The sequence below is a fragment of the Panthera onca genome, chromosome C2, assembly GCF_046562875.1.
Source record: "Panthera onca isolate mPanOnc1 chromosome C2, mPanOnc1 haplotype 2, whole genome shotgun sequence".
In the NCBI taxonomy this organism is placed as follows: domain Eukaryota; kingdom Metazoa; phylum Chordata; class Mammalia; order Carnivora; family Felidae; genus Panthera; species Panthera onca.
Window position 1 is genome coordinate 102,640,680 of NC_138347.1, and position 72,089 is coordinate 102,712,768.

Genomic DNA, 72,089 nt, shown 5'->3' on the forward strand with positions numbered 1-72,089 from the left:
TATATCTACTTATAAATTTCCACACATTTCTACCTTTACATATAGTTACTATTAAATAAGCTTTTTTTTTAGATTGTAAAGGGGAATACTACCAAACATTTAAGGAAGAGTTAACACTTATTCTCTTGAAGCTGTTCCAAAAAATAGAAATGGAAGGTAAACTTCCAAACTCTTTCTATGAAGCCAGCATTACCTTGAATCCAAAACCAGACAAAGATCCCACTAAAAAGGAGACCTATAAACCAATTTCCCTCATGAACATGGATGCAAAAATCCTCAACAAGGTATTAGCCAAATGGATCCAACAATACATTAAAAAAAATTATTCACCACGACCAAGTGGGATTTAAACCTGGGATGCAGGGCTGGTTCAATATCCACAAAACAATTAACGTGATTCACCACATCAAGAAAAGAAAGGACAAGAACCACATGATCCCCTCAGTAGATGCAGAGAAAGCATTTGACAAAATACAGCATCCTTTCTTGATAAAACCCCTCGAAAAGGTTGGGATAGAAGAAGCATAACTTGAGATCATAAAAGTCCTATCTGAAAGACCCAACGCTAATATCATCCTCAATGGGGAGAATTTGAGAGCTTTCCCCCTAAGGTCAACCAAGACAGGGATGTCCACTCTTGCCACTGTTACTCAACATAGGATTGGAAGTCTTAGCCTCTGCAATCAGACAACACAAAGAAATAAAAGGCATCCAAATTGGCCAAGAGCAGGTCAAATTTTCACTCTTCACAAATGACATGATACTGTATATGGAAAACCCAAAAGATTCCACCAAATAACTGCTAGAACTGATCCATGAATTCAGCAAAGTTGCAGGATATAAAATCAATGCACAGAAATCGTTTGCATTCCTATAGACCAAGAATGAAGCAACAGAAAGAGAAGTCAAGGAATCGATCCCATTTAACATTGCACCAAAAACCATAAAATACCTAGGAATAAATCTAACCAAGAGGTGAAAATTCTATACACTGAAAACTGTAGAAAAGTTATGAAAGAAATTGAAGAAGACACAAAGTAATGGAAAAAGATTCCATGCTCCTTGATAGGAAGAACAAATATTGTTAAAATGTCACTACCCAAAGCAATCTACATATTCAATGCAATCCCTATAAAAATAACACCAGCATTCTTCACAGACCTAGAACAAATAATCCTGAAATTTGTATGGAACCAGAAAAGACCCCGAATAGCCAAAGTGATCTTGAAAAAGAAAACCAAAGCTGGAGGCATCACAATCCCAGAGATCAAGCTATACTACAAGGCTGTAATCATCAAGACATTATGGTACTGGCACAAAAACAGACACTCAGATCAATGGAACAGAATAGAGAACCCAGAAATGGACCCACAAATGTATGGCCAACTAATCTTTGACAAAGAGAAAAGAACATCCAATGGAATAAATACAGTCTCTTCAGCACGTGGTGCTGGAAAATCTGGACAGCGACATGCAGAAGAATGAACCTGGACCCTGTCTTACACCATCCACAAAAATAAACTCAAAGTGGATGAAAGACCTAAATGTAAGACAAGAAGCCATCAAAATCCTTGAGGAGAAAGAAGGCAAAAACCTCTTTGACCTAGGCCGCAGCAACTTCTTACTCAACACGTCTCCAGAGGCAAGGGAAACAGAAGCAAAAATGAACTATTTGGACCTCATCAAAATAAAAACCTTCTGCACAGTGAAGGAAACAATCAGAAAAACTAAAAGGCATCTAATTAAATGGGAGAAGATATTTGTAAATGACATATCAGATAAAGGGTTAGTATCCAAAATCTATTAAGAACTTATCAAACCCAACACCCAAAAAACAATAATCCAGGAAGAAATGGGCAAAGGACATGAATTGACACTTCTCCAAAGAAGACATCCAGGTGGCCAACCGACACATGAAAAAAATTATCAATATCACTCATCATTAAGGAAATACAAAATCAAAACCATAATGAGCTACCACCTCACACCTGTCAGAATGGCTAACATTAACAACTCAGGCAACAACAGATGTTGGAGAAGATGTGGGGAAAGAGGATCTCTTTTGAATTGCTGGTGGGAATGCAAGCTGGTCTAGCCACTCTGGAAAATAGTATGGAGGTTCCTCAAGAAACTAAAAATAGATTGCCTATGACCTAGCAATTGTACTACTAGGTATTTATCCAAGGGATAGAGGTATGCTGTTTCGAAAGGACACAGGCACCTCAATGTTTATAGTGGCACTATCAACAATAGCCAAAGTATGCAAAGAGCCCAAATGTCCATCGATGGCTGAATGGATAAAGAAGAAGTGGTATATATACACAATGGAGTATTACTCGGCAATCGAAAAGAATGAAATCTTGCCATTTGCAACTATGTGAATGGAACTAGAGGTATTATGCTAAGCAAAATTAGAGAAAGACAAATATCCTATGACTTCACTCATATGAGGACTTTAAGACACAGATGAACATAAGGGAAGGGAAGCAAAAATAATATAAAAACAGGGAGGAGGACAAAGCAGAAGAGACTCATATATATGGAGAACAAACAGAGGGTTGCTGGAGGGGTTGTGGGAGGGGGGACGGGCTAAATGAGTAAGGGGCATTAAGGAATCTACTCCTGAAATCATTGTTGCACTATATGCTAACTAATTTGGATGTAAATTAAAAAAACAAAATTAAAATTAAAAAAAATTTTAATTTATTATTGAACCATATGGTCCAGTAATTCCATTGCCAGGTATGTATGCAAAGGAAATGAAAACAAGAGTTCAAAGAGATAACCGCACTTCCATATTTACTGCCACATTATTTACAATAGCCAAGATATGGAAACAACCTAAATGTCTGCCCATGGATGAATGGAAAAAGAAGTTGTGGTAAATATATACAATGGGATATTGTTCATCTATAAGAAAGGAAATCCTGCCATTTGCGACAGTAAGTGAGATAAATCAGACAAAGATAAATATGTACTGTGAGATTTTTTTTAATGAGTGGGTTAATCCATGAAAATACAAACCAATTATTATGCCTATGTTTATACAAGACTTATTATGGCCTATTAGCAGAATAATTATAGATTTTGTAATGCTTTTAATAAATAAAAGCCCTTGATTTTCAAATCCTCCAGATTATAGCAAATTGACAAATATATATTGTAGTTTAACTCAGGTTATCTTGCCCCCTTTTTTTTTTCTTTTAACGCTCATTTATTTTTGAGAGACAGAGAGAGACAGAGGACAAGCAGCAAGGGGCAGAAAGAGAGAGGGAGACACAGAATCCAAAGTAGGCTCCAGGCTCTGAGCTGGCAGCACAGTGCCTCACGCAGGGCTGGAACTCACAAACTGTGAGGTCATAACCTGGGCCGAAGGTGGATGCTTAACTGACTGTGCTGCTCAGGAGCCCCTCTTAGGTGCTTCTAATGATTACTGCTAGGCCCTTCTCCAATGGTTCTTTAATTAAAACTCTTTACTGCTAACATTTTATCCATAGTAATCAGAAAGAAAATAAGGTGATCATGAGAGGATTTTCCTAAATCTGTTTTCTAAAACCCACAATGACTTGTGTTAACTGAACTGTGGCTTTATCTTTACAGATAGTGTATGATGAAATTAGCAATTATCAGATAGACACACAGGGACTGTGTGGAGGTTACCCATACAAATTGTGATTATAAATTTAAGACAAGTACAACCTTTAAAAACAAACAATTCAATAGAAGTAATACATATATTATTTAATTTAAATGATGAGTCCTATTAATGTTACCCTTGAGTGTATATATGTGATAAAATGCTACCTAATGCTAAAGTTACTTATTCTTAAAGAAATTATGGATAATAAAAAATTTGATAGGACTATATTTAATTTTTGAACAGGAAATCAAAGCTACCTAAGATAATTCAAAAATAAAACGTAATACATTGTGTGATGTTTCTCCAATTCATAATTTTTTGTGTGTTTCTCTTTTATTCCTCTAAGAGCATCCTTGAGAGAATGGTTTTATTAATTCCCAAATTAGTGATAAGCCCTCATTTGATCTTCAAATGATCTCCATAGGAAGAGACAAGATAGGTGGGAACTACTAGTACTTGGTATTGATGAATTGCCATTTCCAAAAGAAGGACTTTCTCAATTTTTCTCTCCCAAACCAAAATTAACCAAATTAGGAAACCTTTATTTATGCACCCAAAATGGAATACACTCAATCTGGCCTTTTACAGAAAGAATCACTGATATAGATTCTTTGATTACCTTGGAACATTTCAGAAAAAAAAAAGGAACTACCAAAATAATTTAAACCTCTTTTCTCTCATCAGAATGCAAAATGCAGGTAGGCTAGTAATTATGGTTGCAATGGCAAGTGAAACTGTATCACGCAACCTCCTACTGTTCATGAAAGGATCATCACTCAAAACTCTGTGATGATTTCTCCTGGGTACCTTTAAACTGTATCCTTTCTACCAACCTTTTATTTCTATTTTATTTCTCTCTTCTTGGTAATGCTACTGCTTCTTAGATTTGCAGCCTTCCTAATTTCCATCCTGTGCTTTGTGCCTGATGACAGAGTCTACAGGGACTTTCTCTATCTACTTTTCTTCCCCAACTGAAATAGAACATTCTGAATTACTGACCTCTTCACTCCTAAATGAACTTCATTCATTTGAAATGCTGGCAGTGATAAACTTCAACTTATTATCCCACAAACTGCTAAGCCTAAATAATCACTGAAGTTGTTTTAAGTCTTTTGAAAACATTGTATCAGAATTCACTCCTGTAGGACACCCACCAGCTGGAAACTGAAACAAAGCCCATTTAAATACAACAAAATGAGGTGGAAAAAAAATCACAGAGGAGGAACTGAATGCTTACAGCTTTAGGCAGTCTAAATCTCCAATGTTCTGCAATTTTGTGACTTTGACAAAAGCTCAGTCAATTGAAAAAAAAAATGTTACCGGTGATTGATTTGTTTCCAATTTGTTTGTTCTTTGTCATTTGTTACCAAGCCAGTAAAACCACATCATGTTCCCTGAAGAACAGCAGGTTTCCATTGTGGTTTTATTGTGGTCACCATGATGTATTCAACTCTGTGGCATTGCAATTAAATACCAAAACATATTAACGATCAAATAAAATTTAAAACAAAAAGATTGCTCCTGAAAATGAATGCAAGATTTCCAAGATTAAGGAAGTGCATCTGCTTAACTGTTACTAAATGAATGAAACTGGAGAAAGAAGTAGGGGAAATGAATAAATATTAAATGTTCTTTGGTGTAATCTCTTGTTGCTTTAAGTGCTATCCAGTAAAATGGATCTCATATTATTTACCCGAAATGCTTTCCAGATATTTGTTAAATATCAATTTCTTTGTCAGCCAGACAGAGTAACGTGTTCCATTAGGTGGCACTTATGTATAAATACCTGTGTCATGGTGGATATGCTATATTGTTTATCAAATTGAAGTTACTGAATCCTCCTTTTATAGTCTAGAACACGGGATATTAAGGAGGACTGGAGGGCACAAGACTACATTGGAGAACTGTGATAAATGTTCAATACCTTATTTTTTTAAAACAATCTCAATTTCATGAAATACATTTTCATGTTTTATTGGAATTTTGGAATGTGAAGGCAATTAACTACACCTGTAGATTCATGACAGACAATAGTGCTAAGAGTTCAATACCACTTATTTTAATTTTTCATTGTTTTAATGCTACACCCTTTCCTCTTTTTCCATCTCATACCTCTTTCTACATAGATATTCACTCTGGTTTGTTGTATTTACAATCTACATGCAAAACAGCTACTTTGAATCAGGTGTATAAAATACTTTGTCTTTGTGTTTCAATTCTGGGGTGGTACTGACCTTTATATATTGATCTTTTGATATTTTTTCAAAAAATTTATTTATTCATGTTGCTACTTGAAACATAGATCTATTTTCACACACTTGCAATCCACTAATCTAATGCTGTACATATATCAGGTTATTGTTCTGACATCACCCCACTTTTTTGTATGAATTTCTGCATTTATTAGAATAATCCAAACTGGATTTTATTTAAATTTTGGGTTAACTTCAAACTTACATAAATTGTTCAGGAATACAAGAAATTTCCACAGTCCCTTTTACTCAGATTCACCATTTGATAAGTATGGCACTCTATTTGTTTTAGCAGTTTCTATATTATTACATGAACAATTTGATAACTGCAAACAATATGTTCCTTCACACTAAATAATTCAGTATGTGTTTCTGAATAAGGACCTTAGCCACAGTACAATTGTAAAAATTACAAAATTTAATGCACAACAGTACTATCTAAGATCATACAAGTTTCCTAATAATGTACATTGTATATATGTTTCCCTAGCCAGGACCAAATCCAGAATGATGTATTGCCTTTAGTTGTCATATCACCAGTTTATTAAAATTTGAATCTGTTCCTTTGTCATTCTTGTCTTAATATTTTTTAAGAACGTAAGTTACTTATTTTAGTAAAATGCCCTTTAATTTGTGTACTTCTGATGTTTCTTCATGACATGTGGAGTGGAATTACCACTTAAATAATATAATGTCCTCTTCAGTGCATTATTTCAGAAAGCACATTTCCCCAAACTGGTGATGTTAATATTAATCACCTAAATTTATACCTGTCAGGTTTCTCTATAAAGTTACTTTTTTTCCTAATGAATAATTTTGGGAAAACGTATGAAAATATTTCAATATTCTTTTTATCAACATTTCACTGAATAGTTTAACATCCATTGATGATTTTCTAGTTTCAACAATGCTACTCCATTCATTGGCCTCTATTCTATAAGAAATGGCTTTCCTTTTTTTGTGTGACATATATTTAACATATCAGTAGGATTTTATGAATTCTCGTTGCTTTCAATGGATTATTGTTATTTGATTATGTATTTTGATGACTGACTTGTCCCAAACTTGGCCAGTTGGAAGCCTCTTCAAACTAAATTTGTGTCCTTTTGACATGGTCCTGTAATTATTTTATTACTTCCTCACTTTCCAGTGTAAAAATAAATACCAGGTTCAACTTCTACTTTACCAGCCACACTCTGGAACAGACTATTTCTCTTGGTTTATTTAAGTGGAGAATTTTATTTAGGAACCAAAAACTGGATTCTAGGAATGCTCATTGTCACTGGTGTATCATTGCTTTTAGGTCCTTTGTGTAAACAGATATAGGAGCAGATACATAAATGTATACATACATATAGCATATAGATAGATCTATAAAATGAGTCTAGATATATATCTATATATCTCTCTTTATCTATGTAATGAGTCTATCCTGATATCCCCAATTCTATGCAACAAGTTTCATTCTAGCCTTTTCAAATATCCCCATCTTTAACTCCTTTCACCACATAGAGAAATACAACTTTTATTATCCTCAAAGTATTAACTCATTTGCTTAAGCCTAGTATACCAAAGAGTAGTTTTAGGCTTTTTTACCCATACTGATGTGAAAAACAAACCTAGAAACTAAATACTTGCTCCCATGGTGCCATGTAAAATTTGCATATAGTGACTGAACACATTTTAATAATAAAACTCAATGAATTTTTAATAATGCATATACCTGGATAAACTATATAGTCATCAGTAGAAAAATTCCATTACTAGAAAGTTCTATCACATCTCTTCTCAGTCAATATCCCAACCAGAGAGAATCATTGTTTCGATTTTTTTTTTTTGAAACTATAGACCAGTTTTAGGACATCTTGTAAACAGAATGTACAATATGTACTGTTTCACTTTCATGTTCTCACATTCCGGCAAAATATTTGTTTGAGTCACTGATGGTACCAGCATTATTAGCAATTTCTTCCATTTTAATTCTGTGAAAGTGTTTCTAAGCGATCAGATTCCAGACTTACTCTGAAGTCAGAAAAAAAAAAATATTGTCTATGGATCAGTGGTAGAAGAGAGAATTCAAATTGGCTGCCCAAATATTTGTTATGAGTGACTAGAGTTATGAGGACTAGAGTTCACCTTCATTGAAATGAAGAAGACAAGGTCAACAGGTTAGAGCTCAAGTTTGGGCATGTGAATTTTGAACTGCGTGTTAGAATTACAAGTTGAAAAGTAACTTTACTTTTGTTCTTAGCAGTTGATAGGAAAACAGCATACTAACGGAAATGCTTTACTGTAGAACAGTAAAGTTTTATATTGATCTTTATTTTTTTATTAAAAAAATTAATGTTTATTTATTTTTGAGAGAGAGAGAGAATGAACATGAGTAAGGGAAGGGCAGAGAGAAAGGAAGACACAGAATCTGAAGCAGGCTCCAGGCTCCGAGATGTCAGCACAGAGTCCAATGCAGGGCTTGAACTCACAAACTGTGAGATCATGACCTGAGCCGAAGCCGGATGCTTAACCGACTGAGCCACCCAGGTGCCCCTATATTGATCTTTCTTATTTTGCTGTTTCCTCCTAAGTTGTTACCCTGGGCACTTAGCTCTGTTTTTATAATTTTGTTTTTTCTTATATAAGCATTTAGATGAAGCACAACTGCATTAGCTTCATCTCATGTGCATTTTTGGTTCATTATTATAAGTATTTTTAAATTTTCACTATTATTTATTTAGAACCATGAATTAAAGTATATTATTATTTAATTTGAAAACAAGGTTTTTGTCCGATTATCTCTCCCTCTTTTTTTAAACAGGCTTTAATTAACTTTATTTTTCTTGTATAAAACTATGTGGTAGCCACAGCTGGTGCCTGGGTCTTCTGCAAGGAGATTCTGAGTGTCAGTCTTTACAAGACAGTCTGTGAATGCCTGATAAGGAGACTTGGTGAACACAGTCTTTTTCCAGAGATCAGGAATAAGACAGCTGTAGGTCTTAGAAATGGCATCACAGTGGCCTTGTCAGGAATGCATGGATGGCTCTGTGGGCAACTGGGCCGCTGGTTATGTGGCCAAAATAACTACTTGTTATGTGGGCAACATGGGATGGTTATGTGGCCAAGTCTTGATTTCTGCTCAGGTCATGATCTCATGGTCTGTGAGTTTGAGCCCCAAGTCAGGCTCCAGGCTGACAGCATGGAGCCTGCTTAGAATTCTCTCCCTCTCTCTCTACCTCTCTCTCTCAAAATAAATAAATAAACTTAAAAAAAAAGTGACCTTCTTGAAGTTGCCCAGGGTGACAATGCAGCCCCTGGCCAAGGTATAGCAATTGTCAATACCAGCCATCATCAGTAGCTTCTTGGGCACAGGGGCCTAGACAACGCCAATACTTCTGGGAGCCAGGATGAGGTACACCAGCACAGAGCCACAGGGGCTGGTCACCTTGTATAGGACAGTGTGGGGCTTGCCAATCTTGTTCCTCCAGTAGCCTCACTGCATAAGGCGATGGAAAGCTTATCCAGGATGATGGCCCCAGGGATGGCAGTGGCTACCTCCTTGGAACACTTAACACCCACACCAATATGTCCATTGTTTATAATGTTTTTAAGAAAAATTTTAATGTTCTTTTTATTTATTTTTGAGAGAAAGAGAGTGTGAGCATGAGAGGGGCAGAGAGAGAGGGAGACAGAATCAGAAGCAGGCTCCAGGCTCTGAGCTGAAGTCATATGCTCAACTGACTGAGCCACCCAGGTGCCCCTAAGGTGTTAATTGGAATCTCCAATGGCAACAAATGCCTTGAACCCTGTCCACAGGCCAACATGGGTCTGCTTTTGCAAAGGCATAACCTTCAAAACCTCATTCTTAAGAGATGCCCCCAGGAAAAGTCAATGATTTTGGATTCCATGATGGGCATGGGGAAGAGATAGATATCTTTCAGGGACTTAATCCTCATGTCTTTGGCCAAGTGGCCTCGCTTGTTGACAGGGATTCACTCTTTGTCCTCTGCCTTGTCTCTGTGAGCTGCGGGGCCTCAGCTGCAGCCCCAACCTGGCCCACGGATGCCACTGCTGAAGCCTCCAAGGTCTCCCACTCTGGGGTCCTCTAGGGTCCTGCACCAGCATTATCCACCATTTGGTGTTTTCTCAGAGACAAAGTGTTCAATTATCTCTTGTTAGTGATTTCTAGTATCTCTCATCATGGTTAAGAAAAATTGGTTCTGTAAGTTCAACTCTGATATTTACTGAAATAGGCTTTATGGCACAGACTTATGATGAACTTTTGGAAATTACATCTGTTAAAAAAATCTGTTTTATTAAAAAATCCATCATTAATAATTCCAAATATATTTGTTATCTCAAGTAGGCAGTGATAAGTAGCATTAAGAAAGAAAGTTGTTAATCTATATTAAGTTAAAAATAAAGAAGTAAAATGGGGAGGGAAGGAAGCACTATTAATGCTTTAACAGATACTGCTATTTTTTATTCATTATTCATTTTTGGTTTTAGTATAATTCTTGAAGTTTTAATAGGCATATATATAGGTTCTTAGTTCTGAGATTACATCCTCAACTTCCTGAGCAGTGACATATTGCTGTGATAGTATTTCAGGCCAATGGAATATGAAAATATGTGATTTATAAAACATCCTTAAAGAATCGCTGCTTGCCCTAGATTTCCTCCAAGCTAAGCCTGTTGTCTTGGAATGTTCTTAATTAGAGCAGGTGGCTTTGACGCATAGCTAGAAGTCGTATATTCACAATGGAACAAACCACTTAGTTGATTCAAAGTTCACAATATAGGTCTGTAAATTGGCTCAAGTCTGGAAATTGAGTAAATCATGAAGTTTTCTCACTTGAGTTTAGTGAAACAGTCATCTATCTCAATCCTAGCATCCCTACACTCAGCCCTGATCAAAGATCTGTGTCAAAAGATTCTGATTACTGCAAACTCTGCTGCCCCTTACAATGACCATGTTCACCCAGCTTCTGATGATGAAGCTCCATCTGCAGCCCTGGGATTCTATCATCCCATTTACATCTGAAAACTCCCTGCAGTGACAGTATCTTACAGTATCCCCTGATAAGGGAGGACCACTGCACAAAGAGCTAGGGATCATCAGCAAGACTCAGTGAATATTAGGGAAGTGCTGGGGGCTATAGTTGGGCTCTTCCTGCAGTCACTTTTGTATATCATCCCAGAGCTGCTGCCAGTAGCTCTTCTGAGCCTCTACTGCCTCCAGATTCCAGTTCATGTTCTCAGAGATCATCAGAGGCCAATATCCAGCTGCCTAGCTGCCCAGCTCATTGTCTCTGAGAGAAGCAGCTGGGGTCCCAAGACAGACCACATTGGATGGATGGTTTTTGGAAAAAAAAAAACAAACTGCTCTCTCGCAGATAACAGCCAATTAATACAGAGCTCTTTATTTTTTTTTCTTTAAATTTTTTAAGTCTATTTATTTTAAGAGACAGAGAGCAGAGGAGGGAGAGAGAGAATCCCAGGCAGGCTCCATGCTGTCCCCACAGAGCCTGATGCAGGGCTTAAACTTGCAAACTGTGAGATTATGACCTGAGCTGAAAACAAGAGTCAGGTGCTTAACCAACTGAACCACCCAGTCACCCCAATATAGAGCTTTTTCTGTCCCCACAGAGCCTGATGCAGGGCTTAAACTTGCAAACTGTGAGATTATGACCTGAGCTGAAAACAAGAGTCAGGTGCTTAACCAACTGAACCACCCAGTCACCCCAATATAGAGCTTTTTCAGTGAGGTGGATGCTTTTCAAACATTCAAAGGTGTTATTAGTGGAGGACATGTCCTCTGGACATTCCCAGGTGACAGCTAAGGAATAGCGAGATCAAACATAGTTAAGTTTATATTTACACTCATCTCCTTGAACCTTTAGATTTTCCCTTTAGAGGATAACAAGTATGCTCTGAAATCCCAACTTCATTTAATGTAGGCCACTTTTGAGCCCAGGTTTTCTTCAAACAAATGAGTAAAGTGTTAGAGCTGTCTTCTCATGTTCAAAATAACAGATTCAATATTGTTAATGTCCAGAATTTATTGCTCAGGGTCTTTTTGATCAGTGTACCCACATGAAATCAATTCAGCCAGACCTAAAAATATATATTTTTTAATCCCTCGTATAGGGCTCTTAAACTTATTCTCACCTGAACTTATCAGGTCTGTGTCAATATAGCCTGGTAAAATTCCATAATTCTTTGTTTTGTCTGGTGCATCCTGTCAGGTTAGACTTTATAGTCATCCTTTTATGGTCTGCTGGGATTTTGTAGTCTGCTGCATCTAGTTGGAAGTCTAAGCACAGGGAAAAGTAACGGATGTAGAAACTGAGAACAGGCATCCACCTAAAAAGCCACAGTCAGGTGAGATCTCTATGGAGAGATAAGGCAATACTTAGCTAATCCCTTCATTGGGGAGGATTCTGCTACTTCTACCCACAAGAGAAGCTCATAATGAAGTTTCAAGGTCTTCAATTCATCAGAATCTACCCATAAGTCCACCTAAGTCCACACTGTAATTCAAAACCCCAATCACTCCTGATCATGAGAAGGTGACTATCTGAAAACCAAGAAGATAAGCTTTGCCAGAAATCAGCCCTGTTGGTACCATGATCTTGGAATTCCGGTATCCAGGGCTGTGAGAGGATAGTTATCTGTTGTTCGAGCCACCCAATCTATGGTAGGTATTTTGTTATGGCATCTCAGGCTGACTAAAACACCATTAAAATCAAGCTTTTAAGCAGTATTATTGTGAAGTAAAAAAGAGAGTAAAAACAATGTGTCTAGCACCATACTGAACATAGAAAAGTAAATAGACAAATACTTTATACATTGAGGGCAGACTGGAAAGAACTACCATGAAAACAAAACAAAACAAAACAAAACAAAAAAATAGGTTTAGTAAGAATTCTTGTAAACCACTCTTTATTTGGGGGAGCAAAGCCTTGTTTTCCAAAACAGCTTCACATTGATGAGTCATTAGAATTTAGCTCCATTCTGGCTGGCAACATCTGTTTAGAATGTCCCAGTTAATTTCATGCAATCTGTGGCTGCTGTGTAACCCTGCCTGTATGAAGCTAAGCTGGAGGGTGGAGGGGGGTGGGGTAAGAGAGTAAGAGATGACACTGTAACTGATCATTGGGAAAACAAAAATGATACATGATTCTAAGTTCAGACTCTTTGAAAAGAGATAATAATAGAGTCCTTCATACTTAGAATGCTTCCAGTAGTAAACCTAAAACTTACTACTCAGAACATGTTCTTCTTCTAGCTATTTTAATTGAGAAATAAAGAAAGTTCTGGGGCACACAAACTCAGTTGATTAAGCATCTGACTCCTGGTTTGGGCTCAGGTCATGATCTTACGGTTTCATGGGTCCAAGCCCTGCATCAGGCTCTGTGCTGGCAGTGCAGTCTGCTTGGGATTCTCTGTCTCCTCTCTAACACGGTCTCTGTCTCTCTTAAAATAAATGAACTTTTTTAAAAAAAGAAAAAAGTCCTCAGTCATTGTATCCATGTGTCCAATTTTTACTAATGTTGGTTTAGTGTCCATTTGGTGTTTTACTTTAAAATTCTTTTTTAATCCCATTCTTTTTACTAATTCAGTTTTCAACTTTAAAACATGTGTAACTTGCTTAAAAATGACTTTATGAAGTTAATCAGAAGTACCACAGCCAAAGGGATGCACTTTGAAATAGACCAAATAGCACAAAGATGCTGTGGCAGTGTCAACTAACACCGTACTCTCCCTTTTGTACAAAAGCAAGTGGAATTATCTTCCCACACAAATAATTTGATCCTAATCTCAAGCAGCTGACACTCCTCTGGAGGCCCATTGTCTATCCCTCTAAAAATTTCCACAGTATAAGCCTTACTGCCCTACTTCCCAATGCTCCTTAGCTATCCATTGAATACCAGTTCTGACCTTTTATAAGTTTCATGACTTTAAATGAGGGAGTGAACAAAAGAGTTAAAACAAGCTCACCAGGTTTTCTTTTTGGTTATTGTAAATGCTTTCAGGATTATCTGTGCTGAATTGGTTCACAGGTAGAAATCAAATATACATGTATGTGTGTAGACATACATGTGTGCATATATATATATATGCATATATATATATGCACACATATATGTGTATATATATAGTTTTGCTTAATATATATTATATATGTATGTATATATATTTTCTTCTTTTTTGGTTTTTTATATGTATATACATATATACAATGCTAATACATATATATATATATATATATATATATATATATATATATACACATACATACATACATATTTTCTTTTGTTCTTTTTTGGTTTGTTAAACACAGAAAGGAGTTACTATTTCCTCTATGAGCTGAAGGGGAAGAACTAGAAAGTAGAAAACTATTTTATTTTATTTTTTTAATGTTTATTTTTGAGAGAGAGAGAGAAGCAGACTGTGAGTGAGGGAGGGGCAGAGAGAGTGAGATACAGAATCCGAAGCAGGCCCTAGACTCTGAGCTGTCAGCACAGAGCCTGACGTGGGGCTCGAACTCATGAACCGTGAGATCATGACCTGAGTTGAAATTGGACACTTAACCAACGAAGCCACCCAGACACCCCAAAAGTAGAAAGCTACTAAAATGCCTTTTTCCCTACACTTGGCTCTGCATGATTTACAAAATTCACAGATGAGCATAGAGCAAGTCGATTTTACAATTTATATAATACACTTGCATAAGTGTCCTTTCTAGGCTCTCAAGCATACTTCTGTCTTAAAAGAAGGGCTTTAATATTTTCAAGGAGCTACCTTTGCAATTACTTATTTTGAGGTACTTCTGAAAGAGATCTTTGAGTGTGTGTATGAAAATGTACTTAAATAACTGAATATCAAAACCAAAGAATTTGAGTATGGCCTTCGAATATTTGCTCTTTTGATGAGATATATTATTTCATACGCTTTTCAGATAGAAGCCATGCTGTATACCATATATAAGGTTAAATAAAATACCTATATTATAAAAACCAATGTATAGAAAAATTTGAGCCTAAAGAGGACACACAGAAATACCCCTCTAACTTAAATACATGTCAAATTAATGCAAATAATAGTTTAATGTTTATTGCCCAATAACAGAGAGATACACCAATGACGGAAAATACTAGAGAAGTAATGTTACGAAGTTGGCAACATAAATTATTCCTACCTTTGCTTTCCCTCAGAAGAACAACTAACAACCATTCCTGGACAAGGTACACCTGAAAAAAGCCTAGAACACAGGGGTGAGACTGAAGCAGCCACTAGTATCACAGAGACTTCTTTTTTGAAAGAGTAAAATTTGACTTTTATTTATTTATCTACTTATTTTCTCAAGTTAGCTAACATACATTGTAGTCTTGGCTTCAGGAGTAGATTCCCATGATTCATCACTAATATATAACTAGCAGTGCTCATCCCAACAAGTTACCTCCTCAATACCCATTACCAATTCTCCCGAGTTCCCCAACACCCATCCCAATCAACCCTCAGTTTGTTCTCTGTATTTAAGAGTCTCTTATGTTTTGCCTCCCTCTCTGTTTTTACCTTATTTTTCCTTCCCTTCCCCTATGGTCATCTGTTAGCTTTCTCAGATTCCACATATGAGTGAAATCATATGATATCTGTCTGTATCTAGCTTGTTTTGCTTAGCATAATACCCTCCATTTCCATTGACATTGTTGCAAATGGCAAGATTTCATTCTTTTTCGTGGCTGAGTAGTATTCCATTGTATATGTATGTGTGTGTGTGTATATATATATATATATATATATATATATATACACATACACACGCGCGCGCACACACACACACCACATCTTCTTTATCTATTCATCAGTTGATGGAAATTTGGGATCTTTCCATAATTTGACTATTGTTGATAGTGCTGCTATAAATAGTGGGGTGCATGTGCCTCTTTGAATCACTCCTGTATCCTTTGAATAAATTCCTAGTAGTGTAATTGCTGGTCATAGTGTAGTTCTATCTTTAATGTTTTGAGGAACCTCCACATACTGTTTTCCAGAGTGGCTGCACCAGTATGCATTCCCACAGCAGTGCAAGAGGGTTCCCCTTTCTCCATATCCTCAACATTTGTTTTTTCCTGAGTTGTTAATTTTAGCCACGACAGGTGTGAGGTGGTATCTCAATGTTGTTTTGATTTGTATTTCCCTGATGATGAGTGATGTGGAACATGTTTTCGTGTGTCTGTTTGCCATCTGCATGTCTTTGGAAAAGTGTCTATTCATGTCTTCTACCCATTTCTTCACTGGATTATTTGCTTTTCAGGTGTTGAGTTTGGTAATTTCTTTATAGATTTTGGATACTAACCCTTTATCCAATATGCCATTTACAAATATCTTCTCCAATTCCATTGGTTACCTTTTAGGTTTGCTGATTGTTTCCTTCGCTATGCAGAAGTTTTTAATTTTGATGAGGTTCCAATAGTTCATTTTTGCTTTTGTTTGTCTTGCCTCTGGAGACATGTCAAGTAAGAAGTTGCTGCAGCTGAAGTCAAAGAGGTTGTTGCCTGTTTTCTCCTCTGGATTTTGATGGCTTCATATCTTACATTTACGTCTTTCATGCATTTTGAATCTATTTTTGTGTATGGTGTAAGAAAGTGTTCTAACTTCATTCTTCTGCAGGTTGTTGTCAAGTTTTCCCAGCACCATTTGCTAAAGAGTGATTTTTGTTTCTCAAATACTGTGAAGCAAGTTGGGAGGAATGGTCCCCTGATGAGGGAGGACCACTGCACAAAGAGCTAGGGATCATCAGCAAGACTCAGTGAATATTAGGGAAGTGCTGGGGGCTATGGTTGGGCTCTTCCTGCAGTCACTTTTGTATATCATCCCAGAGCTGCTGCCAGTAGCTCTTCTGAGCCTCTACTGCCTCCAGATTCCAGTTCATGTTCTCAGAGATCATCAGAGGCCAATATCCAACTGCCTAGCTGCCCAGCTCATTGTCTCTGAGAGAAGCAGCTGGGGTCCCAAGACAGACCACATTGGATGGATGGTTTTTGAAAAAAAAACTGCTCTCCATTCAGGCTGGTGCAACATAACATGACTGGTTTTCCCTATGCCTAAGATATTTCAATGGGTAAAAAGAGGCTAAGACAGGTATGCATTTCCTTCAGTGTTGTGGATCACTCACTTCTTGGGAGCCTCTAATTCAGTCTCATTCTATAGTGATTGTGTGAGGATATGCAGAGCTAACCACTGGGAATCCAGTGAAAAGAAAAGAGATAGAGGCTTGCAATAACCATCACTCAGATTTTGGCAGACTGAGTTCCTACCTGCAGTGCCCAGGTAGTTCCAACCACCATCTTTATTCATCTGTAGAGTCAAGACAGTGGCACAGTTTGACCAGGGAACTTGGCAGTGTACAGGTCTGCCTGATTTGGTCTTCAAAACAAAGAGCCAGGCCCTGGAGGCTAGTCGGTCCCTGCCTAGGCAGGGGAGCAAATTCAAAACCCCACCCACTGTCAAGTATAGCTCCCAGCCATGCCTGACCAGAAAACCTGGCTAGAATACCTGGAAGCTGTATAGTCCACCAACATTGGAGCAGAGATCCTAACAGAGTAGATCATTCAGAACAAAGCCAATGGCCCCATTCAGTCAGGAAAATTGAGGAGTGGGTAGGCTCAATTCAAGACCACAAACAAAGAGACTGGCCACACTTGGAGTCAGTTCTTCTGCTTGGCCTAGGCAGAGAAATCAATTCAGTCCTACACATCACTAAATACAGCCTTCAGATCACCTCATCAGGGAACTAAATCAGAGCACACTGAAATCTGTGTAACCCATCCAACAGCCCAGCATACAGGGGCACTTGAACAAAGAACACATCCCATGGCTTAGGCCATCTATAGAGCAAAACAGGTGGCTCCTTCTGGCCAGGAAATTCAGTGCACAGGCTTGCCTAATTTATGTTCCCAAACAATGAGCTATGGAGGCCCTAGGAGCAACTCTGCTACTCTACCGGGGAAGGGAGCTAATTCATAGTCTTGCCTATTGCTGAGTATCATACGCAGTTCTGATCACCTAGGAAGTCTGATGAAGCCAATCCTATGGCCTATTTGGGTGGGGAACCAAACCAGCAGTCCTATCAAACTGTTCATAGCCAGTGGCAACTGCCATCCCAACTTCAGAGCTCAGGCTGCATCCTCACCAAAAATAGACCCTGGTAGCAAGACCAAGGACATCACAACAGATAGATCCAGAAACCTAAACTGTGTTGACTGGTGAAAAGATGTTTCTGCCAAAGTGAACCTGTAAGGTATGGAATAGGATACTGCTTACTCAAATGTGCAGATACCAACATAATAAACAGGATCACAAAAATCAGGTCAACATGGCACTACCAAAGAAAAGTAATAAAGCTCCAATAACTGACTCTAAAGAAAGAGAGATGAACTGTCAAAAATTCAATATAATTATCTTCAAGTTTAGTGAACTATAAGAACAGACAAACAACTAACTACAATTAGAAAAACAATTCATGGACAAAACAAGAAATTCAACAAAGACATTGAAACCATTAAAAAACCGGAAATCCTAGAGCTCAAAACTTTAGTAACTAAACTGAAGAATTCAAACAAGATCTGCAAAATAAGATTTTAAGAAAGAATCACTGACCTAGAAGACAGAACATTTGAAATTATCTGGTTAGAGATTCAAAAAGAAAAAGAGAATGAGAAAGAATGAAGAAAGCTTTGGGAATTATAGGACACAATCAATGGAAACAATATCTACTTTATGGAAATTCCAGAAGAGAAAGAGACAGAAAGTACATTTAAAGAAATGATGGCTGAAAACTTCACGAGTTAAGACTTTGTCAAATGTCTCAATAGAAGCTTATCACATTAGGATACAATAAAGTGATTAAATCAAAATACTGAAATAACAAAGCCTGCCAACCAAGAGTCCTATACCTGGCAATGCTGTCCTTCAGAAATGAAGGAGAGATAAAGATTTTCCCAAACAAACTAAGTCACAGGGAGTGCATAACCACCACATTTACCTTATAGGAAGTGTTAAAAGGAGTTTTTTGAGTGGCAGTAAAAGTACACTAATTAAAATAATAAAAAACATAAAAGGTAGTATAAAATTCACTGGAAATGGTAAATATTTTTAAAAATAAATAGGTAAATACAAATGAAAAAAATTACTAAATGTAACCCTAATATATAACCCTAAATACAACCCTAATACATTACAACAATATATTTACTGCTTACACAATACAAAATGAGTAAACTATAATATCAATAACCCAAAATGTGATGGGGAAGATAAATAAAAGTATCAAGTTTAGGGATGCTATTGAAATTAAGTTGCCATCAGTTTAAAATAAGATTTTATAAGCCTTAGATTTTTAAATGTAAGCCTCATAGTAATCACATGGGAAAAACCTGTAGTAATTACACAAAAGAACATGAAAAAGCAGTCAAAACATACTGATACAAAAGACCAAACATACACACACAGTTGAATGAGAAGAAAGGAAAAAATGGATCTACAAAACAGCCAGAAAAAAATTACCAAAGTGGCAATAGTAAATCCTTACTTATCAGTAATTACATTACATGTAAATAAATTAAATTTCCCCATCCAAAGGCATCTAACAATTGGAAAAAAATAAAAGATTCAATGATATGCTGCCTATCAAAGACTCACCCTAGCCTTAAAGGCACACAGAGAGTGAGAGTCAAAGAATGAGAAAAGTATTTCAAATAGTAACAACAACAACAACAACAATAATAAAAGCAGGGGTAGCTTTACTGAAATCAGGCAAAACAGCCTTCAAACTAAAAATGATAAAAAGAGACAAAGAAGGTCATTATGGTATAATGATGGGATAATCCATCAAGAAGATATAACAAATGTAAATATTTAGGCATGCATTATAGGTACAAATAAATATAAACAGCAAAACTAACAGAAGAAAAGAAGAAAAAGAAGAAAAAAAGAAGAAAAAAAATCAATAAAATCTGAGGATTTTTAATACCCCACCCTCAATAAGGAATAGTACATCCAGACAGAGAATCAACAAGGAAACTAATTGGAACAAATGATCCTAAATGGGCCTAACAAAGGTATGCAGAACATTCCTCTCCACAACAGAAAAATACATTTTTCTCAAGTGCACAAGGAACATGTTCTAAGATAGATCGTATGCTAAATGATGAATAAGTCTCTGAAAATTCAAGAAAACTGAAATCATACCAATTATAATCTGACTATAATGGTATGAAACTAGAAATCAATAACAGGAAGAAAACTGGACAATTCATGAATACAAGTAAATTAAACAATACTGTCCTGGATAACAATGGATCAAAGAAGAAGTTAAATGGGGAAATAAAAAAAATCTTGAAACAAATAAATGAAAACAAAGTACACAAAATGTATGGGATACAGTGAAAACAGCTTAAAGCATGGGGGTTTATAGCAATAAATGCCTACATTAAGAAACAAAGAATAGGGTGCTTGGGTGGCTCAGTTGGTTGAGCATCCAACTTCAGCTCAGGTAGGTCATGATCTCATGGTTCCTGGGTTTGAGCCCTCCATCAAGCTCACTGCTGTCAACAAATGTGGGCATACATATGGAGAAAATGGAATCCTGGTGCACCACTGTTGGGTTTGTAAACTGGTATAGTGAAAACCAGTACGGAGTTTCCTCAAAAAACTAAAAACAGAACTATTATATGATTCAGTTATTCTTCTTGTGGAAATATATCCAAAGGAAATGAAAACACCATGTTGAAGAGATACATGCATGCTCTATTCAGAGTAGCATTAATTAAAATAGCCAAAATATGGGAACAAATTAAATGTCCCCGGACAGAATAAAGAATACACACGCGCACACACACGCGTGCGCACACACACACACACACACACACACAGGCCAGAATACTATTCAGCCATTAAAAAGAAAATTTTGTCCTTCGTGACAAAATGGATAGACTTGGAGGATGTTATGCTAAGTAAAATAAGTCATACAAAGAGAAATACTTTGTGATGTCACTTGTATGTGCAAACCCTGCACAATAAACAAACAAAAAATCATTCAAAAAGAGATAAGATTTGTGGTTATCAGAGGCAAGGGATGAGTGGGTGAGGGAACTGGATAAAAGTGATCAAAACGTACAAACGTCCACTTACAAACAAATCCTAGGGATGTAACATACAACATGATGGCTATAGTTAACACACCTGTATGGTATATTTGAAAGTCTTAACAATAAATCCTAAAAGTTCTCAATATAAGAGGAAAAACATGTTGTTTTCTTTTTTGTATCTATATAAGAGGGTAAATGTTACACTAAATGTATTGTCTTAACCATTTCACAATATATGTAAGTCAAATAATTATGTTGTATACCTAATATTTGTATAGTGCTGTGTGTCAATTATATATCAGTAAAATGGGGGGAGGGGATAAAAGAAAATACCAAAAAGCAAATACCAATCAAGTGATAAACTGAAATTTGTACTACATCATATGCACTTTAAATCTTGCATGCAGTTGTTTCTCACATGTGTTTGATGTTTAAAAACGCAAGGATTTCACAAATTGATCAAAATAGATTTACTAAGGGTAAACTTAATGCTTCCAAGTGTCACCATGAAGGACTCTGTCTTTATAAGTGATTTATATAGTGACTGAGATTCTGATTATAGGGAGCTAGTGAATTAGAAACTGACTGCCTTCTAATCCTTTATACAGTTGCTTTCACACCCGATAACATTCTGCCTTCCTGAAACAACAATATGGAAATCCACACTTACTACCAAGATTGCCATTACAAATGAGGTATTTTTATGATTTCTTTCTTGCTTTAGATTGGCCGAAGCTATCATGTAAATAAAAATGCCAACACTCCTCATTGAATAATGGCTTATCAGGTTATATAAGCATTCCTGAGAACACAATGGAAGAGCTTATAAAACCATTTGATTATTTGCCAAGTTGTTTGTAAAAAAAAAAAAAAAAAGGCACAGTTTATAAAAATGCAGCTAGGCCAGCTATTTGAAAATAACATATCAGCCATTCTTCTTAGAAATATCATTGCTGGGAGGAGCAGTGTAAAGATTAGGATTCAGGTGAAGGACATTCTCCTCCTCCCTGATCACTAACCAGCAAAGCACATTGGCCTCTGGCAACTGCAAATTTATTTTATTTTTTTGAAGCAGCACAAATATTCTAAGCTTTGGAAATTTAATGAAACTGGCTTTGGTTTCAGGCCTTCCTACTTGGTAACATTGTGACCTTAGTTAGTCACTTTGAGTCTTCTTATTCTAAAAAGAAGTACCATAAGTAGACCTAACCCAAGAGGTTACTAAAGTCAAAAGAATGAATGAATGAATGAACGAACGAATGAATAAACAAATAAAACCTGGAAAAGGATAGATCCTTAATCAATGATGGCTATTTTATTCTGTTCTTTAGTAGGTGTTTCATATGGAAATAAGGGGAGTTCAACTTGTGGAAACATTTTACAAAGGTAAAAACATAATGGGACTTGATTTCTATCATCATTCACATGTTGTGAAACAAGGCATGCACTGGAATCTGTGAAACATATTTTTGTCCTTCCTTTTCTCCCCAGTTTCATTTTGGGCTATTGTAAGAATAATAAAACAACAAAAAATAGCCATCTTTTTACTCCCTGAAACATTCATGAACTGTTAACATTCCTCTCTTCCTATTTTTTCCTTCCCTTTCCTGCTCTCACTCTCCCCATATGTACATCATCTGGTAATAAACTGTGTGAGTATTATTTGTAGTTAGAATAGCACTTTACTCCTAAACACTAACATTTATCATGATGAAAACAAGAAGCTTCTCCTGTATAAACATAATAATCACACAAGAATTTAACATTAATATTACATTATCATTTGATGCACAGTCCATATTTTCCAATTATCCCAAAGTCTTAACCAGTATTTATTTTCCAGGATTCATTTATCATGTCTTATAAAAGTATTTACATGGGCTTTTAAAAACATTTGTAATTGTTTTATTAATATTGACTTTTAGATAAAATTTGAGATAAGACATATATTTAATCATAATTTCTAGAGCAAATCATGTTACCTTACAGATTTTTTTGAAAAATAGAAATTTAATTAAAAGCCAATGATAATTTTTCAGACATGCTATAGACTATGCAAATGTATTTACACATTGGAAATTACTGCCAAAATATAAGACATCCATGACAAATTATCATGTATCATGAGATATAATTCAGAGTAATTGAATGAATGTCTGGAGTGTCTCCCCAACATCTATATGCTGAATTTTAACCCGCAATACGATGGTTGTAGGAGATGGGACCTTTGGGAGGTGATAAAGTCGCAAAGGCTCTACCCTTATGAATGTTATTAGTGTCCTTATAAAAGGGATCCCACAGTTCCCTCACTTCTTCTGTCTTTGAGGACACAGAGAGATGACTGTTAATGAACCAGGAAGCAGTCCAGATCAGACATGGAATCTGTTGGTGCTTTGATCTTTGACTTTCTAGCATCCAGAACTGTGAGAAATATCTATTATTTAAAAGCCATCTAGCCTATGGTATTTTGTTATAGCAACCTAAACAGACTAAGATAGAAATAAAGATATGGCACCCAATACGCAAAGGAAACTTTATTTAAAATAAACAGTGTTGGGGGTGCCTGGGTGTCTCAGTTGGCTGAGTATCCCACTGTTGATTTTGGCTTGGGTCATGATCCCAGGGTCATGGGACTGAGCCCCATGCCAGGCTCTGTGTTCAGCATGGAGCCTGCTTAAGATTCTTTCTCTATCTCCCTGCGCCCTTCTCTCTTGTGTGCTCTATAAAATAAATAAATTAATTAAAAATTATATAAATACATAAAATAAGCAATGTTGGCTTATACAAAAACTTCAAACAACGTCATTTTGTGAGAGAGAGAGAAGGTGCAAGCAGGGGAGAGGGGCAGAGAGAGAGAATCTTAAGCAGGCTCCACACTCAGTGCAGAGCCTAAAGTGGGATTCAATCCCCGAATGCCTGGGATCATGACCTGAGCCAACATCAAGAGTCAGATGCACAACCAGCTGAGCCACTCAGGTGCCCCCTTATTTATCATCTTGGAATAATTACAAACTGAGTAGACACCATCTAATTACATACTACTTAGTTACTTAGACCAAGAGAATACTTAAACTTATTAAATATAAACTATAAAAAGCCACCTCTCTCTTCATATACACAGAAGCAAAAATCTAACCTAAATTAGAATTTTTAATTTAACAACAGTGCATTTTAAAATAGGCACATATGCTGTTTGTAAAATGTTTCTAAATTATCTATTATTACTTTCTTTAAGTATTTCTTCTAAGGTAAGCCTGAAGTTTGGGAGAGAAAAAGAAAATTCAGATAGTTTATTCCCTACAGAGATGTATCAGACTGTGTGCAAAACAGGTCACCCAGAGCCAATAGCAAAGAAATGATCACTGCTGATCACTACTGCCCTGTGAGCATCTTATGGTAGTAGAAGATGAACTCCAAGTACTAATCTTCCTAAAGTTTACATAAAGTTTTACAGCCTACCATATTGATGTCTAGTTTAAAATTCATCTTTTTTTTAATCTCGTGGATTTCTTTCCACTGACATTTGATTACTTTTTATTTTTACAAGTTAATTTGATTTTTTCAGTAAGTTGTTAAAATAATTCTATGAGTCATCAAGTTAATATTTAATGTTTTGGTATCCTGTAGAGAAACCTCAACCTGGGAGTCGTAAAGATCAAAACAAAACAAAACAAAACCCTTATAATTAGCTTCAATTGGAACAGCTTTTTTCTTAAAAATTTGCATGCTGTTTTATTCTGCAAAAGTGGTTTGGAGTTCTTTTCATTTCATTGCAAATTTTATTGGCTATCAAGTTGTAAGTACACTCTTTGATTTAATGTATTTTGTCTTTAAATCTTTTGATCTATGTTGCCATCTTTGCTTACATCTAATTTATTAATCTGCGAGGTATATAACCAACATGAATTTGTGAGATTTCTGACTTTTCTATTCTTTTTCTTATAAAATGGGTTTTTGAGATTTCTTATAGTTCCAGCTTCTAATCTTACAGACTTTGTAATAACACAATAAAAACTGAATACTCTGAAGTATTTTAGTTTACTGGCATTCTTACTTTATGATTTTTCATTTTTGTGCTTTGTTTCCATTAGAAACAAAATGGTTTTTATACACATGCTTGTTTTGTCTTATAGTTTATACTAATTTCAGTTAAAGATTACTTTTATGTTTTTAAAATACCTGTAAATATTTTTAAAAGTCAACTCAAGAAATGGATTACCCTTTGAATAAATATTTCTAAATATTTGGAAAAACAATTGAGAATTTTAAAATGTTATTTTTTCAAACATTGTATAAATCATTATTTGTGTCTCATTTTAATTCGATTATAAATTGTTTAGGCTAATTCTTCTTAATCACTCATTTGAACAGTTTTGTTTTATTTTTTTTTTAAAGTAGCAATTTCAAAGTGAACCGTTTTTTCTTTTAACGTTTATTTATTTTCGAGAGAGAAAGAGAGAGAGAGAGACAGAGGGAGAGTCAGAAAGAAAGGGATACACAGAATCTGAAGCAGGCTCCAGGCTCTGAGCTGTCAGCACAGAGCCTGATGAGGGGCTCGAACCCAGGAACCATGAGATCATGACCTAAGCTGAAGTCAGATGCTCGACTGACTGAGCCACCCAGGTGCCCCTCAAGTTTTTATTTAAATTCTAGTTACTTAACATATAGTGTAATACTAGTTTCAAGAGAGAATTTAGTGATTTATCACTCACATAGAACACCAGTGCTCATCACAACAAGCTTTGATAATGCCCCAAATTAAAAATAAATGGCTTCTGGGGCACCTGGGTGGCTGTAGGTTAAGCATCTGACCACTTCAGCTCAGGTCATGATCTTGTGGTTTCTGAGGTGGAGTCCCGCGGCGGTCTCTCTGCTATCAGCACAGAACCTGCTTCAAATCCCATGTCCCTCTCTCTTCCCCTTACCTGCACGCTCTTGCTCACTCTCTCTCAAAAGTAAACAAACATTTAAAATGTGTGTGTGTGTGTATACACACACACACACACACACACACACACATATACACATATGGCTTCTGCCACAAGAAAGGACTTACTTTGATCTTATCCTGATTTCTAAATTTCCAAGGAAAGGAATAATTGGCCCAGCTTTGACCAATTCAGTAGGCTTAAGGGAGGGATAATTTTTGAGCATCATTTCCATGTCCATCAATAAAATAAATGCTATGATAACTAGGAGTTCTCAAATTACAGGAAAACAAACAATTACAGCAATCTGATAATTCTATAATAGATCTACAAGGCATATTAGGCTTTTACCTACTCTGGGATATGCTATGAGCATTTGCTGGAAGTTGTTATTTTGCATGTGTTACATAAATTTCAAATATAAACCCTGAATCACAAACATTAAATCAATTAAAATAATATTTTAGGTACATTTAATAATTTAAAATTTTGCTTAATTCCTTTCTTAATTCTACATATTTTTTGACAATTATGTGTCTTCTTATGGGAAATACCTATCCATGTTCTTTGCTCATTGTTTAATCTGGTTAAATATTTATTTATTCATTACTATTGAGTCACAGGAATTCCTCACATATTTTAGATATTACATCATCGTCTACAGTCTGCCAATATTTCTCCCATTCTATTGGTTGCCTTTCCATTTTGTTATTTTCTTTGCTGTGCACTAGCTTTTTATTTTAATACAAACCCATTTGTTTATTTTTAACTGTCTGTGCTTTTGGTGTCATAGCCAAAAAATTATTTCCCAGATTTTTGTCTTTGTTTCTCTCTAGTAGTTTCAAGGCTTTGGGTCTTAAGTCTTTTTTTTTTTTTTTTAAGTCTTAAATTACTCCATTTTGAATTGACTTTTGTATATGGTGTGAGATGTGTCCAATTTTATTATTCTGCAAGTAGATATCCATTTTTCAACACCATTTATTGAAAAGACTAGTTTTTCCCCATTGCATGTTCTTGCCACCCTTGTCAAAGATCACTTGCCTATAGATGTGTGAATTTTGGGGCTTTCTATTCTATTTATCTCAATGTCAGTTTTTATGACAGCACCATACTGGTTTGATTACCAATACTTTATAATATAGTTTGAAATCAGAGAAAACTTTGTTATTCATGCTCAAGATTGCCTTAGCTGTCAGGGGCCTTTTATGGTTCTGTGTGAATTTTAGACTTGATTAATATCTGTGAAGAATGACAATGAGATTTTGATAGGGATTGCACTGAATCTCTAGGATGCTTGGAATAGTATGGACCTTTTAACAATATTAACTCTTTCAATCCATGGACACAGATAACTTTCCAGTCATCTGTGTTTTCTTTAATTTTCCTTCTTGATGTTTTGCATTTTCAGCATTACATGTCTTTCATCTCTTTGGTTAAGTTCATTCCCAAGTATTTTATTCTATTTATGGCTATTGTGAATAGGATTGTTTTTTTTTTTAATTTTCTTTTTAGATAAAAAGATAAAACAACTATTTTTATATCCTTCAGATTAATTTTTATATCAATTTACATTGACTTTGTACCCTGCAACTTTATTGAATTTATTAGTTCTAACTTTTTGAGTTTTTAGGGTTTTCTATGTATATGAATCATGTAATCTGTCAACATAGACATTTTTGGGACTTCCTTGATGATTTGGATGCCTTTTCTTTTTCTTGCCTAATTAATTTGACTAGAAATATAGGACCATGTTGAAAAGAAGTGGTGAGAGTGGGTAGACTTGCCTTATACTGGATCTTGGAGAGAAAGCTCTGATTTTTCCCTAAATTGTGATGTTAGTGGTGAACTTTTCATTTATGGACTTCACTGTGTTGAGATAAGTTCCTTCTATACTTATCTTGTTGAGACTTTTAGTCATGAATGGATATTGAACTCCATCAAATGCTTTTTCTACAACAACTAAAATAACTGTGTGGTATTTGCCTTTCATTTTGTTAATGTGTTATATCACATTGATTAATTTGCACATGTCCTAACATCCTTGCTTCCCAGGGATAAAATCCAATTGGTCATAGTGTATAATTATTTTTAATGTGCTGAATTTGATTTGCCAGTGTTATATGGAGAATTTTTGCATCTACACTTATCAGGGATATCAACCTACAGTTTTATTTACTTGTAGTGTCTTTGTCTGGTTTTGGTATCAGGGAGATGCTGGTCTCATAAAATGAGTTTGAAAAGGTTCCCTCTTACCCTCTTGAACTGTTGGTGGGAATGCAAAGTGGTGCAGCCGCTCTGGAAAACAGTGTGGAGATTCCTCAAAAAATTAAAAAGAGAACTACACTACGATCCAGCAATAAACTACACTATGGAATTTACCCAAGGGATACAGGAGTGCTGATGCATAGGGGCACATGTACCCCAATGTTTATAGCAGTGCTTCCAACAATAGCCAAATTATAGAAACATCCCAAATGTCTATCAACTGATGAATGGATAAAGAAGATGTGGTTTATATATACAATGGAATACTACTTGGCAATGAGAAAGAATGAAATCCTGCCATTTGCAGCAATGTGGATGGAACTGGAGGGTATTAGGCTAAGTGAAGTAAGTCAGTCAGAGAAAGACAGATACCATATGTTTTCACTCATATGTGGATCTTGAGAAACTTAACAGAAGACCATGGGGGAAGGAAAGGGGGGAAAAAAGTTAAAGAGAGGGAGGGAGGCAAACCACAAGAGACTCTTAAATACAGAGAACAAACTGAGTTTGATGGGAGGTGGGGGAGAGGGGAAAGTGGTGATGGGCAATGAAGAAGGCACTTGTTGGGATGAGCATTGGGTGTTTTATGGAAGCCAATTTGACAATAAATTATATTAAAAAAGGAAAAGAAAATGTTCCCTCTTCTATTTTATGAAAAAGTTTAAGGGCTGGTATTACTTGTTTGAACATTTGGTAGAGTTCACCTGTGAAGCAATCTCAACCTGGGCATTTTTGGAAAAGTGTTTGGTTACTAATTCCGTCTTCATGTTTGTTACTGGTTTCTTCAGGCTCGTGTTGTTCAAATCAGTCATTTAATTTTTGTGTATTTTGAACTCAATTTCTGCCTTGAGATATGCCAACATTGGCTTTATATTTTAACTGCTCTAATATTGGATGTACATTTATAATTATTATATCATCCTGTTAAATTGACCCATTTATCATTATATAATGACTTTTTTTTTGTCTGTAGGCAGTTTTAAACTTAATCTATTTTGTCTGATAAAAATATAGCCATGGCTGCTTTCTTTTGGTTACCATTTGCATGAGATATCTTATTCTATTCCTTTACTTTCGACCTTTGTGTATCTCTAAACCTAAATTGGTTCTCTTGTAGGGGGCACATCACTTGATCTTATTCTTTTTAAAAATTCATTCAGCTACTTTATGCCTTTTTATTATTAAGTTTAAGCCACTTATATATAAAATAATTATCAATTGAGGGCTTAACACTGCAATTTAAAATTTTCTGTTTTGCAGCTGTGTTTCTCTCTTCCTTTTTTTCAGTTTGAGATATAATTGACTTATAACTGTATAATTTTTACATTATAACTTGATTACATATGTTGTGAAATGATTATCACAAAAATTTAGTTAACATTCAACACTTCATATAGTTACAATTTTTTTCCCATTTAATGAGAACTTTTAGGATTTGCTTTCTTAGTACCTTTCAAATATACCATACAGCAATGTTAATTATAGTCGTAACCTCAGTACTTATTTATCTTAAATCTCAAAGTTTGTACCCTTTGACGACCTTCACCCAATTCCCCCATCCCCCAATCTCCATGTCTGGTAACAATAAATCTGACCTCTTTTTCAAGAAGTTGGTTTTTATATTCCACAGAGAAGAGAGATCATATAGTATTTGTCTTTTTCTGACTGATTTCACTTACGAAAATGCCCTCAAGTTCCACCCATGTTGTCATAACTGTAGGGTTTCGTTTTTATGGATGAATAGTATTCCACGGTATACATAGGTCACATCTTCTTTATCCATTCATCTATCAATGGATATTTTCATGTCTTAGCTATTGTAAATAATGCTGCAAATATATGAGTGTCCAGACATCTCTTTGACATAATTACTTTATTTCCTTCAGAAATAGTCTCAGAGGTGGAACTTTTGAGTCAAATGTTATTTCCATTTTTAACTTTTTTGAGGAAATTCCATACTGTTTTCCAGAGTGGTTGAACCAGTTTATATCCCACCAATGGTTTACAAGGGTTCCCTTTTCTCCATACCCTTGATGGGCATTTGTTATCTTGTCTTTTTGATGACACCTATTCTACCAGGTATAAGGTGATCTCTCATTGTGTTTTTTATTTGCTTTTTCTCTGATGATCAGTGATGTTGAACACCTTTTAATGTACCAGTCAGCCATTCAAATATATTTTTGAAAGCAATCATGTCCTTTGTCCATTTTTAAATTGAATTATTTTCCTATTGAGGTATAGGAGTTATTTTTTATATTTTGTATATTAACCCCTTAATAGATATATAGTTTACAAATGTTTTCTCCCATTCCAGAGGTTGCCTATTCATTTATTATTTCTTTTGCTGAGAAGTTTTTTCATTTCATGTAGTCTCACTTTTTTATTGTTGTTACTTGTGCTTTATATGTCATGTCAAAAAAAAAAATCATTGCTAAGACCCATGTGAAGGAGATTTATCCCTATGTTTTCTTTTAGGAGTTTTATACTTTCCAGTCCTACATTTCAGTCTTTAAGCCATTTTTAGTTAACTTCTGTGATCAGTGTAAGATATGGGTCTAGTTTCTTTCTTTTACATAAAAACATCCAATGTTTCCAGCACAATTCACTGAAGACACTGTTTTTTCTCCATTGAGTTTTCTTGGCTTTCTTGTTAAATATTAGTTGACTATATATGCATGGGTTTATTATTGGGCTCTGCAAAGTTCTCTTGTTACTTATTTTTCATAGTAGTTTCCTTTGATGCTTTCCTCTTTATCTTTTGTGTATCTATTATGTTTTTTCTTCATGCTTAGCTCAAGGCTTAGATAAAACGTCTTGTAGTTATAACTGTCTCTTTTAAATTAATGACTTCAATTGCATAAAAAACTGTGTACTTTTACTCTTCCCACATGCTTTTTGTTCTTACAGCTAGAGAATATCTTTATATTGTGTACTCATTAACAAATTTTTTATCTTTTAACTTTTATATTAGTTTTAAAGTTAATTTATATGCCATTACAGTATTAATCTGTATTTGTCTAGTATTTACATTTAGCAATGAGGCTTATATTTTCATGAGCTTTCACATTGCTGTTTAGTGTGTTTTCATTTTATATCGAATAATTCCCTTAAGTATTTTGTGTGCATTGGGTCTGTTGGTGATTATTTAGTTGTGTTTTTGTTTTGATTTTTGCCTAGGAAAGACTTGCTTCACGTTAAAATAATTTTGACATTAAAATTATTCTTGTGTGTGTGTGTTTTCTTTTAGCACTTGAATATATCATCTCACTTTTTTCCAGACCTCTAGAGTTTCTACTGAGTAATCTACTGACAGTCTTACAGGTGTTCCCTTATATGTGGAGTTATTTTTCTCTGTTTTCAAAACTCTCTTCTTTGTCCTGGACTTTTGGCAATTTACTGATATGCAAATCGCTGTAGTCTTTAGTTGATCCTATTTGGGCACTTTAGCTCTCATTGATTAGATGTTCCTTTCCTTCTCAAGACATAGAAAGTTTTAAGTGGTGGCTCTGGCTGGCTCTGAGGGAGCCTAGTAGCATAAACTCCACGTACTCATCCTCTAACCTTAGGATAAACCAAGACAGTGTGTGTCCTCAGTAGCCAAATTTGTGAGCAATCATGGCAATAGAAATCATTGCTGGGGTTCTCAGTGGCAGTGGCTGAGTGTGGGGCTGGTTACAGACATGGCCAAAGGGATCTATCTTTGCACAGGGTACTAGGGTGTGGGCCTACACATGATGTTGATGCTGGTCAAGAATGCAGCTGTGGGCAGAAAAGTAGTGGTGTCTGTATCTTGGCCACATGTTTGTACACGGTGACAGTTCTGGGACACAGGTGCACATGAAGTTATGGTCACACCATTGTCTAGGTCTAAGCATGCACAGAGGGACCACGAAGCTGGAGTTTGGGAGATGGGAAAGTACAAAGCAGTGGTAACACCAGGGACGGGGGTATAGCTGATATGCGGTGCTTGTGACACTAGGTCTGTTGTATAGTAGCCATGGGGCCAGGATTCAGCATGTATATATATGTGGCATGGCCACAGACCTGGAGTGTGGGATGCTGGCACATGCAGAGCAGCAATGACACTGGCGATTCATGATGTGGGCGGCTGTAGAACAACTTCAGAGCCAGGGTCTGGGGTGCATTCATGCATGGAGCAATGGTGGCATCGGGGTCCAGGGCATGGGCACACATGAGGAATCATGGATCTGGCATTTTAGCATGTGCACAGTGGTATCAGAATCGGGAGTGGGGCACAAAACAGTAGTTCCTTCTCTGTGGGTGCACACTGGCATGGACTCTGAGTAGCTCTGTCAGCTGTGATATGCACTGTTAAAGACTGGAAGTGGGGTAATTTGTGTCGGAAGTGGTGATTCTCCACTAGAGGTATAGGTTTCCAGGGTCTTTCTGTCTTTTCCATTCCTTGTAGGGATGTTACAGCTGACTGGATCCCTGTTGATGTTGAGCTATGAAGCAGCGGGGCACAGAGTGACGCAGGTAAAATTCCTCCACCTCTTGGCTATTTGTTTTTGTGGATGTGTTTCAATGGGTGCTGTAGATTTTGCAGTTGTTGTTTGTTTTTTGTATTTAAGAGCTTTCCCAGAAGATTTTCATCAGTTATTTAATTATTTCTGTGGAGGGGTCAAGGACCTGGAACTCCTGGTATATCATTCTTGATGCTATCCCTGCTTAATTACTTTCATTCAAAAATATAACTGGTATGTTTTAACAACCATATAATTTTTACTTAGTTCTATTGACAAAAGATATATCATTATATATTAAATGGATTAGGCACATATAGATAAATGAGGAATAAGTAATGAATAAGGAATTATAAAAAGCTAATGTTTGCCAGCTTAAATATGTATCTGGGCCTTCAACTCCCTAAACATTTGTGAATTTGGGTGTAATCACAAATCATGAGAATAATTACCAAATCCAAAGGGTGACTCTGGGTTAATTAATCTTTAAAATTATTTGTAACTGTTTACACACTCAAGAGTACTCATCCTCTGGGACACTGCTTCTTTGACTCATTAAGCATTGTAGTTCAATAGTCTTTCCTTAAAAATGTCTTTATTCCTTAATATGAACCTTAGAATAACTTTATGTCTACATTATGGTTAAATAGGATTGTACAGGTCACTGGACTTCAACATTTACATGATCCATCATTCCATAGAGTTTGCCAAGAATGATTGTCTAAATAATGGAGGTGGCCATATGATAAAATTAAAGAATGGTAAGAGGCCGACTTCAGAGTTCACAATTTTACTTATTACTAACATTGTTTGATGTTTAAGAGGTTTTTATTAATATTAGAAAAGTATTCTACAAATTTGACAAATTAAATATAAAAAGATTATGATATTTACTGGTCTTGTCGAAAATTACTATCTGACCCATTTATTGTCATTTTAATAGACTACCTTGTAAAAAATAAATAAAAATTAATTCACTATGGTTTCCTAACATTAATTGCCTCCCTTTCAAAATCTATTCTTTATCTATGAGAATATATTTTACATAGTTGTAATGATAATATAGTCACAATTTTCATATATCAAAACTATTTAACTGGATAGCAATATAAACTTCATAATGATAATATTGAGTATATTATGACAGATTTGGCTAGCCATAGTTTCATATCAATTCTCCTAAGTTTTTATATAGTATTAAATATGTACCTGATGCATTATTTAAAATATTTTTTGAGAGAAAAAGAGAGGAAAGATACTGAGCAGTAGAGGGAGAGAAACTTAAGGAGGCTCCATGTCCAGAACAGACCCTGATGCAGGGCTTGATCTCTTAACCACAAGATCATGACCTGAGTGCAAATCAAGTTAGATGCTTAACAGACTGAGCCAACCAAGAGCTCCATAAAATATTAAACGAGTATTTAATAATCACTGACTTGATAGTTTTCAAAATAGATCTTCAGTTAAACAACTTTTTTTTCCACACGAGCACAATTAATCTTAATGTTTTATCCATGGATGATTATGAATGGCTGCTTAAATTAATTTATTCTCAACTGTCATTCTTGTTCTCCCTCATATATATAAAAATAACGTATACAGTTTCAATCATATTGAACCCAAAATTTTGTTTTCTCCAGATTTCCAGTCATGTGAAACATGTAAGTAATATCAAAGTAAACACTGGCTCTAGTTTCAGTCTCACAAAACTTAAAAAAAGTTATATTGTGTTGTAGGTCCCACCAGTAAACCTAAAGAGGAGAGGTGTTCTTGATTTAAAAACTCAGTTTTAGCAAAAGTAGAATTCAAAAAAAATATTTTTTTTATTTTGAGAGAGACAGAGTGAGCATGAGCAAGGCAGGGGCAGAGAGAGAATCATAAGCAGGCTCTGTGCCATCAGCACTGATAGCACAAGAGCCTAACACTGGGCTCAAACTCATGAACCGTGAGATCATGACCTGAACTGAAGTCAAGAGTCGGATGCTTAACCAACTGAGCTATGCAAGTGCTCCCAAGAGTAGAATTTTGATAGGAAACACAAATATGCCCATACAGCATACACAAATACATGTATCTGTTGTCACATTATGCCTTCAGCAATCTAAAACAAGGCCTAATTACTGGGTCTTTTCAAAAAAAAATTTTTAATGTTTATTTATTTTTTGAGACAGAGAGAGATGGAGCATGAATGGGGGAGGGTCAGAGAGAGAGGGAGACACAGAATCTGAAACAGACTCCAGGCTCTGAGATGTCAGCACAGACCCCGATGGGGGGCTCGAACTCAAGGACCGCAAGATCATGACCTGAGCCGAAGTCAGATGCTCAACTGACTGAGCCACCCAGGTGCCCCTACTGGGTCTGTTGATATGCAATAAGGAAGAATAGTGGTAGGGAAATATCCACTTATGGTTGCTAATTCAAATTTTACTTTTCAAAATTTTATTCCTCCGCTTGAGATTTCAGTTTTCAACTTTTGAACATCAATAGAAGCTTAAAAGATTATTTAAACATATAATCTTCTAATAAAAAGAGAATAATAGCCTTAAGATATTTTATTTGAATTATACAAAAGACAATTTTGGATAGGGTATTTAGATCTTTTCTTATTTATTCAGATTCTTCCCATACACACCTGAATGAAAGTCATCTCTTATTTTCCTTAGAGGACATGCCTAGGAGGTCTTTATGCCTTCTCTAAATCATGTGCAAGCTGGTGGGCTGTTTAAATACTATATTGGTTCTTAACACTAGTATATCAGAAGGGTGAACCCAAGTTGAATTATTAAAGTTCAAAATCATTTATAAAATGTCATCACCAGGAGCATTTACTTATCTATCATACCAAAATGCCATTAACATTCACAGCTCAAACATCAAAGGATAAACTATCTTTATTCCCACTAAAAAAGAGAGCTGTTAGAGATCCACATTCCTCCAAAGACATTTCATGGATTTGTGACTATGAGACACTTTTCACATTCAAATCCTCTTAGTATCTTAGTCACATTTTAACACTCAACATTTGTGTTTTCTGCAATCTCCTTAAACGCTGATTAAAAAAAAATAGTAATGGCAAAGATTATGATTTTTAACCAAATAAACACAAATATTGTGTTGCTTGACAGTGGCATTTGGTTCTAAGTAAAATTCCATTTGGTATTAAAATTGGTATTTTTTTTCTGATAATACCATTGAAGAGAAATGATTAAAACTAATTTTGTTGGTAGAGGCAGTTCAAGATGGCTGCTCAGGAAGATCCTGAGTTCACCTCCTTCCATAGACACAACACAGCTACAGCTATACAAGGCACGATTCCCTCTGAAAATCCTTAGTAACTAGCTGAAGATCTCCTCTACAACAAAGGAAAAAAGTGCCACAATGAGACATGTAGCAAAGGCAGAGATGTGGTCTTACCCAAACCCTCATGCCCAGCACAGTAACACATCAACACAAAGTTCTCACAAATATCAAACTCCTCTCTGAGGAGCAAGGGTATTGTACCACACATTAGGCATAATGATGTTTGAGACTCAACCAGAGAGTTGAGCCCCCCAAATGTTTAACTTTAAAACCCAACAAACTTACATCCAGAAGAACCATAGGTTCATAGGGAATGAAGTATTATTTAGTATTATAACATTTAGTATCTCTTTAAGAGCACATATGCAGATAGTTGCACTGGGACCCAGACCAAAAGCAGTGGATGGAAAAGAGGCTAGACCATATGCACGATTCATTTGCTAATCATAATTTGCCAGAAGGGCAAAAGCACCTTGGGACTCTCAAGGGACAAAGATGCTGGCAGGTACCATTTTTACACTCTCTACCTTGTCAGTGCCAGCACTGGCAATTGCCATTTTTGTACTCTCATTCTGACTTGCTAGAAGCTCCTCCTCAGCCAAGGCCAGAGCTCCACCAGAGACATTGAATGCCTTATCACCTGTGCTACTGCTGCAGTGGCCCTAAAGATCGCAGACAAGTGCCTCACCTCACTACATCCCTCTTCTGGCCCAAAAAGGGGCAGCAGGTAGGTGTTCCACCCTCTTCATGGCCCTCCACATTCAGCAGGCATACACAGCCTACATAGGGGATGTCACTTGAGTGCCAGGTTCTGGAGGTCAGGGTGTATTATGTTTCTGAGCCCAATGGGTCTAAAAGAATGAGAGAGACACTTCAAGAAACATCCAAGAACTAAGGCAAGAGTAAATGATAAGGTTCATAGCCTACACATGGCCACCCATTCAAAACGAGGAGAGAGTTGTTTCATTGAATAAATAGAAACAAACATAAGAAGCCAAGCAAAAAAGGGGCGCCTTGGTGGCTCAGTAGGTTAAGCTTCCAACCTCAGTTCAGGTAATGGTATCATGGTTCAAGAGTTCAAGCCAACTTCGGGCTCTGTGCTGACAGCTCAGAGCCTGGAGCCTGCTTTGGATTCTGTGTCTCCCTCTCTCTCCTCCCCCATTTGTGTGTGCTCTCTCTCTCTCTCAGAAATGAATAAACCTTTTAAAAAAAAGAAGCCAAGCAAAATGAAGAGACTGAAAAATATGTCTAATTGGAAGAATAAAACTCCAGAAAAAGGCCCAATGAAATAAACATATATAACTCTTTACTTGTTAAAGAGTTCGTAGTAACAGTCATAAAGATGTTCTTTATGTACATCTTTATGCACATCTTCTAAAGAAGTCATAAAGTACATTCCTACTGTACTCAGAAGAATGAATAAAGAGACAAGTTCAATAAAGAGAAAATATAAGTATAAAAAGAGGTCACAGAGCTGGAGAGTACAATAATTGAACTGAGAAATACACTAAAAGAGTTCAACAGTCAACTAAGCACTAGAATCAATGATCTGGAAGATGGCATTAGAACTCACTCAAACAGAGCAGGAAAAAGAAAAAGAAGTTCAAAAATGAAGATAGTTTAAGGGACCAATGGGATAATGTCAAGTGGAATAACATTTACATTATAGGGATTCCAGGAAGAGTAGGGATAGAAAGGGGCAGAAAACTTATTTGACGATGTAATGGTTGAAAACTTTCCTAACCTGGGGAAGGAAACAGGCTATGCAGGAGATTTCCAAATGAGATGAACCCAAAGAGACCTTCACCAAAACACACGATAATAAGTATGTTAATGTTAAAGAGAGAATCTCAAATGCAGCAAGAGAAAATCAACTTGTTATTTAAAAGGAATCCTACCTAAGACTATAAGCATAATTATCAGCAAATTTTGTAGGCTAGAGGGAATAGAAGGATACGTTCAAAGTACTAAAGCAAAACACTTCTAACCATGGATACTACACATGGCAAGATTACCATTCATAACTAAAAATCCATTAAAGAGTTTTTCAGACATGCAAAAGCTAACAGAGTTCATTACCACTAAAATAGCATTACAGAAAATGTTAAAGGGATTTATTTAACTGGGACATAACATTAATTATTAATAAGAAAATGTAATGAAAGTAAAAATCTCACTGATCATCATAAATATGTAGTAAAGGAAGTGGATTAATCACTGACAAAACTAGTATTAAGGTTAAAAGAAAAAGGTAGTAAAATCAACTATACCTACAATAATTAGTTAAGGAATATAGAAAATAAAAAGACGTAAAATGTAATTTCAAAAATATAAAATAGGGAAGGGGAGTATAAATAGAGTTTTAGAATGTGCTCAAAATTAACTTGCTATAAAATTAAAGGACTACATATATATATATATATATATATATATATATATATATATATATAGGCTGTTATATGTGAGCCAGATGCTAACTACAAAGCAAAAACCTATAATAGATTCATAAGAGATAATTGGAAAGAACCTAAACATAAAACTACAGAAAGTCATCAGACCACAAGAGAAGGAAGAGAAAAAGAAAGGAGCATGGAGAAGCTACAAAATACCCAGAAAACTCATTAAGAACATGGTAATGAGTATAAACTCATTAATGACTTCTTTAAATATAAATGGACTAAATTCCCCAATGAAAAGACACAGCTTGCTAGAAGATCAAATAATGCCTAAAGATAGAAGGAAGGAAATAATAAAGATCAGATCATAAATAAATGAAAGAGACCAAGAAAAAAAAATATCAATGAAACAAGAGCCAGTTCTTTGAAAGGATAAGCAAAATTGGCAAACCTTTAGTTAACACACTATGAAAAATGAGGGAAGGCTCAAATAAATAAAATCAGAAATCAAGGAGAAAATACAACTGACGTCAAAGAAATACAATGGACCATAAAGAGAATACTATGAACTATTTTATGCCAACAAATTGGAAGATCTAGAAGAAATGGGTAAATTCCTAGAACATACGATATTCTAAAATTGAATCACGAAGCAGCAGAAAATTTGAGTAAACTGATTGCAAGTAAGGAGGTTGAACCAGTAATCAAAAAACTCCCAACAAAGAAAAAATTTGGAACTAAACAGCTTCACTGGTGTATTTTACAAACATTCAAAGAGATTCAATACCTAACCTTAAATTGTTACTAAAATCTTCAGTGGAGGGAATACTCCCAAACTCATTTTACAAGGCCAGCATTACTCTGATACCAAAATCAGACAAGATCACTACCAAAAAAAAAACCAAATTAAAGGTCAATATTCCTAACAAGCACAGATGCAAAAATTGTCAACAATATATTACCAAACCAAATTCAACAATACATTGAAAGGATTCATCCACAATGATCAAGTAGGATTTACTCCAGGTATGTAGGAAGGGTTCAACATACAAATCAATATTACACACCATATTAAAAAATGTAGGACTACAATCATATATCCATCTCAATACATGCAGAAAATCATTTTTCAAAATTCAAAATCCATTTATCCTAAAATTTTGAACAAAGTAGGTATAGACTAAATGTAACTAAAATAACAAAGACCATGGCAAACCCATAGAAAACATCACTCTCAATGCTGATAAGCTGAAAACTTTCCCTTCAAATCAATAACAATACAAGGTTCACTACTTTTATTAGTTTTATTCAACACAGTATTTGAAGTTCAAGCCAGAGAAATTAGGGGAAAAAAAAGAAAGATATGAAGGGCATCAAAATTGGAAAGGAAGATGTAAATCTATTACTGTTTGTGAATTACATGATTTTATATGTAGAAAACCGTAAAAACTCCACCAAAAAGCTGTCAGTACTAATAAATGCATTCAGTGAATTTGTAGGTTACAAAATCAGTATACAAAAAAGTCTGTTGAGTATTTATATACTAACAATGAACTATCAGAAAGAGAATTTTTTAAATGCCATTTATAATTGCATCAAAAATAATGAATATGTAGGAATCAATTTAACCACAGAAATGAAAAACCTGTACACTGAAAGTATTAAGACACTGATAAAAGAAAGTGAAGACAGGAGCACCTGGGTGGCTTAGTAAGCTGAGAGTCTGACTCCTGATTTTGGTTTAGGTCATGATCCCAGAATCATGGGATCAAACCCTGCATCAGGCTCCACACTGAGCATGGATCCTTCTTGAGATTCTCCCCCTCTCTCTCTCTCTCTCTCTCTCTCTCTCTGCCCCTCCCCCCACTGGTGCTCTCCATCTAAAATAAAATTTAAAAAAAAAAGAAAAGAAAGTAAAGACAAAAAAGTGGAAATGTATTCCATGCCCATAGATTGAAGAATTAATATTGCAAAAATGCCCATATTACCCAAAGCAATCTATAACACAATGCAATCTCTATCAAAATTTTAATGGCATTCTTCACAGGAATAGAACAAATAATCCTAAAATGTATATGGAACCAAAGAGAGGCTGAATAGACAAACAACTCTTAAAACACACACACGTGCGCGCGCACACACACACACAGAAAAAGAAAAAACAAAACAAAAAAACAACAAAAAAAACCCCAAACAAACAAAAAACCCAAAAAAACAAAATCCCAGTGCTAGAAGCATCATGACCTCTGATTTCAAACTATAGTACAAAGCTATCGTAATTAAAACAGTATGGTACTGATAAAAACAGAATATAAAATAGAGAAATTGGAAATATACCCACACATATATGGTCAATAAATTTACAACAAAGTAGACAAGATATAGAATGAAGAAAGGACAGTTTTGTTTTATTTTTCTTTTCTTTTTTTTTACATTATATTTTTTAAATTTTTTTAAGTTTATTTATTTATTTTGAGAGAGAGAGAGAGAGAGGGAGAGAGAATGTGAGCATGGAAGGGGCAGAGATAGTGAACACCAAGCAGGCTCCCCACTGTCAGCCTGGAGCCCAATGTGGGGCTCAAACGCATGAACTGTGAGATCATGACCCAATCTGCAACCAAGAGCTGGACACTTAACCAACTGAGCCACCCAGGTGTCCTCATAGTTTTTTTTAGTAAGTGGCACTGGAAAAACTGGACATCCATATGGAAAAGAATTAAATTAGACCACTAAATTAGACCACTATCTTACACCACACACACACACAAACCCCTCAAAACAGACTAAAAAGTTGAATGTTAAGACTAGAACCTAAAAAAAAGTCTAAAACAAACAATAAACAAAACAAAAACATAAGCACTAAGCTCCTGGACATTGTTCTTGGTTATCTATCTATCTATCTATCTATCTATCTATCTATCTATCTATCATCTATCTATCTAACTATCTGACTCTAAAGGCAATGATAACAAAAGCAAAAATAAATAAGTGGGTCAACATCCAACCAAAAAGCTTCTGCACAGTGAAGGAAACTTCAACAAAGTAAAAAGGCAACCTACTAAATGGGTAAAAATATTTGTAAATAATATATCCTATAAGAGGTTAATATTCAAAATACAGAAAGAACTCCCACAACTCATTAGGAAAAAACAAGAAGTCTGATTAAAAAATGGGCAGATGATCTAACAGACATTTCCCAAAGAAGACATATAGATGGCCAAAAAGCACATGAAAAGATGCCCAACATCATTAATCACTAGGAAAATGCAAACCCAAACCACAATAATATATCACTTCATGACTTTCAGAATGGCTATTATCAAAAGGACAAGAAATTACAAGTGTTGGGTAGGATGTGGAGAAAACAGTACCCTCATGCAGTGTTGGTGGGAATGTAAATTGGTACAGTCACTGTGGAAAACAGTATGATGTCCTCAAAATAATTAAAATTAGAACTACCATGTGATCCAGCATATCCACCTGCATCTATCTGAAGAAAACAAAAACACTAATTTGAAAACATTTATACCCCTTTATTCATTGTAGCATTATTTTTAATATCCAAGATATTGAAACAACCTAAGAGTCTAGTGACAGATGACTGGATAAAGAAGGTATGGTATATATACACAATGGAATATTAGCCATAAAAAAGAAAGGAATATTGCCATTTGCAACAACATGGATGAACCTTGAGGGCATTATGCTAAGTAAAATAAGTCAGAGAAAAACAAATATTATATGATTTCATTTACATGTGGAATCTAAAGAACAAAACATATAAGCAAACCAGACAAAACTAAACCTAACTCATAGATACAGAGAATATACTGGTGTTGTTACAGGGAAATGGGATGGGGTTGGGCAAAGTGGGTAAAGGGGATCAAGAGGTACATGCTTCCAGTATAAAATAAATAAGTGACGGGGATGAAACATACAGCATGAAGACTATCTTCCATTATATTGTGTTGCAAATTTTAAAGTTGCTAAGTAAACATTAAAAAGTTCTCATCACAAGAAAATAATTTTGTAATCTGTATGCTTATGAATGGTAACTAGACTTATTGTGGTGATGCTTGCACAATATATACAAATGTATCATGTGGTACATCTAAAAATAATATACTCTGTATCAATTATACTTTGGTAAAAATCAATGTAAAATTTATTAAAAGAAATAATTTTGACCACATAGTTGTGGGTACATTTCTGGGTTTTGTATTTTGTTCCATTTATCAATGTGCCTGTTTTTTTGTGCCAGTACCATACTGTCTTGGTGACTACAGCTTTGTAATATAACCTGAAGTCCGGAATAGTAATGCCTTCAACTTTTTTTTTCAAGATTTCTTTGGCTATTCAGGGTCTTTTGTGTCTCTATACAAATTTTAGCACTGTTTATTCTAGATCTGTGGAGAATTTTGGTGATATTTTGATAGGGATTGCATTAAATGTATAGATTGCTTTGGGTAGTGTAGCCATTTATTTTCTTTAAATGTTTGTTTATTCTGAGAGGGAGAGAGCATGATTGTGGGAGGGGCAGAGAGAGAGAGGAAGAAGGAGAGGGAGAGGGAAGGAAGGGGGGGGGGAGGGGGAGGGAGAGGAAGAGGAAGAGGAAGAGGAAGAGGGAAAGTATGCCAAGCAGGCTTCGTGCTTTTAGCACAGAGCCTGATGTAGGTCTCAGTCCCATGAACTGTGAGATGATGACTTGAGCTGATCAAGAGTCCATGCTTAACCGACTGAGCCACCCAGGTGCCCCAGGTAATATAGACATTTTAACAGTATTTGTTCTTCCAATCCATGAGCATGAAATATTTTTCCATTTCTTTGTGTCATCTTCGATTTCTCTCTTAAGTGTTCTGTACTTTTCAGGGTACAGATCTTTTATCTCTTTGGTTAGGTTTATTCCTACGTATCTTATGGTTTTTGGTGCAATAGTAAATAGGATCAATTGCTTTATTTCTCTTTCTGCTGCTTTACTACTTCTGCATAGAAATGCAACAGAAGATATTTGAATATGACATATCTGATTAGAGTTAGTATCCAAAATCTACAAAGAACTTACCAAACTCAACACCCAAAAAATAAATAATACAGTTAATAAATGGGCAGAGACATGCCTGGGTGGCTCAGTCGTTTGAGTGTTCAACTCGACTTCTGCTCAGGTGATGATCTCATGGCTCATGAGATAGAGCCCTGCATCAGGGTCTGTGCTGACAGCACAGAGCTTGCTTGAGCTTCTTTATCTCCCTCTATGTCTCTGCCCCTACTCCCCCCTCTCAAAATAATAAATAAACAAACTTAAAAAAAAGAAATGGGCAGAAGACATTAATAGAAATTGTCCAATGAAGACTTATAGATGACCAACAAACACATGAAAAGGTGCCAACATCACTCATTATCAGGGAAATACAAGTCAAAACCACAATAAGATACGACCTCACACCTGTCAGAATGGCTGAAATTAACAACACAGGAGACAACAGATGTTGGCAAGGATGCAGAGAAAGGGGCAACTCTCACACTGTCCGTGGGAATGCCAACTGGTGCAGCCACTCTGGAAAAGAGTATGGAAATTCCTTAAAAAGTTAAAAATAGCGCTTTCTTTGGTAGCACATATACTAAAATTGGAATGATATAGAGAAGATTAGCCTGGCCACTGCACAAGGATGACACTCAAATTCATGAAGCATTCTATATGATTAGGAAGATAATAATACCTGGTAATTCCCACCCCTGCTCCCCCCAAAAAAACGTTACAAATAGATCTACCCTATGACCCAGCAATTGTACCACTAGGGTATTTACTCAAAGGATACAAAAATACTGATTAGAAGGGGAACATGCACCCAGATATTTATAGCAGCATTATCAACAATAGCCAAACTATGGAAAGAGCCCAAATGTCTATCCACTGATGAATGAATAAAGAAGACATGGTATATATAAATAATGGAATATTACTCAACCATCAAAAAGAATGAAATCTTGCCATTTGCAACAACATGGATGGAGCCAGAGTATATTATGCTAAGTGAGAAAAGTCAGTCAGAGAAAGACAAATATCATGTGATTTTGCTCATCTGTGAAAGTAAGAAACACAACAGGTGAACATAGGGGAAAGGGCAAAAAAGAGAAGGGGACAAACCATAAGACATTCTTAATTATAAAGAACACACTGAAGGTTGCTGGACATGAGGTGAGTGGAGGGATTGGCTGAATGGGTGATAGGTATTAACGGGGGCACTTGTATGGATGATCACTGGGCATTATATGTAAGTGATGAATCACTAAATTCTAATCCTGAAACTAATATTACACTATATGTTAACTAACTAGAATTTAAATAAAACATTTAAAAATAATTTTATATTTACCATGTCAAAAAATAGGTTAAGATGTGTTTTAAAACACTCATATTTAGATTTCATGGGTAAAGAACAAGAGAGTAGCTAAATAGAGATCTATGTACAATATCAATCTGCAGATCCTAAGTGTCTTGTTTGGCTTGTAATTATATTCAAGCCTCAGGGGAAGATCAGCTTCTTGCAAGAGTGCAAACAGAATGTTTTTTTCCTAATTACAAGTGTCCCAAAGTCTCATTTCCTGCTCCTTTTCCCCTCATTTCCCCTCTTTATATTCTAGCTTTTAATAAATAGATCCCTTCTACTAAATGCCTTCTCAATATCCCCTTTTCTGTTCCTACATCTGTAGGGCCATTTCCTACCCACCATCTCTCAGGTAACTGCTTTCTCTAAAATAAGATGAAATAAACCTAGTATCCTAAACTGACTCTAATATTAAATGTTCTTAACTTGTGTTCTTCTTTGAGGGGAGAGCTGGAATAAAGGCTTCAGGCACTGCCATTTCTAGGCTAGATTTCTTACTACTCCAAATGCCAGGGGGACAATTACTTATATTTTCAGTGCAGAATTTGATGTATCTAGTCATAAGAAATCTTTACTAAATATGTATGCAGACAATAAATTTTCTGCCCTAATTAAGGTAAAGGATAAAAGTGAGAAGTATTTTTAATCAAGCAATATTATGTATTACATGGATTCCATTTATAGTCTGGTTCTTGTTATTCTACTGGAAAGGAAAACACAATCTATGCATAGTGATGCTTAAATGACATTAAATAGTAATTTCTGTCACCAATTACCTTACTGAGTAAAATCCACAAATTATTTTTAAATATCAGGACAAGAGTGTATTCATGGTTATATGAATAAGATATACTGTTAATTTCAAAATTATAATTTATCTTACAACAAAGAAAAATACTGTAAAAACAATTCCATTTCATCAAATAAGACTTTTAATACACTACTAGAAATGTATGCTTTTATATGTATTTTGTGTGTATATATATATTATTTTATGTGTATTTTGCTTCATGAAATTATATTCAATAAATTTCTGCAAGAGTAGGGAGAACAGTGTATTTTTCCTAAAATTAAAAAAAAAATAAATTGTGAAGAGAGAACACTTCACAAGAGTTATTTCATAACATTATATGCCACCCTGCTGAGGAAGATTCATGTTAAGCCAAATTCATTTTGTCTCCCCATGAATGCATATGGAGCTATTCTTTGAAACATCTAGAGAAACAGAAAAAATTCTACTGACACTGAAGATATAATTTCTAAAAAAAAGGTAGAAAGAAAAATACAAAATTCTTAATATTTAACTTGCATTTTTGCAACTGAAATGTATATATTGCAGAGTGTTCATACTTATAGGGTATTGAGTCTGCAGGAATCTACTCAAGTACCTAAGAGTGTAAAAACCATAAAATAAAAAGAACTGATAGACTAGCTAGTTAGTATGACGACAACAAGGCAATTTCAGATTCCAAAGTGTGTATTTTAAAAATTAAACCCTATACAGTGAAACTGGAGTAGCAATATTATTACATTTCTCGATATGTTGCTTAATTAAAATGTTCAGCTCATTTATCTTTTATGAATTATTTTATTATTTTTTCAGCACAATTGCCATTATCAAGGCATAGCTGTACAGGCCTGATACCAAAGCAAGTTATAATTTCATCAGCACCCATGGCTAGAAATTAAAATTTGCTAAGAAAAGTCATGCATTAATTTGTCTGATTATAAACAAATGACATAAAAATAGTAACATTATCTATGAGTCTAATTAAAAAGCATTACCAGCCAATCTATTTTTCCTACTGATTGCAAAAATTTCCTAATAAGAAGGAAAGAAAGTTAAAGTTACTGCACAACAGAGTTGTACAAAGGGAATTTCCGACAGCAACCAGAAGTTGCATTCGATTTAGTGTGCTGCAAAATTAGTTCTAGGGTTTTGACATATGATATAAATTTATCTCATATTGAGACTGTGGGGACTCAGTATTGCTTGCTGCATGCTATTCTAAGAGGCTTTTAGTATTATTTTGGTCTCCTGAAATTTGTTCTTACCTTCCCACTGAGTTTGAGAGAAATAGCTGGAGTGATCCTGATTGAAGGCAATGCTCCCCACATTTGCCAGGTTCATGTTGAAGTTTTAAAGTTTTCTGTGATAAAGTGAGATGCTTCCTGGTATTTGTCAATTACACTTTGAAAAGCTTTTGGTTCTGACCTGTAGGTTGTAAATTTACTATTGATGGACCAGAAGAGGAATGTTTTAAAACTTGGAGGTGTTTAAAGATTTAGTTGGAGCTGAAAAGAGCCTTAAAACTCTCACATTGCCAGCAAAAGAGGTCCAAGAAACTCTAACAGCAGGCACATGGCTTGAAAAGAAGATTGTATCCTCAGTAATTACTGAACCCTGTTGCCACCGGTTCATGAAGCATTTCCCAGCTCCCTATGTCAAAATGAATTGCTTCCTCTGCTCTGCTTCAATAGCACTTTGGGCATTCTCAATATCTCTCTTATTTATGTTACACTTAGTTGCATACACTTTTTTTCCCAGCAGATGACAAGTTTCTTGATTGTAGATAACTTTTTATTCATCTCTGTAAATTTTGCATATATAATAATTACTGCTACTTAGGAGATAGCATTGAAAATTGTCTGAACTAAAATGAATCCCAGAAGGCACTGTGTACAGGGTAAAGAAAATAAAAGAAGAAACTGAAATTAAAAACTAACAAAACGTATAAACCACACACACTCACGTGTACACACACACACACACACACACACACACACACACACACACACACCATGAAAGAGTTAAGTCAAATACGAGAGAATCGGAATTCCCACAAAAGTAGAGTAATGGAAGAGCTTCCTAAAATTATAAAATATGAATGTTCACAATTTTTAAAAATGATTGGTGAAGTAATAGAAATCACAGAGGAGATACTTCTCCAAAAAGACCGCCCCCTGCTCCCTGCCAAAAAAAAAAAAAAAAAAAAAAAATTAGAAATAAGACAGCATAGTTAGGTAAATTAAGTATTAATGGATAGGATAAAGAGCAAATTAAGCACAGTGGAAACAGAAAAATCAGAATCTCATCTTAAGGTAATGATGAAATAGCAAATTTAAATAAAATCTGCTACTGAAATAGGAAAAAAACTACATGCACACACTCACATGCACACACACACACACACCCCACGTATATTTCAATTCTTCTTGCAGGTATTGCTTAGGCAAAGTCAGGGAGACAACCTAATGGAACAGCTTCGCCTTGAGTATGGGAGATAATTTTTCCCTTGGGTTATCTCATGACCCCATCTAAGAGTTTCAGAAAATTAGTTGTTTTAACAGCCTTTTCCTTTGGTGGTTTAAAAAATGGAGTTAAGAGTATGCCAACAAGGTGAGAAGGCAAACTGATTCTGGTAGAAACCGTTGGTTTTAAGTTGGTGGTTCAAGATGAGGGAAAATGTGACTTGGAAATACATCCTTGACATTTTGGGAGCTCTAAACTGTCTTTAAGTTATCACAAACACTGGAACTGGATGGAGATGATCCATTGGAATAATTAACGCTTCTAATCTTGCTCTTGCCCTGGACTAACAGCAAGAGTATATTGTCTCTGGAAAAAGTAGACATAACTTTCGTCATCAATTTATACATAAAAGGATTCATTAAAAAAATCTCTAGAACACCGAAAAAATAATGAAGACTTAAAGTTATAAGAAAGCTATAAACTCCAAATAACCAGTAACTATTATAAATACTGATCATCCAAGTGCATCATTTACAGGAGTAAAGATTATTAGTGTTAAATTTTAGCAATACACAGATTTTAAGGAGAAATATTAAAACACAATAAACTTAAAAGAACAGGGAGAAAAATATTTACTATGCAAACAACTCATCAAGGAAGCTAGTACAGGTTTATTAACATCAATTAAGGTAAGCCTTGGGGCAAAAAGCATTAAAGGAATAAGAGACAAGATAGTAAAATGTTAAATTTATCAAAAAGATAAAAATTCTTAATTTTTATGCAAGTAATGGTATGGCCTCAAATATAAAGCATAAACTGACAGAAATTAATAAAAAAATAGATAAATCTGTAATCACAGGGGAACATTTTAACACACCTGTCTTAAAATCTAATAGAAAGCAAACAAATTATTAATAAGAATATTGAAGGTATTAAACAAGGTGATTAAAAATATTGGCATAATTGATGTTATATGTCCAAATTCCAAAATACACATTCATGTCAACACCACACTTAATGTTTAAAAAATTAAGTTCATCAGGGTATAAATCAAGATGTGACAAATGACAGGAGACTGAATTTATATAGACATGCTGTAATCAACGGAAAATAAGCTAGAAACTGTAACAATAAGATAACTGGAAAATACCCATATGTTTGGAAATAAATTTATAAACCAAAGGTCAAAGAAAAATATCAGAGGAAATTAGAAAATATTTGAACCGAATGACATTGGAAATGCTAAATATCAATAATAATTATCGAGATAGCTGTATTAAATATAGAGAGGTAATATTACAAGATGAAATAGATAATCCAAAATAGAGACCAGGTATATACTGGCATTTGGATTACAACAAAAATGCCACTGTAAAGTGGTGGGGAAAGAGTCATCTTTTCAATAACTAGTACTAGATAAATTGGACATCCACATGGAACTAATGAAACTTTCACACTCCTGCCTCTTGTCTACACACAATGGATAGTTCAAAGTAGAATTAAGAATGAAATATCAAGGAAAAAACAAAAATGTCTTAAACATGATATAGGATAATATTTTTAAAAACTTGGTATAGAGAAAAATCTTGTAAAACATAGAAATAATTAAACCTAAATAAAAATTTAGAATGTGTTAAATATCTCTATTTGTTAATAATACTCAGTATGTGAATTTGAAAGAGAAGCCACAGACTGAAATTATTTACAATATATAACAAAACAGTCCTTTGTTATATATTGTAAATAAATATAAAATTCCTACAAATCAATAGAAGTAAGGCATTTAGCTCATTAAAAAATGGGCAAAAAAAAATGAATTGGTACTTCAATGCTTGAAATTAGCTACTAAAGAGAATGTGTATACTAACCCTAGAAGTACATCTGAATCATTCTGGGTTTGTGCAGACTCCATATGAGTAATATGGACTAAGGATTTATTATTGGAAGCAAACCTTCCTCAAGTGTGGGAGCTGGGGGTCAACAGTCTAGGTAAGGCTTTTGGTTTGAGGGTGGGCTCCTGATGTCAGAGGGCTGGTAGTGAAGAAGGAAAGATGGGGGTGAACTGAGAAGAACAAAGAAAAAATAGAAATTCCAAAGAAGTTATGAGGACAAACTGAAGCACAGAATGGCAAGCTGGAACTCTATCCTGCCACTAACCAACCCGTCTCAATGATAGGCAGGACATCCAGCATGTGCTGGTGCCCTTTACCTCAGAGCTGCATGTGTACCTGGCTTAGAATTCAGAGACCCTGAAGCTGGCGACCTTCGGCAGCAGCGCCTGGCATGGCACTGAAATAGTTACTGCTTATATTTTTCCTTTTAATTTCACACGTATTTAATTGCCTTCTATTCATTCCACAGGGATGGGAGATGGCTAAAACTGACACTCAACACTGGACAGCGGAAGTTGACAGGAGTTTTATCAGACCCATATACCTGTAGTCTGGGGAAGGAGGACACTGTGGCAGGCAGGTTGACACAAGGTTCCATTTGGAAACAGTACAACCAGGGACTGTGGAGGCAGCTTTTGGAGTGTCAAAGTGGTGAGGTGCCCCCTAGTTCCCACGGGAGGACTTGATCTTCTTGTATGAATAACACACATGCTAGCAGGGAACTGAAACCCACCATTCAGGGATAAGACCTGTTTCCTGTCTCCTTGGAAAGGAGGGAAGTATGGCTAGGAGACCTTATCTGAGTGAACAGAATAGGAAGGGGAACCTGCACTCAAGCCATGGCATGCCAATGATCACCCAGTTGAAATATCTAATGTGACCCCAGTGAAAATCCAAACAGGGACTTCAAAGATTTAAATTTATTGTATGACTTGTTTTTTTGTTTTTTTTTTGTTTTTTTTTTTTTTTGAGAACGCCTCTTTTTTTAAAAAAAAAATTATTTAAATCCAAGTTGGTTAACATGCAGTGTAGTACTGGTTTCAGGAGTAGAACCCAGTGATTCCTCACTTGCATCCAATACCCCGGTGCTCATCCCAACAAGTGCCCTCCTTAATGCCTATTTAGCCCATCTCCCCACCCACTTCCCCTCCAGCAACCCTCAGTTTCCTCTCTGTTAAGAGTCTGTTTTGATTTGCCTCCCTCTCTGCTTTTATCTTATTTTTTCCTTCCCCTCCCCCATGATTATCTGTTGTGTTTCTTAAATCCCACATATGAGTGAAATCATCTGATATTTGTCCTTCTCTGAAGTATTTTGCTTAGAATGTTATATAAGACTTAACGAGTGAAAGGGGGACTTTGCCACTGCTTCTCCATTTAACAGCTCAATCTGGCCTATTCTTTAACATGAGAAGACTGAATTGCATTTCATGGCAGATCACTACAACCTTTATGTGTGAGCTCATCCAGTAAGTCCCCTATTATCTAAGAGCCAGAATTATTCAAATTGCTGATTCTATTCAATCACCAAATATTTTGCTATCTATGGATTTGATCAATATGTTTTATTCAGTGCCTATTTCAAAAGTCTCTCAGCTTTAACTTGCCTTCTCTTCTGAAGAGACACAACATGCCTTTACCAGGCTACCTCAGCAGCCTTTCCACTGAGCACAATCTTTGCAGTCACAATAGTAAGTGCATCCACCTACCTCCAGCATCATGCGAATGACATTACACATATGAAAGCCCTAATGCAAGACCTCGTCGGGACACTTCTTATTCTTGCTGGAGTTCCTGACAGTGACCAAAACACACATTTAACTTCTTAGAATGTACAATGCTGGGCCCTTGAATAAGACATTTAATGAAAATTCCGTCTTCCCCATAGGCTTGGTCAGATGGTTTATTTCACAGTCATAATGGCTTCGTTACAAAGCGGGAAATGAACAACCTGCTGGGTGTCACTATCACCACAGGCATTAGGGTAAATTAATGCCCCTTGGGTACACACACTACCCACACCAATAGCTCACAGATCCCTCAATTGTCTGTAATGGCCATAAAGGCCCTCTAAAATTCATTTGGATGACAACATCAACCGTGTGCACTCACTCTTCTGGTCTAGTACCTAGTTTGCTCTCTAAGGAGGAACCTCTCCAACTCCCTAAAGTCTGAGTTATCCCCAAGATTTAAATTGATGACAAGACATCCATTACGAAAACTGGTCTGGATCACCCATCAGCAGAACCAAGCCGCACTCAGAGATCTTGGAACGCAGGAGGTTTATTTTACACCAGTGGGTTCAGAGAAGATCATTCTCCAGAGATCTGAGCCCACAGCATCAACAGAGGGGACAATTTATAGTCTATTACTTCCGCAATGCTCATTAGTAGTAATTTGGCGCCTGAGGCAAGCAGGGTGGGAAGAAGGACCCAGAAGGGAAGTCTTCAGGCAGGTACTGAAATTCCCTTATCAGTCCTGTCGGCCATCATATAACACATTGTTCCCTATCATCCCCTGCTTTGATGCCCCTTTAAACAGACCTAGGCTGTATTCGAGGGGATCATCTTCATTTATTACAGGCTGGTTCTTTTTCTGAGTTCCCTGACTTTGCTTGTGACTATTCCTGACTGGTTTACAAAGTACCAGCATTATTTTCCAAGGAAGAGGAAGATGCCCCCTTTCTCAGCAGTGAGGAGGTCAAGGGCCCATCTGTTCTAGAGGGCAACTGCTGCCAGGGAACTTATTTGGCTCTGTAAGGACACTAGGGAGTCAGCCACTCGTTAGTCCCACAGAAGAGCCTATGTCTCCCATGCCAGTCCCTATCCCCATGGCTATTCCTGCCCCAGGCGGACTGGTAGTAACACCGCTCATTTAGCCTAAGGCTGAAAGTTATTCTAAGCACCAACTTGTATCCTGAAAATTATTTAATTTCTTTTTCCTGAAGCTAGAGGCATATACATCATTGTAAACGCTTTCCCAAAATGGCATTGGCAACCTCCTTACTGGCAGGCAAACCAGCAGACCGAAAGAGGTTACAACACATTTACGCTTTTACACCCCCCAAATTCTTCCATTGAAAGTGCCCTGCTCTTACAAATGGGGCCCAGATTAGAGGCAACCAATACCAACAAAACATTCTATCTATAAACACAGTCTATTTATTTTATCAGACTGGCGATTCCTCAAGCATAGGAATGGCTTGTAGACCAGCCAGCTTGTGGGGTGTGGCTGGAGCAGGGCTGAAGATCCTAAGAATGTAGGATTCTCATATTCCTTAGTTGACCACTTTACTGATTTTCAAGATATATTATTGTATCATTTCTATGATATGCTTCCCTTCTTTTGGTGAGGTAGAAGGAGCAACCGTGCAATGTTTTTTGTTTGTTTTTGACCATACTATATACATTTCAAGAAGAAAATTTACTCATTACCACTAGCAGTAAAATAAAAGCCAAAGTTCTTTCATAAACCTTAGTACCATCGTATGTGTCTGTCACGAACATTTTACCAGGGATGTCAACAAGTCCTATTATTAAGAGAAATCTTGTTTAGAAAACTCTTGTTCCATTATGGAACACTTAAAATTCTTAGATATTAAAATTCTACTCTCTAAGCTAAGAAATTATATTTAGAACTTATATATAAATGTATCAGTTTATGTTTGTATGTATGTAATGAATTTCTACAGGAAGACAGGAAAGAAATACAATGGAAAATATTGTTCCTTTTTTTTTCATGCTCACTTTTGTTTGTGATTTTACTTACAAGGAAGGGAACAGACTTATAGTCCCCATATAAATCTTTTCTAAAGGAAAATAGAAGTAGATATGTTATAATGGAGGCAAAACGTTAGTCACAGGGGTTCTTTAATATATTGTCCCCAGCCTTGTCAAAAAGTATAAACAGGAACAGAGAGCACATTTCCTTTGGCTCTTCTAAGCATTCTGAAGTTCTTCAAGTCAACTACCTTCTGAAGTAAAAAGATAATGATAATGCTCTTTATTTCTATAGTTGGTAAAGATAATAAATAAATGCACAAACGAATGAACACACTGCTGAAAACAGAAAATAACATTTTACTTGCTCGTTTGCTTTTAACTCTTTAAAAAAAATTATTACAACCTCTGAACTTATAAAGCATAGGGATTAGGTTTTAATAAGGACCATAATGAGGCATATGTCCCTGTTTACTTTTGTTCTCTTAAATGTTGTCTTTGAGGTTTGAGTGGAGATCTTATAACGTGATAATAATTAAAACTTCAAAAGCATCAAATGGTAACAATGTTTCAGTAAAACTTCAGAAGCCTTGAGCACTTAATGATAAATTCTAAATGACATGACAAATCCTTCAAATAGGCCATGTCTTTAAAATATATTATCATTCTTGATCAGTAAAAATAAACAATTTTCAGGGGGAAATTGATCAAATTAATGCATTATTGTATAGTATGTGAAATTTAATATATTATAAAACAATTGTTTTACTGCACATGAGGAAAGAGTAATGATTGGGCCAATGAACATATCTAAAACTAATTAGGTACATTTATCACCTTAATTTTAGGCAAAACATTCATATTTGATGTTATCCACCTAAACGAGGAGTGGCCAAATCAGGCCCACCTTTTTATAACTAAGGCTATATTGAAACACAGCCAAGTCCATCCATTGGCATATTGTCCATGGCTGCCTTTGCATTATAAAGCAGAGTTCTGTAGTCATGATGATACCATATGGCTTGCAAAGCCAAATATTTTACTCTCTTGACCTATACAGAGCAAGTTTGCTGACACCTAATCTAGAACATTAAGTTCAATCACACATATTTGGTAAGCATTATTTAAATATCTTCTATACTTTCATTTATATAGTTTGATCTAACATAAGTGAATCACCGTCCCTATTCTTAATATCCTATTGACGTTATAGTCAAGGAATACTAGAGGGATTTTGGACTGGAATCAAGACATGTTTCATTTTATTAAACCATAATATAAATTATGGTATTCCAAAAATATATTGGTTAATAATCTTAGATAAATTTTAATCGGGTGTTCTCAAAAGGGAAAATAGGGATTAACTGATTGATCTCACGCGGTATGGAACAGCATCTCTTTCCTTCATATTTCCAGATTGATTCAGTATCCTATGTATGTATAAATTAAAAAAATTTTTAATTTAAAAATTGATATTGATGAAAAAGAGAAGTATATTAAAACAAGTTCGGAATGGGAATTGCAAAAACACCAGGACCTTGAACTTGTATTACTGCAGTGTAGATAAAGAGACAGAGGAGGGAAAGTCAGAGGATCTTACATTCTGTAGTGTTTTCTTGGGCAACGCCAATTTTGAAGCAATTGTACCGTGAGAAGATGTTGGAGGAACTTGTTGGCGTCTGTCTGACATATGTTATAAGTGTAGACCTCCGTTAAGCCAAGTTACACATGGTATTAAAGCACCATTATGATTTATATCTTTTGTTTGTTCAAACTCTGGTAATAAGGGAAGAAAACATTTTCAGTTGTCAAATTGTATGCAACCAATTGCATGCTGTCATTCACTTTAATTCCTAAGGTATGATAGGTACTAAATCTACATCAATTCCTATGATTTTATTATAATAATTAAAATTACAGCCAGCAAGATAATGGGATCATTATTCCAGGAAGAGAATATATTGTAACAGAGTCAGAGTAATTAACTAATAAATATTTAAAGTGCATTTTAAAGAGAATTTTTTTAATTGTGTGGTTATATAAATTTCAGAATTTGTGTGAAAAGAATTTAAAACTCATTTAATAAATCGGCCATAATTCAGATAGTCTAAATAATGTTTTGTTCAAGAAAACACACAAATTCAGGCATGAAAATAGGAAGGCACAGTTTTGACATACTATCAAACACAAGAAAGTAGGAGGAAACCAAGTGGAGCTGAGTAGCATTGTGCAGAGGATTAAAAATGCCTGACAACACATAAGGATGTTTTAGAACTATAAATAAAATGTGTAGATAAGTAGGAGAGCCCAAGACCCTCTTAAGCACTGCATCTGTTATTTTTCTCATGCTAACATAGCTGGTGAAAACCAGTAGTAAATGACATCTCTCCTTTCTGTAAAAATCACTCCATGGAATGAAACAAAGGAACACAACCATGGGAGCTGGTGAATTTCTTTTTCTAGGTACCCCTAATGTCCACGTGAGTGGAGGTAGCTCCTCCCACCTTCCCACTCTTGTGCTAACAAAGAGGATTTCATAACCAGTCACTGCAGGACAGTAATACCCAAATGTTTACATACACTATTGATTAGTTCCCACTTTGAAAGCTAAGATAAGCCTACCTTAAATTTTTAAAAACATGCTATACACAGATATTTTAAAGCACATTCACAACAACTTCCAAAGCCATTTCCAAAGAAGGCTCCAAAAAGATAATTCAAGCAGGAACGATAGAATGGGCAAACATTGCATATCTCATCCAAAGTGACTTTTCTGTAGATAAACACATACTGAGATGGATAGGCCTGCTGTGTTTGCTACAAAATCAATCTCATTAGCCGATATATATGAATATATTTTCACACCTCATATACTTCTGAATCCAAATCATAAGACTATCTGCTTCAATTAATGAAAGGCAGATTACAAAGGGAAAGAGGAGCACCTAGAGAATTATACTAGAACAACAAAGCTATTAGTAACACTCAGCACAGAAGCACTGGAGTGTTTTAAGTAAAAAGCACTGTTTACTTTTCTAGTCCATGTTCTAAAGGCAAAATGAAACCTTTAGGTACATTTGCATACATTAATACCAGAAGGAGTGTTAGGAAATATTAAAACCAGTATCTAATCATCATCTGTTTTGATTGTCTCACCAATGATTTCAAAAAGCATGTGTTAAGTGTACTAGGAAAACTATTTGTAAAGAAAATAAATAGACTTCGGCCAATGAGCTATTCTCTGAAATGAGATCATCTGACCCTATCTCAGTTAATTATATTGCTTGATATGCCAACTAATAAGAGTCCTCCCATCTTTTTAAAATATATCTTGAGTATGTTTCCATCTGCTAAAGCTTCTATCTGGTTCACTTCTTCTTTCCAGACTAGATATTAAGACTACCAACACTTTATTTTTCCCTAGTCTCCTATTCACTGATATGCACAGTGCTCCAAAAAACATGCTTCATTTACCAGGAGAAAGAACCCTGCAGTGTATCTCAAGCTTGAAGGAATTGATATACAGCACTTCATTTGGAGGCCCAGTTAATGGAAATGATTCTGGGGCACACTGGTTTCTTATAGGTATTTCATTGCTGAAAAAAGCAGTTTAAGTCTCAATAGTACATCTAAAAGAAAACCAAAGCCATTTCAAGTGGTAAAATAAGAACTAAAAGAGTGATCAAAAACACTTAAGGTGTATATATATATATATATATATATATGTGTGTGTGTGTGTATACACACACACACACACATATATACACACACACGTATGTGTATGTTTGTGTGTAGTTGAAAAAACTAAATTAGCAAAGGCTAATTGATTTCTCTTTTTTCTAAAATTATGTAGACATCTAGTCATTCATTAGTGACCAGTTATCTATCCTATCAGAGGTCAAATTTAAAACTGGAGAAACTAAGTCAGAAAAGGATTTAATTTTCATTCCAATAACTTTTCAAAAGTAAATATTGTTCAGATTGGAGTCCACAGGGGACTCTGGGCATTTAAGGTGTTACATTGTTAGATAAATGACACAAATTACAGAAAGTAATTACTGCAACTTTTACTGAAGAAATATTTCCTTAATTGGAAGTGACTTTCCTGAGCAAAATTTTTAAAAACATATGCATGATATTGTTATAATTTTACTGTAGAACCTTTCACCTAGCATCTGATATATTATGTCCGCCCATGTCTTCAAGTGATCCTGCAGCTGTGCATTCAGACAAAGGGTGATGAGGAAATTGGAGAAAGAGAGCTAACAAAACTACCCTTTTAAATCCATTTTCTCTTCTGACTGTGGCTAACCAGGAATACTTTCTATAGCAAATGAGCAGCTTTTGGAAAACTGGAACCACATACCCTAGGGGACCACTGCAGTATGATACCAATGATCAATGATTACATTCCTGACCCTTAAAGGTGCCGAAAAACAGGTTTTCAGCTCCATGCTGATTTTCCAGTAATAATTGAGTAATACCTTATCCATCTCCTAAATAACTGAATTAGCCTAGCTATCAAGACAATTTACTTAACCACATTCCAAAAATAGAACTATCTCAAATATTCAAACTAAAAATGTTTAAAATATAACTTATAATCCATTACCTCACCTGCCAGCTCTTTTTCCAGTGCCTGCTATTTCTTAATTTTTTAAGGGCACAATATTGTCAACTATAGGCACAATGTTGTACAGATCTCTAGAACTTACTCATCTTGTGTAACTGAAACTTTGTACCCAGTGAACAGCAACTCCCTGTTTCCCTCTCCCAACCCAGTCCTTGGCAGCTACCATCTATTTTCTGTGTGTATGAGTTTGACAATTTTAGTACCTCATGTTAGTGGAATCACACAGTATGGCTTCTAGATCTTGGCCATTGTGAACAATACCACAATGAACACAGGGCAAAAGACTTGAATAGACATTTCAAAGACAACATGAATATAAAATGGCCAACAAGTACCTAAAAAAGATGTTCAACATCACTAACCATTAGAGAATTTTTAATCAAAACCACAATAAGATATCACCTCATACCTGTTTGAATGGCGATTAGAAAAAAAAAAAAAAAAGGATAGGTGAGAATATGAAGAAGTTTAAACCCTTGTGTACTGTTGATGGTGATGTACAACAGTGCAGCCACTATGGGAAATAGTATGGTTGTTCCTCAAAAAAAATTACCATATGATCCAGTAATCCCTCTGTGGTATATATCTATACTAATTCTGCAAGAAAACAGAGGGCATAAAAGCAATCCTTAATTATTTTATGAGTTCAGCATTACCTCAATATAAAAATCATATATTGACATTGCAAAAGGAGATTCACATGAACATAGACACAAACATCCTCAATTAAATAGTAGGGGAAAACAGTAACTTAGAGAAAACATAGTGTATTTTAGCCATTTTGGATTTGTACAAGGAATACAAAAGTTAATTTAGCATTCAAATACCAAGGAATGCATTTTACCGTATTACAGAATAAAAAAAAAAAAAAAGCTTATGATAATTTCTAACACAGAGCAACCATTTGAAGAAAGTGAGCAACAATTCATGTAAATATGTAAATATATTTGCAGCAACCTAGAAATAGGTGAGAACTTTAATCTGATAAAAGATATAAACTAAAATTCTACAGCTAACATTATACAGGAAAACCTTCGTTTGTGAGCATAACTCATTCTGGAAGCATGCTTATAATACAAAGCACTTGTATATCAAAGCAAATTTCCTCATAAAAAATAATGGAAACTCAGATGATTCATTCCACAACTCAAAAATATTCATATAAAAATGATTACAATACTGTAATATAATACAAAATAATAAACAAAATAAAAAATATAAAGAGAAATAGACAAATTAACTTGTATTTACCTTGAAGAGCTTTATGGCTGGTGTGAGGGAGACAAGAGAAAGGAGGGTTATTGTGTGGGATGACTTTCACTATCCATAACAGATATTGACTACAGTACAGAATTAATGAACTCTTCTCATATACTGTATTTAATGTAATTTGCAGTAGAGCAGCAGAGGGAAGGTCTATATCTGCAGGCAGCCTGACCTAAAATAAAGCAAAGCTTCCTAAGCTTACTCTTGTATGGAAAAGCAAAGGACTGTCAATAGGTGCTTTGAAGTGACAAAAAAATACATGAGTGCCAGTTGTGGTCACCTTCCAATGTTCTGAAAAATCACTGCTTTCTGCTAAACACCACGGCCTGAGATGGAACATCCAAACGTGGAAGATGATCACCCACAATCCCAGGGAGAGAGGGAGAGAGGGAGAAGAACCATTGGCTCAGTTGTGATCATGTGACATTTGACATTGCATATTATTCATATTGCAAGACATTGCTCATTTATGAAGTTAAAATTTATTAGAAATATTTGCTTGTCTTTCAGAACATTTGCAGAATATGTTGCTTGCAATCCAAGGTTTTACTGCACTTAAGGGTTAAATACCATTAATTTTCCCCAATGTTAAAATAAAAAGATAAATATATGCACTCTGAATATTTCATTCAATGTTATATCAGAAGTTCTATATATTGCAATAAAGGGGAAGAAAGTCCTAGAAATTAAAGAGTACAATACTTTCTATTTGCAGATTACATAATTGTTTACATAGAAAATCCTTAGGGATTAAAAAATACTTAGACTAATAAGAACTTAGTTTTTTAGAAAGAAGGTTAATAAGTAAAAACCAGTATTTCTATATAAACAATTAGAAAGTTATTTTAGAAAAATAATTATACTTATGATAGCATCAGAAAGCATTGAGTTCTTAGAAATAAAACTACCAAGAGATAAGCAATATCTCTGTGCTGAAAATTATAGAACATAGATAAAAGAAATTGAGAGATCTAAATAAATCAATCGATTAGATAGAATAGCAAGTCTTCTGACATTCATGGTATGTAATGGAGTTGTCACACTACAGTCCATGGGCTGAGTCTGGCCTGAAGCTAGTGTTTGTAAGTTTCATAGAGTGCACCCGCTGTCATGCATGTTGTCTATGGCACTTTCATGCTAGTACAATAGAACTGAGTATGTGGCAGAGACACGTGGCTTACTAAACCTGAAGCGTGACACTCTAGTCCTCTGTATAAAAAGTTGACTCTGTGGAACAGATTAGAATTGGTTTACGCATACTAACCTTGTATCCTTGCTAAATTCACTTATTAATTCTAGCAGTTGTTTTGCAGACACCCCTGGGGAAGTGCTGGCTGAAGGAAGAAAGGTCTCAGACCACAAAGTAGTTGCTATACCTGGTGGACATATTTCAAGGAATTGCCAAGAGAATAAAGATGGGACTAGATTCCGGGTGTGTTCAACAAAGGGGAGTAGAACATCAAGTTTCAGAGTGGAAAACGCATCACTATGGGGACACTCGCCAATGACAGGTAGTTAAGTCCATGATAAAAAAGCCTGAGGACTGGGTGGCTTGGTTGGTTAAGTGTCTGACTCTTGATCTCGGCTCAGGTCATGATCTCACGTTTTGTGAGATGGAGACCCATGCTGGGCTCTGTGCTGACAGTGCAGAGCCTGCTTGGGATTTTCACTCTCCTCCCTCACTCTGTCCCTCCCACACTCTATCTCAAAATAAATAAATAAACGTTAAAAAAAAAAAGAGCCTGAGAAATGGTAGTTGGGTGCTGCTGGGCAAGCTATTATGCTCTTTGTATCGGTACGGGCTTTAGTTCCCTCTGCCAACAAGTCCCACTGTGTGATGATACCAACAGGCCCAGAAGGATGCTGCACTTGCACTGCAGCTATGGGATATGAAGTTTGGGGAACATGCTGTTGTATAGCAAATGATAAGCAAACCTGCTCTTTGTCCCAGAGGGAAAATTATCTCTTCCCTCGAGTTTGCTTGCTACAAGCACAACACTGACAAAGATCCACAGTAGCATGGTCAGAGCCTTGTATAGTTGTCAAGGACACGTAGAGGGACTCAAAGACATAAGAAAATACCATAGACTGAGTGCCTTAAACACAGAAATTAATCTCAGAATTCTGGAGGCTCAAAGTCTGAGATCAGGGTGTAAGCATGGTTGGGTTTCATGAGGGCTCTCTTCCTGAATTACAGACAGCTGCCTTTTTATCATGTTTTCATATGGCAGGCGGGTGGGGATAGAATTGGGGAAAGGGAGAGGAACAGTGCAAGAGAGGGAGAGAGGAAAAGAGACAAAGAGAATAAGCCCTCTAGTGTCTCTTCTTATAAAAGACACTAATGCTATTATGTGGACCCCATTTCTCAGGACCTCTTCCCACCCACAAGTCCCATCTCTGAATACCATCGCATTGGGGATTAGGTCTAAAACATATACATTTTGAGAGGACACAATTCAGTCCATACCAAGGCCTATGACAGATTGCCTCTCCCAATGTTGAGAGACTAAACATAATACTTGAAAAATATTCCTTGGATTTAATGACTATGAGGTTGGTAGTAACCTTGGAGTTGAGGTTTCAGTGGTGTGTTATGGGCAGGAATTAGATTAGAAGGGAGTGAGGTGTGAATAGGAAGTTGAGGAAGCAAAGCCAGAATATAAGCTTAGACAGTAAGTCCGATGAGCTCATGCTGTTAATGTGTTCATGGGGTGAACTGCAATTAATTTCAAAGTTAGAGTGAATCTGACTTTGAGTTGTTGTCATAATTCTACAGGCTTTGATGTGGATGTTATTTATATAAAGTGAAGTATTCCACATATTGCAGCACAATTCATGATTTGGAAAAAAAAAATCTTTTGCCCTTTATTGTTGCTTTTGTTTGCTGTTTGATAAACATGTAATCCTTTTCTAATGACTCCTTGCTACTTAAGCTCACTTAAGCAAGAAAAACTACCACTTATTTAATGTCTCCTATATGCTATGCCCAACATTTTTACCTCTCTTAATCCTTATAGTAATAATGTGACGTGGATTTTTTAAATTACCATTCTATACCCCATTAAAATATGGCAGTGTCTGACTTTAAAGCCCATCCTCCCAATTCCTAGCTTAATGTTCTTCCCCTATAACACCAATTTTGAAGGAATAGGCCATGGCTTAGTTTATACACTGAACATTAAGAAAACCGACTAATTAAAGACTCAAGGAAGAAAGAGGTGGAGGAAAAGGGAAATCAGAGATCAACAGAATGCCATTTTCAAATGCTTGTCTCTGTGATCAGTGAGAAGAGGAACATTCGTATGTTATGTTTTTATTTTTCATAAAAAATCAAAATGCATAACTTTAGAATTAGTAAGAAACTTTCTAGAACTACAGTTGTGACTCCAGCCCAAATGTGTCATAAATACACCTTAATAATGAAACTGTTAACTGATGAGCATACAAATATTATATATGTGGCACTTATTAATCATTATGGAAAGGTCTGAATTTTAAATACCTGGCCCTCAATTTTAATTAATCTCTTCTAGAGCTTTGAAGGGAATCATCAGCAAAGTTGATTAATAAATCCATTGACAGAAAAAAATTTTCCCTGTAAGATATGGGAAACATCATAGCTTGTAACAATATTGAAGCTTCTAACAGCAACATTTAAAAAGAGAACTGTTTAATAATTCTGTCACTATCATTTCCAGGGTGCTATCAGGAAACATACTTGATTTCTTCATCTATGGAGTGTGTACAGTAAACCCAAACATATGTATTAGGATAATGAAATTATTATCATTGGTATGTTGTAAGTGCAATAAATGACCTCTATTTTTTAATCATTATTAGGAGTGAATCAAGTATTTTCTCATATTATAAATCAAAAGCATAGAGACTCATTTGGAATCACTCTTGAGACCATCCTGCATGGTCATAGATTGAAAAAACAAACTCCCCAAAATAAAGAAAATATTAAATATGAGACAGCAAGACAGGTCAATAGGAGACACTGTCACCTTTCAACTTCTTTGTTAACATGGCAAGAGAAAGGAATCAGGATGTGCTTGAGAGAAAAACAATTCTTTTAGAAGCATCTATGTTAAGAAAGACAGGTCAGCATAAATGAATTTTTTACGACTTGAATGATTTTTCTTACACTTTTGCTCTGAGTGGTGTCTGAAGGAAATTAGGACTACATCTCGTCTTCTTGTTGCTAAATTAGGCATATGAAGAAAACAAGATGTGGGATTCTTTTAGAATATAATTTTCTTTTTCTTTCTCTACATCTCTTTTTACCTAGAATGCATGATAATGAAAAATGTTTTATAATTGAATACAATTTTTAAAACAGCTCACATATCTATACAAATAGGCCAGCACTTGTGAAATAGTCTCTCTCCTGAACTATTCCCAGATTGGGTAGGTCATTCTGCCTTAATATAAAGCTCCTTACATTTGTGAGTCCATTTCAATAAAGGACGGCTATACAGCTATATGTGTCACTAGTAAAATCCTGTAGGCAGCTAATGGAAAAGAACTCACTACTGGATACATTCCAAATTTGGTGATTTAGTTAGCGTCCTTTATCCCTCTTATGTTGTATTAACTTACTAAATAAGTCATACTTTGCCCTTGTATCTTTTTCTCCCTTAGGCAACCTTGAAGGACCGAAATCTAACCAATCAACAAACAAGCCCTGGGTTTCCAAGTCAAACTGCAGACAGAACACGTGGATTGGTCTCTTCTACCCTGTAAAGATCCATAAAGAGAAGGAGGACAAAGAAAACCAGCAGGAAGAATAGCAGAAAAGTAAACAGAAAAATAGGATGGTGAGTTTCCAGTAAAAACAACAAACAGAAGCCATAATCTCAGACGGGGCTTGAAGCAGAGGTGGAAGCAGGTCTTTCTGCAGAGACCTCAGAGGCTGCAAACTAGGAATCAGTGAGAGAGGGTCGGTTAAAAATGTAGGACAGGAACCTGCAGCAATTTTTCTCTGGGGAATGTCTGTTGATTAGCTCTGCTGCTTGACAGCCCTGTCCACCCATGCATGGAATTTACTTCCAGGCAAAATCAATTGCTCTGTTTGGCCTTCACAATTGCAAAAAAATGCCTGGAGAGATCAGGGACATCTTTTGGGTACTGATACTTCACAGAGTTCCCCTCCATGTTGCTGCACAGAATATGAAGGTGTCTGATTATTGGCCATCCATTAATTCATTTTATGACTATTTGGTTTAGGTAGTCTTCTAGATAATGGGGATACAGACATGAATCAAACCAACAAAAATCTCCTAATTCATGAAGTGTACATGATGGACAAGGGTGAGAGGGAAAGTTGAAAAACACACAAATAGATACAAAGTATATTGCATATAGGGGTAAGTCATATTAAGAAAATAAGGCAGGGCAGGAAAAAGAAGTGTGTTTGAATGAGTAAGTGAGTGAGTGAGTGTGTGTGTGTGTGTGTGTGTGTGTGTGGTGAGGGAGGGTCACAGCCAACGAAAGCATCTCAACTACAAGCGCAGCACAACATACAAGGCTTTCCATTCAAGGTAAGGTCTATTTTAAAAAAGAACTGTTTTTATAACAGCAGATAATACTCATACCAGATACCTCTTTTGTTAAAAAATTAAAGAAAAATAACTCAATATTTGAAACACAAACACAACACAAAAATAAAGAACTCAAGTAAATAATTAGGATTACTTAGACCGAAATAAAAATAATCTAGAAAAGAGGATAAAATGTTTTAAATTCTTATAGTCTTAAAGTGACACAGAGATACATAGATGCTCTCAAACTTGAGCACACTTGTTGAAACAATTAAAGCAAAGTGGTACATGGTTATGATCTCAGTATATGATGTGAGAGACCAATGTACTTCACCCTCAAAGGGATGCAAACTAAAGTTATCTTTAAAATTACAGAATGCTAAAAGAAAATGTAAAGCCTTTAAAGTTATATGGAAAAATAATTCTGAACACAGAATTTTATGCACTGCCGAAGTAACCAAGAAAATTTCAGACAAGCTAGCTTCTAAAAGTTAATATAACATACGCAGTTTCTGAAAGACAAAATCTTTTTGAAAAAAGGATGTATTCCAGCAAAACCAAAAATAGCACTAAAAAAAAAAAAAAAACCAACCCAAAACCAAAAAAAAAAAAAAAAAAAAAAATTAAAGTTCCGATAAACTCTAGAAATAATACAATAGAGCAGGGTAGACAGGTTCTATTTAATAACTGTGTCCTGGCCCAGGATGTAAGAGAAAGTCAGAGGATTTGAATCTACGTCTCCATAAACCTCAACATCACTCAGTCCTCTTTGCCCACTGTCATTCTAGAAGTTAGGCAATATTCCCGCTTGTTAGCTCCGTATGTGTGCACTGACACATAAGCTATAAACCAAGGGGATAGCCTTCATGAGTAGGAAATTGATGTTAAGGGGCCCAGTTGCTAGAACTGAAAATATTTTCGGAAATATTTATTGAATCGTGGAATCAGTAAATCCGCAAGGGCTGTTTAGTGTAAAATGCTTTCTTTTAACTCATGTGTTTATTTATTTATTTTTCTGTGGAGGAGGTGTTACCTTAGAAACAAGGTTTACTGGCCAGTGAACATTAGCAGGTTTTTAAAAATCTATATAAAAAGACACATTTTCAAACTTTCAATAATCTGTTGCCATTTTACTAATTGCTTGCTCTATGTGAAGGTACTGTGTGGTCCGTTGAAGACCTAGTTATGACTTTTATGTGTTACTCTCAATGAGTAGGAATTGAAATAGGTTACTGTGATCACACCTGAAAGAACAAGTCACTTTAAATGAAATGTAGTTTTTCAATTCAAAAAGCGATACAATTTTAGCTCTTAAAAATCACTTTTTCTTTTTGAGATTTAAACTTTTGTAATATAACAAGAATAGTCTGAAGGCAAAATCAAGTACAAGAAATATAAAATGAATAGATTTAATTTTGATCACTTATTTTCTACAACCATTTGAATTCCTCCAATATCTAAATGTCCCAAATGATCCTTTCAGATGCCATGTATGAAAACAAAAACAAAAACAAAACAACAACAACAAAAAAAAGAAAACAAGAAAAAACAGACAGTACTTCACAGATAACCAGAAAGGAAAAAAGAAATATTATTCACTAATATTACATTCATCTCATAGATGGACCGTTATGAAGAATATATTTTGAAGTTCTCTAGGAATATTAAACTTTGGCAATTGTTACAATTAAGTAAGTATCTCATTAAAGAGGAGCTGATAGAAGCCTTGGCATTTAAACACAAGTAAAGGAAGAAAAATACTCATGAGACTCATAAACTGATGTGCTATCACTTGACCTACTTCTTTATAGCTTATGTAAACAAAATTTGGTAGGAATAAATCACAAAAGGATGCACAACGTTATGAGTTGGATAAAATAAAAATAATGCTCATCCTGAACTTCTATGCACTACAATATCCCAGGGTTGTTTTCTTTTTTTTTTTTTTTAATTTGATTTGACTTAAAATAAAAATCCCCTTTTCTCCAACCTCTTTCCTAACTTCTCTTTCTCTTGAAGGCTGGAGCAAACTGCTCTTTCCTCAAGTCCTACCTCCAGGTCTTAGAATGAATGTAAGCATATATAGTGAGTGTGAAGCCCACATTCTGTGGCTTAGCATCCCATCATACCTAAATTTGCACACTGCTTTGAGAAGTAGGTTTCTGGATGTTCTGAGGACCACGTCTTCTATTGCCTTGGCCTCAATTATTTGGTCAAAAGCTTTATAAACTGTCTGGCAAACTGTCTGGCTCTCCCTATTCCTAGCACTTGACCTTGCTCTTATCAGTTCCTCTTAAGTGGATGAGGGCCCTATTCTTAAGTATTTCTCTTGGGTTTAATGTTTTTTATACTGTCTGACAAGCTTCTTTAATGCAGATTGTTTGTCTCATTTTCTCCAAATGTTGCAACTTGTAAGGTCCTAGTCTGTTGGTATTTTAGCTATTGGAAAACTCCATGAAATCACTTTGGACCTTATGTGTCACCTAATTACTTGTACTAAAGTCTGTTTTTGTCATTTCCCATAGATATAACTTTTGCTTTGCTAACTGGATTCTAAGGCACGAGTTGTATTTTCTTTTCTGAAAATCAGAGGTTATTTATAATGCCTGAACTCTAAACCACAACAACTTCGATTATAGCCTTTACAAAGTAATTAAAGTCTAAGTCTCAAGATTTGCCAATCCCTGACTATTCACATGCATACATTCAGGCATTCATGGAGCATGAAAATAACAATTTCTCTTAAAATGGCTTTTTCAAACGTCAGGGTATTTCTCTACAAGACTATGAGTTTTAGAGTATGTACTGTGAACTTGTCATACAAGTAAAAATCACTATTATATGGACATATTATTTATAGTATTACTCTCTCTAATGGAATTTTTTTTGTGGTACAAAATAAATTGGATTGTTTTAAAGATCATGTACCTGAACCAAATGGCAATAAAATAATATGACACAAACCAGGAACAATCTTTTCCTGCAAACTATCTTGCTGGGTTTTAACTATCAGGTAATAGGAATCCATTCAGGGAAACAGAAACCAGGGTAGGTATTTCAAACAGAGGGAATTTAATACAGGGAATTGATTACACAGATGTTGGAAGCAGAAAGAACCAACAGATTAAGTAGAGGAATCTAAGGTTTAGTAACAGCAGGAAACAGCTAAAACCACCAGAACTGGAGAAGTAAGAGAAGGAAGAGGTTCTTAAGCTTTTGCAAGAGGCATGTTTAGCTAATGTGTGGACGTCAAGGGGAGCAGACTCCTGGAGGGCCTGGCCCTGAACATCTGCTTCTCAAGTCACTGAGATGACTTCAGCAGGCATGGCTAGCTAGCTTGGTGCTGAAGCAGAATGAAGCTGGAGCCTGGGGACATTAAACCAGCTCCCTTTCCCCCTTTCATCACCCAGCCATTTGTCATTGCCTCCATGCTCAAATTCTAAGAGGAAGCCCACTACAAATGGAGTCTGGAAATGCATTTTGCATATGAGCAGATCCACTAGAGAGAGGGAAGGGCTCAGTGATGATGTGTAAATAATGATACACAGCCAATATGTATAGACAGCATGTCAATAACCAATATACAATATACGTATAGCAGGTTTGGAGGTAACCGATATAGAGATCTCGAAAACATAATCTGGCTTTCTAGAGTATAATATTTTGAGCATGAAGTTCAAATCCCATAAATTGTGGTACAGGAATTTTCATTATGTGGTTCTCACATATTTTTCTTCATATGCTTTTACTATTACAATAATCCTATCAAGCCAACTTCTCTTTATGCTCAAGTGTAGTTCACTGATAGCTTATTAAATATCATTAGAAAAGGTACTATTAAAATAAATCAATTTACACTAACTAGAAAATTTAAAAATCAAAAAATGTCTATATTATCCACAGAATGTCATGTTTTTTTCATTTTTTTAATTTAGAAAGGAAATACATATCATTTTACTTGTTCTTCAAAGAAAATAAATTGAGCAGTTATTGGGCCTAACTTCATGTTCAAAAATGTTTACATATTTTCAAACGAACTTGTCTTTAAAAGAAACTACATTGTAGTAATTTTTCAAAGTACTTCTCTAAGAAAATTAAAAAAAAAACTTAGAATGCTGTACATCCATTTTCACTAATTAAAAGGCTCAAATTGTTTATTTTTGCTGAGGAGTTGTTCAAATTATAAAGTGTCTCTCATCTCACTGCCTTCAAAAATCAGTGTGCTGTTGCATTATTCATCCAAACAGCATTTCAACAGATTAGCAGTTTAAGTAAGAATAAAATGGATTTTTATAAATATTCCAAACAATTTGATTACACTGTTGGAAAGACTTGTAAACATTATGGATTATGAGATTTTACTGCCATCTTCTGATGAATGTACTTTATGAGGAAAGTAAAATGTTTAGAAATTATTCAAAAGAAATTCACTCGGTGTGTTTTACTTGTGCTTGGAGATGGAATGCTGGAGTAACATATGGAAATATGTTAGTAACACATATATAACTTCATTACTGCTCCATTTCCTCTAACATGTTACTACCATGGTGCTGATTTCCTTTTTTGGCTATTTAAAATAAGAGATTCAATATTCTCCGGTTTAATTGGAATTAAAGTAATTGGAAAGATTTAGTCATGCTCCATTGTAAATTGGTAAATTTAAATATTACAACATGATTTAGCCAATTGGAAAAATTATCAGCAGGGTTTTAATCTGGAGGATCATTAACTACATTTAACATGAATATAAAAGCCTTCAGGTTTATGGTCCTCTTTCTGAAGAAAAATGTACTGTTCAAATTATTTTCTTTTTGCTGTTTTCTTTCTTTTTGTTTTAAATCCATAACATCTGAAAGAAAAGTTAATGAGATTATCATCCAAATTTCTCAGGTAATTATACTGGAATGTAGAGCTTAGTTCTGCCATGAGGTTACAGTATAATTTAATGCTAGTTATACTTGGGCCCCTTGTTCAAAATGAGTTCAGTGTTTCCTAATAACCAGTTTCATAACACCATGCCCATGCACTCCTGCATAAATTTCTGAGGTTACAAAATGCTGGATTCCCCTCTTTATCCCTCACCAAATATTCCCCTCACATTTGCATCTAAAGCCTGAAATACAAGAAAGTTTGTCTATAGTACAATTTGGAGTAAAAGACATTGGAGAATTGAAAGGCCTATACTCTGAAAACTGTTAAACATTTATGAGAGAAATTGAAGATGACACAAAGAAATGGAAAGACATTCCAGGCTTATGACTGGAAGAACAAATATTGTTAAAACGTCTATGGTACCCAAACAATCTACTGATTTAATTCTATCCCTATCAAAATAGCAAAAGCATTTTTCACATAACTTGAACAAATAATCCTAAAGTGTGTATGGAACCACAAAAGACCCTAAATAGTCAATACCATCATGAAAATAAACAAAACAAGACAAAACCCAGAGGTATCACAATTCCAAACTTCCAGTTATATTATAAAGCTGCAGTAATCAAAATAGTATGTGGTGTTAGCACAAATATAAACACATAAAAACAATGGAACGGAACAGAAAGCTCAGAAATCAACCCACAATTATTTGCTCAATTAGTCTTTAACCAAAGAGGCAAGAATATACAATGGGAAAAAGACTGTCTCTTAACAAAGGATGCTGAGAATACCGTCTGGTTACACACGAAAGAATGAAACTGCACCATTTTCTTCTACCATACACTAAAATAAACTTAAATGTATTAGAGACTTAAATATGAGACCTGAAGCCAGAAAAGTCCTAAAAGAGAACACACACAGTTATTTCTCTGATGTTGGCCGGCCATTACATTTTTCTAGATATGTCTCCCGTGGCAAGGGAAACAAAAGCAAAAATATATATTGGAACTGTGGCAAAACAAACAAAACCTTGTCACATCAAAGGAAATAACCAACAAAACTAAAACCTACTAAATGGGAGAAGATATTTGTAAATGATATATCTGATAAAGGGTTGATATCCAAAATATATAAAGTTCTTTAACTCAACACCAGAAAAATAACCCAATTAAAAATGGGCAGAAGACACGAACAGAAACTTCTCCAAAGAAGACATACTGGTAACTGGTAACTGGATTGTTCAATCGGTTAAGCATCTGACTCTTGGTTTTCGCTCAGGTAATGATCTCATGGTCGGTGGAATTGAGCCCCGCATCGGGGTCTGCATGGACAGCATGGAGCCTGCTTGGAATTCTCTCTGTGTCTGTCCCTCCAGTGCTCACTTGCACATCTGCTTTCTCTCAAAATAAATAAAGAAACTTAAAAAAAAAAAATAAACAAGACATTCAGGTGGCTAACAGACACAAAAAAGATGCTCAACATCACTCATCATCAGGGAAAGGCCAATCAAAACCACAATGAGATACCACCTCACACCTGTCAGAATGGCTAAAATCAACAACACAAGAAACAACAGGTGTTGGCAAGAATGTGGAGAAAAATGAACACTATGTGTTTTGCAGGAATGCAAACTGGCACAGTCATTGTATAAAACAGTAGGGAGGTTTCTCAAAAAATTAAAAATAGGGGCACTGAGGTATCTCAGTCAGTTAAGTGTCTGACTTGATATCAGCTCAGGTCATGATCTCAGGGTTTACGAGATTGAGCTCTGTGTCAGGCTCTGTGCAGACAGTGTGGAGACTGCTTGGGAGTCAGTCAGTCTGTCTGTCTGCCTGTCTGTCTGTCTCTCTCTCTCCCTTCCCTGTATGTTCCCTGTAAATACATACATGCATACATACATACATAGATTTTTTTTTAAGATTAAAAATAAAACTACCTAATGGTCCAGCATCACACTACTGGGTATTTACCCTAAGAATACAACAACAGTAATTAGAAGAGAATAATGCACCTCTATGTTTATTGTAGCATTGTTACAATAGCCAAACTATGTAAGCAGCCCATGTATCCATTAATAGATGAATGGATAAAGAAGATGTGGTATATGTATA

General features: G+C 35.5%; 1 non-coding gene and 1 pseudogene across 1 annotated transcript; one reads left to right on the plus strand and one right to left on the minus strand.

Moving 5' to 3' along the window:
* Positions 1-8,736: 8,736 nt before the first annotated feature.
* LOC132684252 (small ribosomal subunit protein uS5-like) lies at positions 8,737-32,428 on the minus strand (annotated as a pseudogene).
* An 11,580-nt stretch (positions 32,429-44,008) lies between these two features.
* On the plus strand, positions 44,009-44,115 carry LOC132684409 (U6 spliceosomal RNA). Its single transcript, XR_009612632.1, has one exon. It is a non-coding gene; the product is annotated as a U6 spliceosomal RNA (small nuclear RNA).
* Positions 44,116-72,089: the final 27,974 nt, after the last annotated feature.